We start from the raw sequence: 71,460 nt of genomic DNA on the forward strand, positions 1-71,460 counted from the left end.
GTCCGCGAGAGAGGGTGCAAAACAAATCGCAAGCGAATGAAGAGTGAGACACGTGGATTTGTTTTACCGAGGTTCGGTTCTCGCAAACCTACTCCCCGTTGAGGAGGCCACAAAGGCCGGGTCTCTTTCAACCCTTTCCCTCTCTCAAACGGTCCCTCGGACCGAGTGAGCTTTCTCTTCTCAATCACTTGGAACATAAAGTTCCCACAAGGATCACCACAAGATTGGTGTCTCTTGCCTCAATTACAAGTGAGTTTGATCGTAATGAAAGAATCAAGAAAGAAGAAAGCAATCCAAGCGCAAGAGCTCGAAAGAACACAAGCAAATTTCTCTCACTAATCCCTAGGGCGTTGTGTGGAATTTGGAGAGGATTTGATCACTTTGGTGGGTCTAGAATTGAATGCTAGAGCTCTTGTAAGTAGTTGGGAAGTGAAAAACTTGGAGGACTTGAATGTGGGGTGGTTGGGGGTATTTATAGCCCCAACCACCAAACATGACCGTTGGTGGAGGCTGTCTGTCGTATGGTGCACCGGACAGTCCGGTGCACACCGGACATGTCCGGTGCACCAGCCACGTCACCAAAGCCGTTGCAATTTGACCGTTGGAGTTCTGACTTCTGGGCCCGCCTGGATGTCCGGTGGCGCACCGGACATGTACTGTTGAGTGTCCGGTGCGCCAGTATGGGCGTGCCTGACGACTGCGCGCTTCTGGCGCGCATTAAATGCGCCTGCAGGTGACCGTTGGCGCGAAGTAGCCGTTGCCCCGAGGTTGCACCGGACAGTCCGGTGTACACCGGACATGTCCGGTGAATTATAGCGGAGCAACCGTTACGATTTCCCGAGGCTGCCAAGTTCCAGAGCCGCGTCTTCTTGGAGCATCGGACACTGTCCGGTGTACACCGGATAGTCCGGTAATTTATAGCGCGCCGGCTTCTGAAAATTCCCGAGGCTGAGGAGTTCTGCGCGAGGTCCCCTGGTGCACCGGACACTGTCCGGTGCGCCACCGGACAGTCCGGTGCGCCAGACCAGGGAGCCTTTCGGGATGCCTTTAGCACTCTATTTTGAACCCAACTTTGGTCTTTTTAATTGGCTTGTTGTGAACCTTTGACACCTGTATAACTTAGACACTAGAGCAAACTAGTTAGTCCAATTATTTGTGTTGGGCAATTCAACCACCAAAATTATTTAGGAACTAGGTGTAAGCCTAATTCCCTTTCAACAAGCACACATCACATCACCTCATGTTCATCAAATTTTCTAACGTAGGGTTCATGACTGGCCTGATATTGCACGAGCAGTTCACGAAGGTGTTGTGCGGGGTGGGTGGTCTGATCCCGATAATCGAATTTCTCTCAAAGAAGTTGGAGAGTCTAAGCTCGAAGTCGTTGCTCTAGTGGTCATGTTGGAGTTAAAGTGAATGATGACTTAGGTCCCTTCTTTATTACACATAAGGGCCTTCTGAGAGCACCTAGAGGGGGGGTGAATAGGTGATCCTGAAAAAACTTAACACTAAAGGCCACAAAACTTGATTAAGAGTTAGCACAATGAAATCAAGTGGTTATAGGAGATCTATTCTGAAATACAATAGACACAGTGAGAACAAGCACAAGAGACACGAGGATTTATCCCATGGTTCGGCCAAGTACAAAACTTGCCTACTCCACGTTGTGGCGTCCCAACGGACGAGGGTTGCACTCAACCCCTCTCAAGTGATCCAATGATCGACTTGAATACCACGGTGTTCTTCTTTCTTTACTATTTCCCGCTTGTGAGGAATCTCCACAACTTGGAGTCTCTCACCCTTACAATAAGAATCAAAGTGAAAGCACTAGAGTAAGGGAGGGAAGCAACACACTCAAATCCACAGCAAATACGCACACACACAGCCAAGAATTGAGCTCAAATGAGTATCACAAAGTTCACCACTAGAACGGAGCTCAAATCACTAAGAATGTCAAACGAGTGCGCAAAGTCGGAGTGAGAATGATCAAGAATGCTCAAAGTGTGCTTAGTGTATTCCTCTATGCGCCTAGGGGTCTCTTTTATAGCCCCAAAGCATCTAGGAGCCGTTGAGAGCATTCCAGGAAGACAATTCTTGCCTTCTGTCGACTGGCGCACCGGACAGTCCGGTGCGGATTTCTTTCCTATTTTTGTGCAGCCGACCGTTGGCGATTTGGAGCCGTTGGCGCACCGGACACTGTCCGGTGCACACCAGACAGTCCGGTGCCCCCTTCAGACCGTTGGCCCGGCCACGCGTCACGCGCGGATTGCGCGGCCGACCGTTGGCTCGACCGACCGTTGGCTCACCGGACAGTCCGGTGCACACTGGACAGTCCGGTGAATTTTAGCCGTACGCCGCCGACGAAATCCCGAGAGCGACCTTTTCACCAGAGCCAACCTGGCGCACCGGACACTGTCCGGTGCACCACCGGACAGTTCGGTGCACCCAGACTGAGCAGAGTCTTGGCTGCTCGAGCCAAGTCTTTTCCAATTGTCTTTTCTCTGATTCTAGCACTTAGACAAATATGTTAGTACACAAAAACCAATGTACTAAGTCTAGAATCATACCTTTGTATTGATTTGCACTTTGTCCACCCTTTGGCATATACTCATTCCCTCAATGTGTGTTGGGCACCTAATCACCAAAATCTTATAGAAATGGCCCAAGGGCACATTTCCCTTTCACCTTCATCATGGAGATCCTTTGTCGCTAATATTATTTAATATTGTTGCTGCTATGTTAGCAATTCTATTCGCAAGAGCAAAATAGGAAAAATAGTTCCAAGGGATTGTATCACATTTGATTCTAGGGGGTTTGTCTATTCTTCAGTATGGCGATGATACGGTGGTTTTCTTATATCACAATCTTGACCATGCTCAGAATATCAAGCTACTTTTGACTGTATTTGAGCAAATATATGGCCTAATTTTCCCCAAAAGTTAATTGTTGGAGAAGTCCTTGAAGGAGCCCTACCAAATGATGACTTAGTTAGGTGAGTGTTGAGCACTGAATTGAGCCTCGCGGACGGTCCGACCCTGAGGCCGGACGGTCCGCGGTCCGGACAGTCCGCGCCTGTGGGCCGGACGGTCCGCGCGTGCGCAGAGCAGATTAGGGTTCCGAGTTTTGTGCTACGGTTGTTAGCTAAATTTGCGGAATTAGCTCGGGAGATTAGTTTGTAAAGGGTCCAGCCCCCCTCCTCTATAAATACAGAGGTATACGACCGATTTGTAATCATCAATCGACCTTCAATCAATACAATTTACATTTATTCTTAGGAGTAGTTCTAGTCTAGTTCTAGGTTAGTCTTCCAATCCCCAAATTCTTCGCTTCTCTTCGACTCTACGTCGATTAGAGGATTCTAGGTCGGCCTGCCGAGCCTAGACATCTCCTAGGATCTCTCCTTCCCGACGGGGTCCCTCCCGGGAGCGAATCCAGGCACCGCCGGCGATCTTCCGCCGCCACTGCGCACGCGCGGACCGTTCGACCCTAGGGCGCGGACCGTTCGGCCGTCAGGCAGGAAACCCTAGCCTCGCACCAGGCCGCGGACCGTCCGCCTCTGTGCAGAAAGTACCACCGCTGGTTTGTATTGAGTAATTGGCGCCCCAAAAAGGCGTCAACATACTTTTTGGCGACTCCGCTGGGGAAAATTTCATATAGACCTATCGAGATCGGCCCTCAATGGCCGGTTCAAAGGATAGCTCTGAAATTTTCACCAGCAATATCATCAAGCCGACATGGGAAACCTTGCCGGTTTGAAGAACAGCTCCTATTCGAGGAGCGCCAGGATCAGCTGATCCAGGAAGCAAAGGCGAAATTCATGGCCGACTTCAAGATGGACAGGAACAACAAAGTCGTTCGGCAACGGGCGACAAATCTGGCTTCACTTCGACCTACTACGAATACCCCCAACGTAAGTAGCACCAATGAGCTCCAATCTCTTAAAGCTTACATAAACGAACAACGAGAGCTGATGCAACGTATCGTAGGGGATATACAAAACGATCATAAAAGGCTAGTGTGTGCGCTTGATAAGTCTACTATTGCAAATCTTCCTTCGCACGAGGTTGAACTGAGGGAATACACACGTGATTCATTGACAATAGGTTGTCACGACCAATCACAACCCCCTTTATGGGATGCCGATAGACATGTACCCTAGGCAACAACAGCCTCCCATGCACATCGGCGATAAATTTACCAATCTGCGCATGTCCGGACCGTCCGCACGTGAGCGCGGACCGTCCAGGCTGAAGGAAACGGGTGACGCCTAAGAGGGGGGGGGTGAATTAGGACTTCTAAAACTTTTACTAAACTTGGCCACAATTAAATCCCTAGAGCAAAACCTATGCAAGAATCAAAACTAGAATGTGCAAACTAGGTTTTGTCTAAGTGTTGCTATCTCTACCGCAAAGGCTAAGTTTCAATCTACACTAAATAAGTATGACAACAAGATTGAAACTTAAATGCTTAATATAAATGCGGAATGTAAAGAGCTAAGTAGAGAAGCAAACTCTCGTGGATGACGCCGGTATTTTTACCGAGGTATCCGGAACCGCGCAAGGTCCCGACTAATCCTCGTTGGTGCCCCTACGCAAAGGGAAGCCCACGCGAGGGCCAAGCACCTCGGTCGAGTAACTCCGTAGAGAGCCGCGGGCCTTCTCCACGCGCAAGTGGTGCTCCGCTTCCGGCTCCTCTCGGACGCTCCCCGCCGTCTCCACTATCGAGCTTCCGGCCGAAACGCCGCGGGCCTCGTTCCCTCCGGTACACGGTGGCGGCCGTGACACAAACACGGTTGTCACGGTCTCGCAAGACTCTCGCCCCACTCGGTACAATTACAACGGCTCGCGCAAGAGCCGAGGGGTTGTGAGGTTTATCTAAACTCACTCAACTAACTAGGATTCACCTAGAGCAAGCGCTAAAGCGGTCTAACTAACCTAAGCACTTCGCAAAGCACCTACGCTAATCACCGAGTGATTCTATTAAGCACTTGGGTGTTTGAGCACTTGGAAATATGCACTATGTGTATTGGAATGTTGCTTGGGCTCTCACACTTGAGAATGGCCGGTTGGGGTGTTATTTATAGCCTCCACACCCTCAACTAGCCGTTGGACAGAAAGCAGCAGCTTTCTGTCGTCGGGTGCACCGGACAGTCCGGTGCACCACCGGACACTGAACAGTAGATGTCCGGTGCGCCTATGTCAGCCGACTGTTGGCGTCTGTAGCAGTCGACCGTTGGATCCGACCGTTGGATTCGACCGTTGCCGTCTGCCCGTTGGCACACCGGACAGTCCGGTGCACACCGGACAGTCCGGTGCTACAGCCCGAGAGCGCCTGCCTGCGGCCTCTCTGCGCAGACCATCCGGTTGTCCCACCGGACAGTCCGGTGCACACCGGACAGGTACTGTGCACTGTCCGGTGCGCCACCAGGCGCTGGCTGACAGCCCTCTTCTCAGGTTTCTTTGCTGATTTCTATGGGCTTCTTTTGTTTTTGAGTCTTGGACTTCTATGCATCTTTTTATGTCTTCATTTGAGGTGTTGCATCCTCATTGCCTTGGTCCAATCCTCACCGCATCCTGTGAACTATAATTATAAACACTAGCAAACATATTAGTCCACAGATTGTGTCAGTCATCAAACACCAAAACTTCTTTAGCCAAAAGACCCGGGGTCCATTTTCCTTACAATCTCCCCCTTTTTGGTGATTGATGACAACACAACCAAAGCAAGCAAATAATACAAGTATTTGACTGTAAATATGCATTTTACTTGCTAAGATGCATGATTGTCCCCTTAATGTGATATTATGGACTTAAGCCTCCCCCTAACTCCATAATTCACTTACTTCCTATTTTTGGACCAAATAACCAAAACCACTTAAGAAGTCAATTATAGATATAAAATTTAAAATTGGTGGTGTTTGGTGTTTGATATAGTTTTCATTGCTTTGGCTCCTAAACTTCTCCCCCTTTGGCATCAACCACCGAAAAGGAAGACATTAAAAGCATGTAGGAAGTAAATAAAGGCTTGCCCTCAACAAATGATATCACAAGAAGGATATTAAATTAAGCCATGAAGAATACCACTTGTGGATCATGAAAGATACCATGAGTAGGAGTTACTCAAAAGATTACTCCCCCTAAATGAGTATTCTCTCTTAGAGAGAGTTTTTCTCCCCTTTTAGGGATGAAGAAATACTCCCCCTGACAAAGATCCTCTACTTAGGAAAAAGCATGTGAAAATTAGAGGTGCAAGACATGATTTGAAAAGACTAACTTCCCTTATGCATAGGTAACAGGATATGAGTTAACTACTTATGCATTTTTAGCAACATGGAAGCATATGATATGAAATATAGTCTAATCAAATATTGGAGAAGACATGTAAATGATACTGAAAGTAGTCTCAAAAGATACCAATTGAAGATCAATGGCGAGCTTGAGAGATATGAGAGTTCTTGGAGATTTTGCAGTGGAAGATTGTTGTCTTTCTCAGGGGACTTCATTTTCCTTACAATGAGACTATCACATGAAATAGACTTGAAAAGGTGTTAGTCTCAAAGTGTTAGATTATAGAGTAACCTCCCCCTAAAGGTGTGCATACAAGTTTTGAATACTTGTAGGAGACATGCACTCTGATTTGATATCAAGAGGGGCAAATTATCCATAATCCTAACTTTGGCACATATAAGTTAAATGATACACTTGTAGAAATCAAAAATTTTCAATTTATGCATCATTTACTATGGAGTGATATAAAAGCAATGTGCCATTCTTAACTAAACATTTTGAGCCATGTAGGTTTGCTTAAGAGTATGAATTAAGAACAAGCAATCCTACCATATGATTTACCTAGTATGCATGATTTTAGACAAAAGTACATAACAAATGTAATACTAGGCAAGAAAGGTAAACTAGATAAAAGGTAAATAGATACGCATATCTAAAAACGAAGAATACAATAAAACTAGTTACCTTAGTCATGGGTGGGAAATTTGAGTCCAAAATTTTCACTAACCCACTTGGCAATTAACTTGATCCAATATGATGTATCCCATGATATACATCCCAAATTTGCCAAGTCTCCAAATTTCCCGACGACCTTTGGTTCACTCACTTCCCTTTCGGGATCCAAACCTTCTTGGTGCTTTTCATGGTTGAAATTATCTCTTTTGGCACCCAGATGCGTTTGGCCCCCTTTCCTTTGTTGGCTTGCTTGTTGGCCTTGATTGCTATCACCTTTCCATTCTTTTTCTTCTTGATCAAATATGGTGTAGCGTCCTTTTTGTTCACCTTTTTGATGTAGGTGCTGGAGATTTTGCTTGATGGCTTTTGCTTGAGCTTTTGCCTTTGTTTATCCCCGGTCATCGCCTTGCATTGGAAAGACTTGTGGCCTTCCTTGTGGCATAGCCTACAAATCACAGTTTCTCCCTCCATAGGCTTGTTCACTCCCGCAGTGGTGTTATCCTGTGGAGGTTGGATTTGTTTGGCTTTGCCTTTCTTGTCATACAAAGCCTTGCCAAGGCGAGCCACTTCTTGCTTTAATTGTTCATTTTCCTTTGCAACCTCATCCGTACATGTCTCTATAACAATATTCTCAACAGCGACTTGGTTGCAGGTGTTAGAATCATCAATTAAATCAAAGCAGGAAGTAGAAGCATCTTTCTTAATTATTTCAGATATTTCAACTAAAGATGCTGCTGGGGTGCTACCAATGCTTTCTAGCTTAGTAGTTAGCTCATTATTGTGTATGCTAAGAATTTCCATTTTCTCTAGCAAATTTTCAATAGCTTCTTGGGAGCTAGCTAACTTAGCCTTAAGTTTTTCATTCTTTTTAATAAGGCTATCATCGGTAGCAGTGGATGGAGCACTAGATTCTAACAGCTCAATTTTAGTTGATAGCTCACTATTTAAGTTTGCAAAAGTTTCAAATTTTTCTAGCAAACCTTTGTAATCATTTTGAGAGCTAACCAACTTATTTTTCAAATTTTTAAGTTGAGCTTTTTGCTTAGTGCAAACATCCTGAAAAAATTCTACGGCTTCTGCAAGCTCATCTAGAGAGGCCTTTCCCTCACCTTCATCATCACTACTACTTTCATCACTAGAGGATGGAATGCTTTTGTTACCTCTTGCCATAAGGCATTTGTGTGATGTCCGTGATGATCGTGACGAGGACCGGTGGCTGCGCGTCCTTGGAGATTCATCTTCACTTGAAGAGTCATCCCAAGTTCTAACACTTGTGAGCGCCTTGCCTTTGCTCCTCTCCTTTTTGGGTTTGGCCATATTTGGACAGTTGTCCCTGAAGTGGCCCTTCTCCCCACATGCGAAGCATCCTCTCTTCCTTTGCTTTTTCCTGTCAATGTTAAAGAGAAGATCCTCGACCTGCAGGGGCACACCCATTAGATTAATCTTGCGGATCATCCTCATTACCTTTCCGACGCGTCGGATTGTTTCTTCGTCCTCGGAGGATGATGTGCATGGTTGATTATCTTCATCATCATCACTTTCTTCTTCTTCTTCCTCTTCTTCGCTTGAGGAACTTGGAGTGGGAGCCTTCTTTTTGCCCTTCCTTTCATCACATGCAAAAGCATATGGCTTTGAGGAAGTTGGCTCCTCTCCCCGACTCATTTTTCGCGACATCTCAAAGGCCGCGATTTTCCCAATCACAATGGTCGAGGTCATGTTGCTCAAGTCCTCCATGTTGTGAAGGATGGTGATGATGCTCCCATATTTTTGTTGTGGTAGCAGGGAGATAATCTTCCTCACAATGTCCGCATCACCTAGCTTATTAATGCCAATAGAGTTGAGCTCATTGATTATTAGATTCAAACGAGAATACATGTCTCTAACAAGCTCATCATCTTTCATAGCAAAAGAATTATACTCATTTAAGACTAGGCAATGTTTTTGCTCACGGACATTGGATGTGCCGTCATGGAGCTCATGCAATTTTAGCCAAATCTCATTAGCAGTTTTCAGAGTAAATACTTGATTGAAAATATCCATGCTAAGAGATTCATACAAGCAATTTTTGGCTCTAGCATTTAAATGGATTTCTTTTTCCTCACTCGTGGTGGGTTTCTCGGGATTCTTGAGGGGTTTCATCCCGTCACGAGTGACTCTCCAAACACCTAGATCAACGGCCTCTAGGTAGCAAGCCATTCTAGCACTATAATATGGGAAGTTAGTGCCGTCGAAGTGTGGTGGCCTATGGGTATCCATCCCTTCCTCTAAAAAGCGTCGGCTCTTTTAGCGGTGAAGCTAAAACGTTTCAAATGAGCCAAACCGGGCTCTGATACCAATTGAAGGAAACGGGTGACGCCTAAGAGGGGGGGGGGTGAATTAGGACTTCTAAAACTTTTACTAAACTTGGCCACAATTAAATCCCTAGAGCAAAACCTATGCAAGAATCAAAACTAGAATGTGCAAACTAGGTTTTGTCTAAGTGTTGCTATCTCTACCGCAAAGGCTAAGTTTCAATCTACACTAAATAAGTATGACAACAAGATTGAAACTTAAATGCTTAATATAAATGCGGAATGTAAAGAGCTAAGTAGAGAAGCAAACTCTCGTGGATGACGCCGGTATTTTTACCGAGGTATCCGGAACCGCGCAAGGTCCCGACTAATCCTCGTTGGTGCCCCTACGCAAAGGGAAGCCCACGCGAGGGCCAAGCACCTCGGTCGAGTAACTCCGTAGAGAGCCGCGGGCCTTCTCCACGCGCAAGTGGTGCTCCGCTTCCGGCTCCTCTCGGACGCTCCCCGCCGTCTCCACTATCGAGCTTCCGGCCGAAACACCGCGGGCCTCGTTCCCTCCGGTACACGGTGGCGGCCGTGACACAAACACGGTTGTCACGGTCTCGCAAGACTCTCGCCCCACTCGGTACAATTACAACGGCTCGCGCAAGAGCCGAGGGGTTGTGAGGTTTATCTAAACTCACTCAACTAACTAGGATTCACCTAGAGCAAGCGCTAAAGCGGTCTAACTAACCTAAGCACTTCGCAAAGCACCTACGCTAATCACCGAGTGATTCTATTAAGCACTTGGGTGTTTGAGCACTTGGAAATATGCACTATGTGTATTGGAATGTTGCTTGGGCTCTCACACTTGAGAATGGCCGGTTGGGGTGTTATTTATAGCCTCCACACCCTCAACTAGCCGTTGGACAGAAAGCAGCAGCTTTCTGTCGTCGGGTGCACCGGACAGTCCGGTGCACCACCGGACACTGAACAGTAGATGTCCGGTGCGCCTATGTCAGCCGACCGTTGGCGTCTGTAGCAGTCGACCGTTGGATCCGACCGTTGGATTCGACCGTTGCCGTCTGCCCGTTGGCACACCGGACAGTCCGGTGCACACCGGACAGTCCGGTGCTACAGCCCGAGAGCGCCTGCCTGCGGCCTCTCTGCGCAGACCATCCGGTTGTCCCACCGGACAGTCCGGTGCACACCGGACAGGTACTGTGCACTGTCCGGTGCGCCACCAGGCGCTGGCTGACAGCCCTCTTCTCAGGTTTCTTTGCTGATTTCTATGGGCTTCTTTTGTTCTTGAGTCTTGGACTTCTATGCATCTTTTTATGTCTTCATTTGAGGTGTTGCATCCTCATTGCCTTGGTCCAATCCTCACCGCATCCTGTGAACTATAATTATAAACACTAGCAAACATATTAGTCCACAGATTGTGTCAGTCATCAAACACCAAAACTTCTTTAGCCAAAAGACCCGGGGTCCATTTTCCTTACACAGGCCAGCGGCGGCCGATCCCATTTTTAGAAGCGAATTACCGAGGCCTGCACCCAAGCCGCCACATACCGTGAAAACCCTAGATAACCCATTCGGACCGTCCGCGTATGACGCCAGACAGTCCAAATATAACGCTAGATGGTCCGGCCACATGTCCAGACAGTCCACTCACGTAACCGGACGGTCCGTGTATTTAACCGGACGGTCCGGCACAGAGTTTTTTAAGGAGGATGAATATCCAACTCCGCATCCGTCCCAGCTAAACTCCCCATCTCACCATGCGACACACCAGCACCATAATATAACCTACCAAACATGTGAGAGTGAGTACTTTCCGGCCTCCAGAAGGCCATAAAGGAATGGCCAGTCCTATGAGCCTCATAGGGCATGTATTAACGCGCCGCAAAACCCAAACCAATGGGGAGGAAAACAACATACCAATATCCAAACAACCTCACCCATATTGGATCAAGAGCCGGTGGTCTCCCACCGGCTGTGTTGGGGACTTGTTCTCAAATGCTATGAATTAAGAACAAGACAACACAGAAAATGTTAATTGATAAAGTCCTTCGTCCTTCGAAGCATTATTTCCCTTAGGATATAATGGTTTTTGGACGAAGGTTATGAAGGACGTACCTTCATAAACATAGCATATGATGACGAAGAACGAATCATAAAGAATACGAAGGATTACATAGATAATTATATCTTATTATCAATTTATTATTATTGCAGAGAAATAGAAATAATATCGAATTACAAATGTACCTTCAACTTGGAAGGGAATGAAAGTACAAGTGTGACGCAAAAGTAAATGCCAAATCAGCGTGAACAGTACGGGGGTACTGTTCACCTATTTATAGGCACGGGACACAGCCCATACAAAATTACATTCATGCCCTTTACATTTGATAATAATTCTATAGTAATCCACCGAGGTCTAAATAGCCTTTTCATCTTTAAGTCGGTTTCATTTTCTGCTACCACGCCGAAGCTTTCCCGCTCACATCTTCGGCGCTGTATCAACCTTCGTATTGTTTTGGGCTTCTCCTACTGTGATACCGACTTGAGTCCGAAGATACCTGTTCACACATTATACTCCAGAAATACTGTTAAATCCTGTTTTTGAGGACCTTCGTAAGCCGAAGGTCCCCAACAGTAGCCCCTCGCAATATAAATTTGTTTAAAATAAAATAATAAATTTAGATTGCGACATGGACGAAGGCTTTAAGCCGAAGGTCCGAAAAAACACCTTCCCTTTGCTAGAATAGCAACATTCACTGACGGGCGGGGTCTTTCAATTTTCAACGCACTAGGCGTATAAATAAGATCATACTGCAAGCTCATTTGGCACGCTCTCTTGCCATCTGCTCCCGCTCACTCGATTTTTAGCTCTTGCACACAAAGATTTGCTTAGCTTTAAGTTTTGAAGCTTCGGCTTTGAAAACAGTTTTTTAGTGTTTCCGAAGATGTCTGAAGATAAGAAGGCTGCCGCTGAGATGAAGCTGAGTCTCGACGAAGAGAAGAACTTGGGGTTTCTTATAGCAATGTCGAAGACCAATACAGAAAAAATCACCAAGGAGATTCTAGAAGGTTTGTCTGAAGATACTGGTGACAGCGACAGTTATGATGTGGACAGTGGTGGTGAAGACTCCGAAGATCGCCCTTGGCGACCAAGCCATGCGGTTTTCGGCAAATCAGCTATCAAAGAAAATCATCTTGTCAACATGAGAGGAAGGTATTTCCGGGATTTGTCCGTGGTGAGGGCCGACGAAGGAGAAAAGACTTGTCCAAACCCTGAAGAGAATGAAGTCGTAGTGTACCGAAGCTTTTTGAAAGCCGGACTACGATTTCCCCTGAGCAACTTTGTCGTAGAGGTGCTGAAAATATTCGAAGTCTATCTTCACCAACTTACCCCCGAGGCAATCATAAGGCTGAATATCTTCGTGTGGGCCGTGAGAAGCCAAGGTCTGGAGCCTGATGCGAAAAGTTTCTGCAATATACACGAATTATCATACGAAACAAAACCTTGGGGTAAGGAACAGTATCACAATAATTTTGGCTGCTACAGTTTCGTTTCTCGGTCCGGGTCAAGCTGTCCCGTGCCAACCTTTCGGAAGAGGTGGCCCGGCGACTGGATGACAGAATGGTTTTATGTGAAGAATGACCTGACAGTACGAGAAGATATCAAAGGTATAATTATGCGCCCTATTTGGCAAAGCTTCGGCCTTCGGAGGCCGAAGGTTGAAATGAATGAGGCTGCCGAAGAATGCCAGAGAGCCCTCGGCGTTATCTGTTCTTTTATTGGAACGAGAGATTTGGTACAAGAGCATATTGCCTTCAGGGTATGACCGCTCGCGGAGAAATGGGAAATGCCGCAAGAAACCATAAAGGAGGCCGACGAAGGTGGACTTATCAGGCTGAAGTATACTTTTAAGTTCGGAGATAAATTCGTTGAGCCAGATGATGACTGGTTAAAAAGCATTGAAAATTTAAGTGATGAACTGCTTGGGGCTTATTCGAAGGCCGAAGATACTGCACTGTCAGCAGCCTTCGGAGGCCGAAAAAAGAAGAGGCTGAATCGGGTGTTTGATGCAATCGGGTTTGTCTACCCTGATTATCGTTATCCCACTCGAGAGCAGAAAAGAAAAAATACAACCTCTGCGAAAGAAGAAGCTACTACTGCTTTTAGTGAGCCAGAACCGAAAAGGAAAAGGATAAAGGTCCTTACACATCGGCCACGCTATATTGAACCAGCCTCGGTGCCTGAGTTCGCCGGAGAGACCTCTTCGGCCACCGAAGCTGAAAAACCAATCAAGCCAACCTTGCTGCCAGAGGTCGCAGAAACAGTCAAAGCGCCAACAAAAACAGAATTGGAAAAACCAAAGAATTTGTCAACAGAAACCAAAGAGATGGCCGAAGCGCCATCGTCAGAAAAAAATGGAAGAAGCAAAAAGGTCAGTTGAAGGATCAAAAACATCAGAAGTTTTAAGTCCTGCAGCGAATGTTGAGACAGTAAAAAATCAAAAGGTGCCAGCAGTGACTCCGAAAAGAAAGAGAATGGTCAATGTGCTAGATGTTCTAGAAACAATTAAATCCTCAAGCACACCTCCGAAGAAAACTGTTGCCATTCCCGAAGCAAAAACTGAAATTTCTGATACTAAGGCTCCAGAGCAAGAAACTGAAGCTGAAGCTGGGCCTTCAGAGCCCACGAAGGTAAAATTCTTGGAAACCAAGGAGGAAAAAATAACAGAGCCAACTGAAGAAATCAGTGCTATTGCCCCCGAAGCATCCCCCAAAGTCCTTGATTATATTGTTCGTCATGCTTCGGGGAAAAAATTATCAGAAAAAGAAAAGCAAGAGGCCCAGCGCTACGCCCAAAAACTGAAGTATCCAAAGGGGGCGTTAATATTCAATGGCAGTGGAGAAGAAGACTTTTTGTATTGTCTCCCTGACAGCAAGGAGATTTCTGTCTGTCGGGAGATGAGCAAGAGCTTCGGATTCCCAACACTAGAAGACGGGCTCTCGGTGCTGTCGAAGAATGATCTGGCCGACAGCCTGGCATATAATAGCTTAAAGGTGCAACAAATGGGATCTTTGTATTTTTTGTTGAGACCAAAATTTTTCGTTTACTTAAATGACGTAGACATATTTTTCTTTGCAGGGCCTGATACTTAGCAATGCCCTCAGGGCCCAAAAAGATACTGAAGAGGAAGGGTGTGCTATAGCCATGAGCAACCTTCGTTCCGAAGTAATTGAACTGAGGAACGAAGGTCTCGAAAAAGATAAAATATTACATTCATTAATAAATAGAATAAAGGAAGACGAAGCTACTTTTAAAGGTCAAGCTGAAGCTCAGAAGCGCGAAATTGAAGATCTTCGAAAACAACTGGCCAGAGCCAAAGAGGAACGCATACTTGAAGAAACGAAGCGAGAACTCAGCGACCAATGGGCAAATCATTTAGAGGGAACTGTTGAAGAGCTTCGTTCATCCAAGAAAAGATGTTATAACAAATCTATAGAGTGTGTCAAGAAGTTGAAAGCTAGCTTCGCCAGTGTCGGCGCATTCTCGAGCGAAGAAAACTTTACAAGAGGCAACCCCGAAGGCCCTATCGAATGGATCGATCACGAAGCTGAGGCTTTCGAGGAAATTTTAAACAGCCGCGGAGACATATGTGCTTTCTCGGGTGCCAGGGGAATTGCCACCATTTTAGAGAAAAAGGGTTGCGAGCATGTAAAGATTTTAGCGCAATCCGAAGCTGGCTTGTCCTTCGAAGATGCAAGAGATCCTTCGGCCGAAGCTAGCATGGTAGGAGGAAAATTTTTCACCGACGTCTGGGATAATGGTGGCCGAGAAATGGCCCGAGAAATCATTCGAAAAAGCGAAAAGGACATTCACGATGCTAGAGAAGTGGCTGAGGCTGCTGAAAAAAGCGCAGAGCCCGAAGGGCAAATAGGTATCAACTAATGGTTTTTATTGTGTTGTAATTTTCGATTTTAAACTTCGTTCGCAATTTGTAATAGCAATGTAGCCGTATCCTGTCCTCCTTCAGATCCTACTAAAGCGTCTTCAGGACCTCCCCCGAAAGGAGACGACGAAATTAAAAAGATGGATGAAGCTATCATGGATGAAGTTGTTAATCGGCTCCTGAACGAGGCTGCAGAAGTTGTTTTGAGAGAAGATTAAGTATTATTGTAAAAACTTCTGAAATGTAATATATTGTAACATTTTGTAACCCTGAATGTAATATACCTGTTTTTATTGTTCAATTCTTTACGATGCATGAAATTTTGCACGTACCGTTTTTGAGTCTTTGACGAAAAAACACCTTCCCTTCTTTTCATGCTTCGTGAAGAAGAATTTTTCTTTGTCACAACAATATCCATAGTGTTCTGATGAATAATATCCAGGCTTCGTGAAGATATTTTCCGAAGCTACACTTCCGAAGATCAATAATGTATCTCCTTGTGACATCATGATTTTTCCCTTTTTTCAAAACATTCTTCTGCAGATCGATATTGTGTCCGCCTCTTGTGCCATATGCAACATGATGTATGATGCTTATGCTATGCGAAATGATGCGATGATGTTATGTTATGTGAGGTGGTGTTTATTCCGAAGATACACACACATCCCTGCAATAAAACACATAATCTTTTATAAGCCTCCCTTAGGAGCTTCTTCGCCTTTTACTTCAGCGGAATCAACGTTTATTTTTCGCTGTAAGCCTCCCTTAGGAGCTTCTTCGCCTTTTACTTTCAGCGGTATTCGCGTTGACTTTTCGCGCTTCGCCTTTTACTTAGGCAGTATCAGCGTTGACTTTTCGCTGTAAGCTCTGCATTCCCTTTGGAACGACTTTGGAGCAGAAAACTTACACTGCACTCCCTCTGGAGCGGCTTTTTGTGACTTCGGCAAACTTACTCTGCGTTCCTTAGAACGACTTTGTGTTGCTTCGAAGAATTTTTGATAATTCGAAGGTCCTTTTTGTTATCTCGAATCTTTAAGCTTCAACAACTTAAGCCTGTGGAGAAAATATATTTTCCTTGTGGCAAACAACGAAACTATTACATGAAATCTAAACAATGTCCTTTATTACGCAGAAAATAAAACTGAATGAAAAAGACCTCTATCAAGGTAGGATATTTGTCAATAGATGTGCTTTGACTCTGGCACAGTGCTGTTGACTGTGCGAGCTTCGGACTGTTCTCTGAAGTCCCTTTGGTGTGGAGCATATTGGCTCCCTTCTGGCTGCTGGCCTTGTTGCATCGGTGGTGGAGGCGGAGGCTATTGCCAGGAAGCTTGAGGTTGGCTCGCCGAAGCAACAGAAACTGCAGGGTGGTTGCCTACATATTCTGGGATGTAAGGCAAATGATACGAAGCAGTGTGCATGACCTGCTTCGGCTGAGCCTGTTGTGCTGCCGCTTCGGCTATTTCCTTTTGCTTCTGGATGGTAACATGGCACATCCTGGTGGTATGACCTTTGTTCTCACCACAGAATAAGCAAAAGATTTTTCTCGGTTGATCGCCAAATCTTCCGCCGAAGCCCCTGGCGCCTCTGCCTCTCGGAGCTGGTGGTCGGAAGGAGCCTTGCTGTTGCCCCGAAGTCTGTGAGGAGCACTGTGGCCTCTGCTGTTGGCTCCCCCTATCATCATTTTGGGTAGAGTTATGAATTGATCTAACGTGCCTCGGATAGAACCTCCCTCCGAAGCCCCTGGTCATTTCAGAAAACCTGAAAGCCTCCTCCCTTCTTTGGCGAAAATCATTATCGGCCCGAATGTACTCGTCCATCTTCTGGAGCAGCTTCTCCAAAGTTTGAGGAGGCTTCCTAGCGAAGTATTGAGCTGAAGGTCCTGGCCGAAGCCCCTTGATCATGGCCTCAATGACAATTTCATTGGGCACTGTTGGTGCCTGTGCCCTCAAACGCAAGAACCTCCGGACGTACGCCTGAAGGTACTCTTCGTGATCCTGGGTGCACTGGAATAGAGCTTGAGCAGTGACCGGCTTCGTCTGAAACCCTTGGAAGCTGGTTAACAGCAAGTCCTTCAGCTTTTGCCACGAAGTGATCGTTCCTGGTCGAAGGGAGGAGTACCAGGTTTGAGCAACACTCCTGACAGCCATAACAAAAGATTTGGCCATGACTGCAGCATTGCCACCATACGAAGATACTGTTGCTTCGTAGCTCATCAAAAACTGCTTCGGGTCTGAGTGGCCATCAAATATGGGAAGTTGAGGCGGCTTGTAGGACGGAGGCCAAGGTGTAGCCTGCAGCTCAGCGGACAGAGGAGAAGCATCATCAAAAACAAAATTCCCATGATGGAAATTGTCATACCAGTCATCTTCATTGAGGAAACCCTCCTGATGAAGGTCTTGGTGCTGAGGCCTTCGGTGTTGCTCATCCTGAGTAAGATGACGAACTTCCTCAGAGGCTTCGTCTATCTGCCTTTGTAGTTCAGCTAGCCTGGCCATCTTTTCCTTCTTCCTCTGCACCTGTTGGTGAAGCATCTCCATGTCTCTGATTTCTTGGTCTATCTCATCCTCTGGTGGTGTCGGGCTAACAGCCTTCCTTTTCTGGCTTCGGGCCTCCCGAAGAGAGACAGTCTCCTGATTGTGGTCCAGCGGTTGAAGAGCTGCAGTGCCAGTTGCTGAAGCTTTCTTCGGCGCCATAGCGAAGGTTTATGATCGCCGAAGGTGTTCAGAAAACTCAAAGAGTGGAAGTGAGTTCACCGGAGGTGGGCGCCAATGTTGGGGACTTGTTCTCAAATGCTATGAATTAAGAACAAGACAACACAGAAAATGTTAATTGATAAAGTCCTTCGTCCTTCGAAGCATTATTTCCCTTAGGATATAATGGTTTTTGGACGAAGGTTATGAAGGACGTACCTTCATAAACATAGCATATGATGACGAAGAACGAATCATAAAGAATACGAAGGATTACATAGATAATTATATCTTATTATCAATTTATTATTATTGCAGAGAAATAGAAATAATATCGAATTACAAATGTACCTTCAACTTGGAAGGGAATGAAAGTACAAGTGTGACACAAAAGTAAATGCCAAATCAGCGTGAACAGTACGGGGGTACTGTTCACCTATTTATAGGCACGGGACACAGCCCATACAAAATTACATTCATGCCCTTTACATTTGATAATAATTCTATAGTAATCCACCGAGGTCTAAATAGCCTTTTCATCTTTAAGTCAGTTTCATTTTCTGCTACCACGCCGAAGCTTTCCCGCTCACATCTTCGGCGCTGTATCAACCTTCGTATTGTTTTGGGCTTCTCCTACTGTGATACCGACTTGAGTCCGAAAATACCTGTTCACACATTATACCGACTTGAGTCCCCAACAGGCTGCCATTGATATAGTAAGAGAGGAAATAGCTGGGGCGTTCCGAGATAAGCTCGGAGTTAGTATAGTCCCCGAGGGGCAGTCATATCGTAGACCTTATGGTAGCCATTTTGACCGTCTCCCATACCCACAGGGGACCAGAATACCCGAATTCACAAAGTTTTCGGGTGACCAAGGAAAGAGCATGCGTGAGCATATAGACCAGTTCTTAGCACAATTAGGAGAATTGTCCGACACCGAAGCATTCTGTGTGCATTTATTTTCATTATCTTTAACAGGGACTGCATTCACATGGTATGCCACGCTCCCTCCTAATTCCATTTTGTCATGGGGAGACTTAGAACAAAAATTTCATGAACATTTCTTCTCTGGCGATTACGAGCTAGATTTAGTAGACTTAGTGGCCCTACGACAAGAAAAAGATGAATCGATAATGATTACATCCGGAGATTCCGGGATACGAGAAACCGATGTTTTCAAATTCATTTAACAGATAAACAACTGATGGGGATAGCCTTTGATGTATTGCGCTATTATTTAAAAGAGAAATTAGAAGGCATCCAGTTCTTTACGCTAGCACAATTACATTAGAAAGCTTTGGCTTGTGAAAGCCGAAGCAAAGAACTAGTCAAAACGGTTCATCATAATGTCCATATAGAAGAACACAATCAAGGTAGTTCGGACGATGAACCAAAGGAAGTTTACACTGTCGAAATAGTTTGGCCTGAGCAGACCAAATCTTCGGCTTGCTCCTCCTTGCAGTCAGTTCAAAAGAAATGGCAGGAGGAGGTTAAGTTTACATTTAATGTCGGCAAATGTGATAAGATATTCGATGAATTACTAAAAAATGGTAACATTAAGATCGATTATACTGTTCCACCCGCCGACGAACTAAAGCGTCGCGCATATTGAGTGTGGCACAACTCATTTTCCCATGCCACTAATGATTGTAATGTGTTCCGACGACAAATCCAATCGGCCATTGACGAGGGACGATTGAAATTTAAGGAGGACACGGAGCCCTTCCCAATGAATATGATCAACTTGAAAGGCAAAAGGGTCCTAATTCGGCCCAGCACGGCCGATAAGGGCAAAGACAAAGAAGTCATCATCGGCAACGCACGGGAGGCCGATGGAAACAACAACATCTCTTGCAGGAAAGTGGTGCTCGAGAAGACTCCTGATGGAGGGGAGACACTGAAAGTGACCATCACAACCTCCGGCTCAGGGGGGCAAGTGCAGACAAGGGGACATGCGCGAGAACCAATACTGCGCATCGCGGACAGTCCGGTGTCCAGGCGCGGACGGTCCGTAACATCGCCAGACGGTCCGTAGCGTTCCAGCGGACGGTCCGACAATGCCAAGGAGCCACGGCGACCACGTACCTTCAAACCACGACAACCAGAAATAGGTACGTGGAAAACTAACACGTTCAAGGCAGCTGGTCGGTTGGTCAAACCCGACCCGACCTTCGATCAATTATTATCCAAGTATGTGAAAAAGAAGGCCGGCCCCAGTGACCGGCCAGCAAGGCGACCTCGCTCGCCCATTCATGAGCAGCGTCAGGAAAGACCGATTAGGGCACCTCACCAATCGGAAAAAATGGAAGGTCATATTGTCCAGTTGAGGCCTAACATACCTGTATGGACACCTCCACCCCCATATCTACCTATGACATATCCATATACATGCATACATCCACCATATGTCCAAAATCAAATGTGTGGCATGCCATCATATCCATTTGGGATGCCACAGTGGCACCCCAAACATCTGTTCTTGACAGGTTGACGCCTCCAGTACAAGACTGATTGAGAGCCCCTCAATCTGGTCCACGAGCACATGCCCAACAAGATTGCCAAACAACTCTGCTCCAAAGGCTAACTAATCCAGCAAGGGGGCATACAGCTACAACTTCCAACAGTATGATAAAAGGAGACATCATTAAAATAGGAACTACAGATATCGTCGTACAACAAAATAACGAAGGGACGATGATTTTTGGTGAATCGGCCAACACAAACAAAAAAGAAGGTACGACTGTCAACAAAACAGCCGATCCAAAATACTCCATGCCCCGATGGTGCCCATCAAGATTGACATGATCACAAAAGCGAAAATTACAGCGCCTCAGAGCAAAGGAGAATCGGGCAAAGGAGGCGGAAAAATATTCAATGACACGCATCCGCAGTATCCGCCACCACAAAAGAGATGGAGACCAAAGGCCGTTGAGAAAAATCAAATGGACACAAAGACAGAAAATAAAACAACAATTATGCAGCTCTCTACAAGTATGGTAGACTGTCCGGCTATAAAAGCCAGATCATCCGCACAGGACGTGGACCGTCCGACCCCTGAGGTCGGACCGTCCGCACTACACCAGGACACCTCCAACGACGTACCGACACCCATGGAGGAAGATGACCTACAAGGAGAAGACCTGGTCGACTATGGAGCTACGCCAGAACACTAAGAAAATTAGGAAAATAAGATGACGAATTGGTCAGGACCAGTACGACGCTCGACAGTGTTGGGATTGACAGTTCGATCAGAGCTAAACAGGTCACGTCCGTTGGGTTAACCATCGTGACCAAGACCCTTGCGCACCATCCTAGTAGGTGGCAAGATGCCCAAGAAAGCTGATGTGATCACATCAGGTTAGTTGCTTTTGGTTCGCTCAGCTCCTCCAAAAGGCAGGGGGCATATGTTGAGCACTGAATTGAGCCTCGCGAACGGTCCGGCCCTGAGGCCGGACGGTCCGCGGTCCGGGCAGTCCGCGCCTGTGGGTCGGACGGTCCGCGCGTGCGCAGAACATATTAGGGTTCCGAGTTTTGTGCTACGATTGTTAGCTAAATTCACGGAATTAGCTCGGGAGATTAGTTTGTAAAGGGTCCAGCCCCCTCCTCTATAAATACAGAGGTATATGACCGATTTGTAATCATCAATCGAACCTTCAATCAATATAATTTACATTTATTCTTAGGAGTAGTTCTAGTCTAGTTCTAGGTTAGTCTTTCAATCCCCAAATTCTTCGCTTCTCTTCGACTCTATGTCGATTAGAGGAGTCTAGGTCGGCCTGCCGAGCCTAGACATCTCCTAGGATATCTCCTCCCCGACGGGGTCCCTCCCGGGAGCGAGTTCCAGGCGCCGCCGGCGATCTTCCGCCGCCCCTGCGCACGCGCGGACCGTCCGACCGTCAGGCAGAAAACCCTAGCCTCGCACCAGGCTGCGGACCGTCCGCCCCTATGCAGAGAGTACCGTCGCTGGTTCGTGTTGAGTAATTGGCGTCCCAAAAAGGCGTCAACTGTGAGTTTTGCCCGGTTTAAATTATAGTGGTATAGACTACTGTCGGAGAGGGAATTCTCCGGCCGGGTGGCGGAGTGCACCCGCCCTAAATCCTAAGATGAGGAAGGGGTTTAAGCGTTTTGCCTGTCCTGCTAAGCGAACATCAAGCACATGAACACATGAGAGTTTAGAGTGGTTCGGGCCGCCGGAGCGTAACACCCTACTCCACTGTGTGTTGGATTGCTGTGGGAACTTGAGGGTCTAAGCCTCCAGATTGAGCTTGTGTTGTAACGTTGCATGCCTCCCTTTTTATAGCTAAAGGGGGACATGTACAAGAGTACTGAGCCCCGACATATGGGCCCAGGAACATAGCGGATGTAGCTACTAATATCTTCTGCAAGAGCAATCTTCTTGCGCCCTGACACCCGAGATCTGCATAGTCTCGACGTGCAGGGGGAAGCTTCTCGCATAAGGGATAAGTACAGTGCACCGCGCAGCATAGGCGTAATGTTTCGGCAACGGACTGGACAGGTGCGCCGTCTGCAGGGTGGCCCTGGCGCCGCCTGTCAGCGGAATGGACAGAACACAATTAATGCCGTGGGGGCACATCACCTGTCAGAAGGGTGGACAGGCGGCGTGTTCCCTCCACAATAAATGCGGAGGCCGCGCGGCTCAGAGCCCTTATGTCACGCTCCGCCGCTGGCCTACGTCACGGACAATCAGCCATGAGGCCGCATTAGACCTTCAGCCGAGCGGGGAGCGGAGGCGCTCCGGATAGAGCCTTGACACGCGTCAATACCAGACCTATGCCTAGGTTACGGCACTTCCTCTCCTGGGACCTTGTTATGGGTGGTCCGGAGCCCACTTGATAGGGTCCGAACCCTATCCAATGGCTCCGGGCTGCTTTACTTCGGAGGTCCGGGTTGTGCGCATAGGGGTCTTGCGCCTTCTGGGCCTGACGGCGTCGTCTCCGAGAACGCCACCTTAACTGCTCACGAAATACTCCTGGGGCAGTTCTCCACGTGGTTAAGAGTAGCCATGCAGACATCATACCTTTACATCGTAGTAAGGGGTGCAGACATCATACCTTTACATCGTAGTAAGGGGTATCCCTAATTTAGGGTACGGACAACTACTATTTCAGGATGACGGCGCAAAGCACATACTCTCTCAGGCTGAGACTAAACGAATGGATAAAGGATAACAAGGGAACAAAAGCAACGACACACGCAGCAACCGTTCGTTTCCCCAGTCATTGGCGCCACCGCCACTGCAGCGCGCAAGCACGCACGCACATTTCAATTCATCCAAAAAAAAAGTGAGTTCCCCATCATCTTCATCCATCCCGTCGGAGCCACACGTTGATTAGAGCGGCAGTTGAAGCGCCTAGCTGCACAAACAGTCTGCACAATGCCTGTTTGTTCCATTTGGTATAGCATGCCGCACCCGTTGCTCGCGGCAGTAAGTGCTGCCGTCTATTCGTCCTTCATCTCACCGCCGCGGCGTGTCCCAGCTTCTCTGGGACGACGGCGTCCTGCCGGCGTCGCCGTCCGGTGCGCGCCGAACGGCGGTGGCGTGCCCGCAGCGGGCGACACGAAAGCGAAGCTCAAGGTGGGCTCCCCGATCATCATCGTCGAGGCGCCTGTGATGCTCAAGACCGCCGCGTCGGTGCCGTCGCTCCGGCACAACAGCGGTCAGGTCAAGCCCGGCGACGTCGGAAGGTACCAGCTAGTTGCTCTAGCACATGACGATGGACCGTACACAGTGCCTTGATGGTGGTTTTGGTCGAGCAGGATCATGGCGCGGAAGCCCAAGGACGTCTGGGTCGTGCGGCTCGCCGTCGGCTCGTACCTGCTGGATGGCAAGTTTTTCAGTCCCTTGGATTCTGACAACGGAGATGATGGTGAGCCCCAGGCCCAGGATGAATGAGTGATCAATGCCTTAACGGTATGATTGAATCGCATGTTTACTCACATGTCGTGCAGACATGTCCATGCTTATATGCATGATTGCAATTTGCAATGTAAGGTCCATGATGTGTAACTTCTGCCGACAGCGAGTGATTACTATCTGTCTTATTATCAACTTATCATAGAGGGGAAACACAGCTTCAATATTCTAATTTTGAGTACAACCTCACTTTTTGCACAATCAAATAGAGATTGTTATCCTCAAATATCAGTGCGATGCCGCAATCAGATGATTACCGAAAGTTTGGCATCGGACCAGTTCTCGATCGAAGACCAACGAACAGCTTCGGGTACTTGGATGTCTTGCTGTTATTTTTTATGCACTGTTGCAGCTGGCAGGTATATAGACCTTCACCAGAAATCCAGGAATGTCCTTGCCAAATTTCAAAGGATTTGCAGGATTCTAAGGACCTTCCAGAAATATGCATCAGAAAATATTTCAATCGATCATTCACAGCGCAGACTGGTGGTTCGTTTTCCTGGAAACTAGATGAGACCTGCAATTTCCCATTATCATAGATAATGGAACTCAAGATACTTTCAACAATGCTGTGGAACATTAGTGTAGGTTGTGAGTCAACTCTGAGAAGCTTTAGCTTCCATATATACTGTTTCCAATACGACAATGTCTTGAATGGAAGCCTGGAGCAGTTGCTTACAAGCTTCTGCACAATCTAAGCTAAGCCAGATACAAGGAATACACATCAAGGAGACTTCACAGAAGCTGACCATGATAGGTTGCCATTTCTTAGATTAGCTTCGAAACATTTCGCCTTGTGTGTAGCCACAAGTTATCTGACTAAGAAGATGGTATGAAGCTCTAGCTCTAATTCAAGAATAGTCTATTCCTTCTTTATCTTGTTTTCATCTACCTTTTGCTCCTTGATCTTCTTCGGTTTAGTGAAGAAGGTCACCGCCCATACTCCCAGCAGGGTTGCTTGCAGGGGCGCCAGCCAATATACCAGTAGGTGGTCAAATGTTGTATGATCTCCTCGAGCATACGCCCAAGCAAAAGCCTAGAAGCGTATATGTACCAGAACATGCAATAATCAGAAAAATGAATTTGAGTTACTAATTTTCAAGAATTGCATGAACCAAGACAAACAATGAACGTCAGGTATAATACGAGCAAACATCTTATCATGAAGCCAGTTGTCATAATCTACAATGACTGTTGCAGAACAAACTTAACATAAAAAAGAATATGCACTACATCTTATAAGGCACACCATCATATAAACTGTTCTGCTGCATGATCCACCTGGCAACTACAAGATCACATACTATTTGCATGTGCCAAAGAGAAGAGTGCATAACTCGATCAATCATAATATGATGTGATAATACATGGGTATAAATATATCAGTATGCAAACTAAGAGGGTGCACACAATGTTGGAATCATAACAAATTTGGTGTTGGGCAGGCCTGGTGCAGCGATGAGAGCTGAATCACCGGGTCACAGGTTCGAAGGAGCTTCTCCACATTTGTAGGGAGAAGACTTATTTCGATATATCCCTTTCCCAAACCCCACAAGGTCTGCCCTTTTTTCAGTTTGATTCATAAGGAACAAACATTCAAATCCAAAAGGTTCATTTGTGTATTAAACATGTGCATGCCTCATGTGTAAGACTTACAGATGCAGGGTTCATAATCCCTCCAGTTATATCCGAGCTAAGGAGATGAATTGTGTTCTTCCAAATGCTTGTGATCCATGTCTTCATAAAGAAACTTTTCATCTCCTTCTTTTTCAGGGTCACCGATACCATAACAACCATGAAAGTTGCTAAGCCTTCAGCTAACGCACCATGATGAGCACCAACACTTAAGCGGGCTCCTTTACCCACATTAGGGAAAGTTACTTGAATGAGCTTTACTCCAAGAACCGCCCCAATCACCTGATAGTCATGGCGAATACGACAAAATTTAACAGACAAACACACAGATCCGTATCCATAAATAAACAGTCATAGCAGTTGACGGGATTAAAAAGGAAATGTCCATTACTGTATACTGTGAGTTTCAGACTTTCAGACACAGTGACAAAGATAATGGCTTATGGAATCAGCCATGTTGCGATGAATGAATGCTACAATAGTATTAGGGGGTGTTTGAATGCACTAAAGCTAATAGTTAGTTAGCTAAAAATATACTGGTAGAATTAGCTAGCTAATAAATAGTTAGCTAACTAGTAGCTAATTTACTAAAAATAGCTAATAGCTGAACTATTAGCTAGTGTGTTTGAATATCTCTAGCTAAATTTAGCTAACTATTATCTCTAGTGCATTCAAACACCCCCTTAGTATCCTTAGTATTTATGGTAATGATAGCTAGACTTGTGCGTTTTCTCTTTTTAGAAGTACACTGGATTAATTTTGAGAGAACCAAATTATATAACTAGTGTCTAGTGGTGACCGCTCAGTTTCTTATCCAGTTCAATACCTAGGCCAATCTTTGTTGATCAACCACATTCAACCAAATTACCAGATGGTGTTAGTGTTATAAGCTTCATTAGTAAATACACACCACCGATTGACCGAAGACCAATTCCAGCAAATAGAAGCACGACACAGATCCCGATCGCGGTGTAGTACAGGAACATCACCTGAGCTGGGATTCGCGCGAACGCGGTGAACAGGTACACGGCGGGTCCGCCGTGGGAGGCGAGCGCAGCGGCGAGGACGGTGAGCGGATTGTAGGAGGCCCCACCCGAGGCAGCCTCGAGCCAGGCGAAGAGGAACATGTATACGAGGGAGAGCGAGACCTTGACGGCCTCGGCCTCGGGCCGTCCCCCGAGGCCGAGTCCGCCGTAAACGAGCAGCTTGACCAGCGCGCCCGCGCAAACCCACGCGGCCGCCAGTGCCAGGTCACCCACCACCAGCCACGGACGGATGCGGGGGCGCGACGGCGCCGGTGACATGGCGGGTTCGGGTTGGGGGTCGGAGGATGGTAGCGGTGGTGCGCCGCTGGAGAGGGAATCTTGTGCCGGAGACTAGAAAGCAAGCCAGTAAGCCACCAATTAATCTAGGGGCGGATTACTTCGTTTTAGCCCTCCGCTGATTGGAAGTGGGACTCTAAAATGTGTTAGCAAGCCATGATTACCTGTCCACGTGATTAGCGGTAACAATGAGAAGAAAACCACTGCCGCATCTTGTCGTCACGTGCATTGAGCGTGGATAGAATAACGTCCCCCTTTGAGGATGTTGGTTGGCACACTTTTTTTTTTGAAAGATGTTTTCCTTTCCCGACAAATTGTCTTTACCTTTCAGAAGCAATGGGCTAAACACAAGGAGAAAAAAACCCACATATAAAAATGTCTTATTCAAATATCACTGCCGAATATTACTAGAAAGTGTTTGGTTTCTAGGGACTAATTTTTAGCCACTTTATTTTAGTCCCTAAATTGCCAATACGAAAACTTTCCGTATTTAACAATTTATATGAACTAAAATAGAATAAGATAGAGGAACTAAAAATTAGTCCCTAAAAACCAAACACCCCCTCATCTTGGAAAATGATGGAGATTCCAAGGAGATTTTAATTTCCAACCTAGCTTTTAATGATGAAAAATGTTGTACAGTCAATTTTTTATATACAATTGTTATGTAATTAAACTACAAAAAGTATTAAAATATTTGAGAACATATCAGTTATTTTTTGAGAACAATATCAGTTACATGTTGTCGGGGACCGTAATTAGGGGTACCCCCAATGCTCCTTAACCTAGCCGAAAAACATCTTCGGAACAAACCATCAACAACTAATGAGCACGGTTCAAGTCAGGGCCTCGTAGGACACGACCTCGCCTCGTCCGAGCCCAGCCTCGGGCGCAGACAATAGTCCCGGGCAAATTCACGCCTCGCCCGAGGGTCCTCTTTGTCAACAGGCGCACCCCCGTCTCACCCAAAGGCTAAGTGAGAGGGAATTAGGCTTACACCTAGTTCCTATATAATTTTGGTGGTTGAATTGCCCAACACAAATCTTTGGACTAACTAGTTTGCCCAAGTGTATAGATTATACAGGTGTAAAAGGTTCACACTCAGCCAATAAAAAGACCAAGTTTTGGATTCAATAAAGGAGCAAAGGGGCAACCGAGGGCACCCCTGGTCTGGCGCACCGGACTGTCCGGTGTGCCACCGGACAGTGAACAGTACCTGTCCGGTGCACCAGGGGACTCAGACTCCAACTCTTCACTCTCGGGAATTCTCGGAAGCCGGCGCGCTATAATTCACCGGACTGTCCGGTGTGCACCGGACATGTCCGGTGCGCCAACGAACCGCGGCCTCCGGAACTCGTCATCCTCGGGTTTTCACGACAGCCGCTCCGCTATAATTCACCGGACTGTCCGGTGTGCACCGGACTGTCCGGTGTGCCAGCGGAGCAACGGCTCTCTGCGGCGCCAACGGCTCCCTGCGCAGCATTAAATGCGCGCGCAGCGCGCGCAGACGTCAGGGCTGCCCATACCGATGCACCGGACATCAAACAGTGCATGTCCGGTGTGCACCGGACACCCAGGCGGGCCCACAAGTCAGAAGCTCCAACGGCTAGAATCCAACGGCAGTGGTGACGTGGCAGGGGCACCGGACTGTCCGGTGTGCACCGGACTGTCCGGTGCGCCATCGAACAGAAGCCTCCAGCCAACGGTCAAGTTTGGTGGTTGGGGCTATAAATACCCCAACCACCCCACATTCATGGCCATCCAAGTTTTCCAACTTCTAACCACTTACAAGAGCTAGGCACTCAATTCTAGACACATACAAAGAGATCAAATCCTCTCCAATTCCACTCAAGCCTTTAGTGACTAGCGAGAGAGATTTGCCGTGTTCTTTTGAGCTCTTGCGCTTGGATCGCATTCTTTCTTTCTCTTTTGCTCTTGTGATCAACACTCAATTGTAACCGAGGCAAGAGGCACCGATTGTGTGGTGGCCCTTGCGGGGAAGTTTTGTTCCCGGTTGATTGAGAAGAAGGAAAGCTCACTCGGTCCGAGGGACCGTTTGAGAGAGGGAAGGGTTGAAAGAGACCCGGCCTTTGTGGCCTCCTCAACGGGGAGTAGGTTTGCAAGAACCGAACCTCGGTAAAACAAATCCACATGTCACTCTCCTTATTTGCTTGCGATTTGTTTTGCGCCCTCTCGTGCGGACTCATTTATTATTACTAACGCTAACCCCGGCTTGTAGTTGTGATTATTTTTGTAAATTTCAGTTTCGCCCTATTCACCCCCCCCCCTCTAGGCGACTATCAATTGGTATCAGAGCCCGGTGCTTCATTAGAGCCTAACCGCTCGAAGTAATGTCGGGAGATCACGCCAAGAAGGAGATGGAGACCGGCGAAAAGCCCACTACAAGCTACGGGAGCACTTCATCGGAAGAGTCCCGCACCAAAAGGAGGGAGAAGAAGAAGAGCTCCTCAAACAAAGGGAAGGAGAAGAAATCTTCTTCTCACCACAAAGAGAAGAAGGAAAAGTCTTCTTCCCACAAGCCGCATCGGAAAGGCGACAAGCACAAGAGGATGAGGAAGGTGGTCTACTACGAGACCGACACTTCATCAACTTCTACCTCCGACTCCGATGCGCCCTCCGTCACCTCTAAGCGCCAAGAGCGCAAGAAGTATAGTAAGATCCCCCTACGCTACCCTCGCATTCCAAAACATACACCTTTACTTTCCGTCCCATTAGGCAAACCACCAACTTTTAATGGTGAAGATTATGCTATGTGGAGTAATTTGATGCGATTTCATCTAACCTCTCTCCACAAAAGAATATGGGATGTTGTTGAGTATGGTGTACAGGTACCATCAATAGGGGATGAGGACTATGACACGGACGAAGTGGCCCAAATCGAGCACTTCAACTCCCAAGCCGCAACCATCCTCCTTGCCTCCCTAAGCAAGGAGGAATACAACAAAGTACAAGGATTGAAGAACGCCAAGGAGATTTGGGACCTACTCAAGACGGCGCACGAGGGTGATGAACTCACCAAGATCACCAAGCGGGAAACGATCGAGGGGGAGCTCGGTCGCTTCCGTCTTCGCCAAGGGGAGGAGCCACAAGACATGTACAACCGGCTCAAGACCTTGGTGAACCAAGTGCGCAACCTCGGGAGCACAAAATGGGATGACCACGAAGTGGTTAAGGTTATTCTAAGAGCTCTTATTTTCCTTAACCCCACTCAAGTACAATTAATTCGTGGGAATCCTAGATATCCACTAATGACCCCCGAGGAAGTTATCGGGAATTTTGTGAGTTTTGAATGCATGATTAAGGGCTCCAAGAAGATCAACGAGCTTGACGAGCCTTCCACCTCCGAGGCGCAACCAGTGGCCTTTAAGGCAACGGAAGAGAAGAAGGAGGAGTCTACACCAAATAGACAACCAATTGACGCCTCCAAGCTCGACAATGAGGAGATGGCCCTAATCATCAAAAGCTTTAGGCAAATCCTCAAGCAACGGAAGGGGAAGGACTACAAACCTCGTTCCAAGAAGGTTTGCTACAAGTGTGGTAAGCCCGGTCACTTCATTGCAAAATGTCCTATGTCTAGTGACAGTGACAGGGGCGACGACAAGAAGGGAAGAAGAAAGGAGAAGAAGAAATACTACAAGAAGAAGGGCGGCGATGCCCATGTTTGTCGGGAGTGGGACTCCGACGAAAGCTCAAGCGACTCCTCCGACGACGAGGACGCCGCCAACATCGCCGTCACCAAGGGCCTTCTCTTCCCCAACGTCGGCCACAAGTGTCTCATGGCCAAGGACGGCAAAAAGAAGGTAAAATCAAGGTCCTCCACTAAATATGAAACATCTAGTGATGAGGATGATGACAAAAATGAGGAGGATAACTTGCGCATTCTTTTTGCTAACCTTAACATGGAACAAAAGGAAAAATTAAATGAACTAATTAGTGCCATCCATGAAAAGGATGATCTCTTGGACTCCCAAGAGGACTTCCTAATCAAGGAGAATAAGAAACATGTCAAGGTTAAAAATGCTTATGCTCTAGAAGTAGAAAAATGTAACAAATTATCTAGTGAGCTAAGCATGTGCCATGACACTATTGCCAACCTTAGAAGTGAAAATGCTAAATTAATTGCTAAGGTAGATTCTCATGTTTGCATTGATCCTAGAAATGATAATGTTGATTTACTTGCTAGGATTGATGAGTTAAATGTTTCCATTGCTAGCCTTAGAAATGAGAATGAGAAACTAATTGCTAAGGCTAAGGATTTTGATGTTTGCAATGCTACTATTTCCGACCTTAGAACTAAAAATGATATGTTGCATGCTAAGGTTGTTGAACTAAAATCTTGCAAACCCTCTACATCTAATGTTGAGCATATTTCCATTTGTACTAGATGTAGAGATATTAATGTTGATGCTATCCATGATCACCTAGCCTTAATTAATAAACAAAATGATCACATAGCTCAACTAAATGCTAAGATTAGAGAGCATGACTTAGAAAATGAAAAATTTAAATTGGCTAGAAGCATGCTCTATAATGGGAGACGTCCTGGCATCAAAGATGGCATTGGCTTCCAAAGGGGAGACAATGTCAAACTTAATGCCCCACCTAAAAATTTGTCTAACTTTGTCAAGGGCAAGGCTCCCATGCCTCAGGATAACGAGGGTTACATTTTGTACCCTGCCGGTTATCCCGAGAGCAAAATTAGGAGAATTCACTCTAGGAAGTCTCACTCTGGCCCTAACCATGCTTTTATGTATAAGGGTGAGACATCTAGCTCTAGGCAACCAACCCGTGCCAAGTTACCTAGAAAGAAAACTCCTAATGCATCAAATGATCATGCCATTTCATTTAAAACTTTTGATGCATCTTATGTACTTACTAGCAAATCCGGCAAGGTAGTTGCCAAATTTGTTGGGGGCAAGCACAAGGGTTCCAAGACTTGTGTTTGGGTACCCAAAGTTCTTGTATCTAATGCCAAAGGACCCAAAACAGTTTGGGTACCTAAAGTCAAGAACTAAATTTGTTTTGTAGGTTTATGCATCCGGGGGCTCAAGTTGGATACTCGACAGCGGGTGCACAAACCACATGACCGGGGAGAAAAGGATGTTCTCCTCATATGAGAAAAACAAAGATCCCCAACGAGCTATCACATTCGGGGATGGAAATCAAGGGTTGGTCAAAGGTTTGGGTAAAATTGCTATTTCACCTGACCATTCCATTTCCAATGTTTTTCTTGTTGATTCATTAGATTACAACTTGCTTTCTGTTTCCCAATTATGTCAAATGGGCTACAACTGTCTTTTTACTGATATAGGTGTCACTGTCTTTAGAAGAAGTGATGATTCAATAGCATTTAAGGGTGTGTTAGAGGGTCAGCTATACTTAGTAGATTTTGATAGAGCTGAGCTCGACACATGTTTAATTGCTAAGACTAACATGGGTTGGCTCTGGCACCGCCGACTAGCCCATGTTGGGATGAAGAATCTTCATAAGCTTCTAAAGGGAGAGCACATTTTAGGACTAACCAATGTTCATTTTGAGAAAGACAGGATTTGTAGCGCATGCCAAGCAGGGAAGCAAGTTGGCACTCATCATCCACACAAGAACATAATGACGACTGACAGGCCGCTAGAGCTCCTACACATGGATCTATTCGGCCCGATCGCTTACAAAAGCATCGGTGGGAGTAAGTACTGTCTAGTTATTGTGGATGATTATTCTCGCTTCACTTGGGTATTCTTTTTACAGGAAAAATCTCAAACCCAAGAGACCTTAAAGGGATTCTTGAGACGAGCTCAAAATGAGTTCGGCTTGAGGATCAAGAAAATAAGAAGCGACAACGGGACGGAGTTCAAGAACTCTCAAATTGAAAGCTTCCTTGAGGAGGAGGGCATCAAGCATGAGTTCTCTTCTCCCTACACGCCACAACAAAATGGTGTAGTGGAGAGGAAGAATCGAACTCTATTGGACATGGCAAGAACCATGCTTGATGAGTACAAGACACCGGACCGGTTTTGGGCCGAAGCGGTCAACACCGCCTGCTACGCCATCAACCGGTTATATCTTCACCGAATCCTCAAGAAGACATCATATGAACTCCTAACCGGTAAAAAGCCCAACATTTCATATTTTAGAGTTTTTGGTAGCAAATGCTTCATTCTTATTAAAAGAGGTAGAAAATCAAAATTTGCTCCTAAAACTGTAGAAGGCTTTTTACTTGGTTATGACTCAAACACAAGGGCATATAGGGTCTTTAACAAGTCCACTGGACTAGTTGAAGTCTCTTGTGACGTTGTGTTTGATGAAACTAACAGCTCTCAAGTGGAGCAAGTTGATCCTGATGAGATAGGTGAAGAACAGGCTCCATGTATCGCGCTAAGGAACATGTCCATCGGGGATGTGTGTCCTAAGGAATCCGAAGAGCCTCCAAGTACACAAGATCAACCATCCTCCTCCATGCAAGCATCTCCACCAACTCAAAATGAGGATGAGGCTCAAAATGATGAAGAGCAAAATCAAGAAGACGAGCCACCTCAAGATGATAGCAATGATCAAGGGGGAGATACAAATGATCAAGAAAAGGAGGATGAGGAAGAACCAAGACCGCCACACCCAAGAGTCCACCAAGCAATCCAACGAGATCACCCCGTCGACACCATCCTCGGCGACATTCATAAGGGGGTAACTACTCGATCTCGGGTTGCTCATTTTTGTGAACATTACTCTTTTGTTTCCTCCATTGAGCCACACAGGGTAGAGGAAGCTCTCCAAGATTCGGATTGGGTGGTGGCGATGCAAGAGGAGCTCAACAATTTCACGAGGAACGAGGTATGGCATTTAGTTCCACGTCCTAACCAAAATGTTGTAGGAACCAAATGGGTCTTCCGCAACAAGCAAGATGAGCATGGTGTGGTGACAAGGAACAAAGCTCGACTCGTGGCCAAAGGGTATTCACAAGTCGAAGGTTTGGATTTTGGTGAAACCTATGCACCCGTAGCTAGGCTTGAGTCAATTCGCATATTATTGGCCTATGCTACTTACCATGGCTTTAAGCTCTATCAAATGGACGTGAAAAGTGCCTTCCTCAACGGACCAATCAAGGAAGAGGTCTATGTTGAGCAACCTCCCGGCTTTGAAGACAGTGAGTACCCTAACCATGTCTATAGGCTCTCTAAGGCGCTTTATGGGCTCAAGCAAGCCCCAAGAGCATGGTATGAATGCCTAAGAGATTTCCTTATTGCTAATGGCTTCAAAGTTGGCAAGGCCGATCCTACACTCTTTACTAAAACTCTTGAAAATGACTTGTTTGTATGCCAAATTTATGTTGATGATATTATATTTGGGTCTACTAACGAGTCTACATGTGAAGAGTTTAGTAGGATCATGACACAGAAATTCGAGATGTCGATGATGGGGGAGTTGAAGTATTTTCTAGGATTCCAAGTCAAGCAACTCCGAGAGGGCACCTTCATTAGCCAAACGAAGTACACTCAAGACATTCTTGCTAAGTTTGGGATGAAGGATGCCAAACCCATCAAGACACCCATGGGAACTAATGGGCATCTCGACCTCGACACGGGAGGTAAGTCCGTGGATCAAAAGGTATACCGGTCGATGATTGGTTCATTGCTTTATTTATGTGCATCTCGACCGGACATTATGCTTTCCGTTTGCATGTGTGCAAGATTCCAATCCGACCCTAAGGAATCACACCTTACGGCCGTAAAACGAATCTTGAGATATTTGGCTTATACCCCTAAGTTTGGGCTTTGGTACCCCCGGGGATCCACATTTGATTTACTTGGTTATTCGGATGCTGATTGGGCGGGGTGCAAAATCAATAGGAAGAGCACATCGGGGACTTGCCAGTTCTTGGGAAGATCCTTGGTGTCTTGGGCTTCAAAGAAGCAAAATTCGGTCGCTCTTTCCACCGCCGAAGCCGAGTACATTGCCGCAGGACATTGTTGCGCGCAATTGCTTTGGATGAGGCAAACCCTGCGGGACTACGGTTACAAATTAACCAAAGTCCCTTTGCTATGTGATAATGAGAGTGCAATCAAAATGGCCGACAATCCCGTCGAGCATAGCCGCACTAAGCACATAGCCATTCGGTATCATTTTCTTAGGGATCACCAACAAAAGGGGGATATCGAGATTTCTTACATTAATACTAAAGATCAATTAGCCGATATCTTTACCAAGCCACTTGATGAACAATCTTTTACCAGACTTAGGCATGAGCTCAATATTCTTGATTCTAGAAATTTCTTTTGCTAAGCTTGCACACATAGCTCTTTTGAATACCTTTGATCATATCTCTTTTATATGCTATGACTAATGTGTTTTCAAGTTTATTTCAAACCAAGTCATAGGTATATTGAAAGGGAATTGGAGTCTTCGGCGAAGACAAAGGCTTCCACTCCGTAACTCATACTTCGCCACCACTCCGAGCAACTCTCTCTTCTTCGGGGGAGAAATGAGCATCAAGGAAAAGGACTTCATCCTTGGGGGAGAGAGTAAAAGCTCAAACGCAAAAGGACTTCGTCTTTGGTATAATCTTAACTCACTTATTTATGACCAAAGGGGAAGATTGCACACCGAGGGCTCTAATGATTCCGTTTTTGGCGATTCATGCCAAAAAGGGGGAGAAATGAGCCCAAAGCAAAAGGACCGCACCACCACCACCAAATTCAAAAACTTAGTGCTTTCCAAAAGTCTTTATCATTTGGTATTCTATTGTGTTCAAAAGGGGGAGAAAGTAGTATTTCAAAAATGGTATATCAAAACCCTCTTGAACACTAAGAGGTGGATCTCTTTTAGGGGGAGTTTTGTTTAGTCAAAGGAAAAGCATTTGAAACAGGGGGAGGAAATTTCAAATCTTGAAAATGCTTTTGCAAACTCTTATTTATTTACCTTTGACTATTTGCAAAAGATCTATGAAAAGGATTTACAAAAGGTTTTGCAAAAACAAAACAAGTGGTGCAAACGTGGTCCAAAATGTTATATAAGAAAGAAACATTCCTTGCATATCTTGTAAGTAGTTATATTGGCTCAATTCCAAGTAACCTTTTCACTTACATTATGCAAACTAGTTCAATTATGCACTTCTATATTTGCTTTGGTTTGTGTTGGCATCAATCACCAAAAAGGGGGAGATTGAGAGGGAATTAGGCTTACACCTAGTTCCTATATAATTTTGGTGGTTGAATTGCCCAACACAAATCTTTGGACTAACTAGTTTGCCCAAGTGTATAGATTATACAGGTGTAAAAGGTTCACACTCAGCCAATAAAAAGACCAAGTTTTGGATTCAATAAAGGAGCAAAGGGGCAACCGAGGGCACCCCTGGTCTGGCGCACCGGACTGTCCGGTGTGCCACCGGACAGTGAACAGTACCTGTCCGGTGCACCAGGGGACTCAGACTCCAACTCTTCACTCTCGGGAATTCTCGGAAGCCGGCGCGCTATAATTCACCGGACTGTCCGGTGTGCACCGGACATGTCCGGTGCGCCAACGAACCGCGGCCTCCGGAACTCGTCATCCTCGGGTTTTCACGACAGCCGCTCCGCTATAATTCACCGGACTGTCCGGTGTGCACCGGACTGTCCGGTGTGCCAGCGGAGCAACGGCTCTCTGCGGCGCCAACGGCTCCCTGCGCAGCATTAAATGCGCGCGCAGCGCGCGCAGACGTCAGGGCTGCCCATACCGATGCACCGGACATCAAACAGTGCATGTCCGGTGTGCACCGGACACCCAGGCGGGCCCACAAGTCAGAAGCTCCAACGGCTAGAATCCAACGGCAGTGGTGACGTGGCAGGGGCACCGGACTGTCCGGTGTGCACCGGACTGTCCGGTGCGCCATCGAACAGAAGCCTCCAGCCAACGGTCAAGTTTGGTGGTTGGGGCTATAAATACCCCAACCACCCCACATTCATGGCCATCCAAGTTTTCCAACTTCTAACCACTTACAAGAGCTAGGCACTCAATTCTAGACACATACAAAGAGATCAAATCCTCTCCAATTCCACTCAAGCCTTTAGTGACTAGCGAGAGAGATTTGCCGTGTTCTTTTGAGCTCTTGCGCTTGGATCGCATTCTTTCTTTCTCTTTTGCTCTTGTGATCAACACTCAATTGTAACCGAGGCAAGAGGCACCGATTGTGTGGTGGCCCTTGCGGGGAAGTTTTGTTCCCGGTTGATTGAGAAGAAGGAAAGCTCACTCGGTCCGAGGGACCGTTTGAGAGAGGGAAGGGTTGAAAGAGACCCGGCCTTTGTGGCCTCCTCAACGGGGAGTAGGTTTGCAAGAACCGAACCTCGGTAAAACAAATCCACGTGTCACTCTCCTTATTTGCTTGCGATTTGTTTTGCGCCCTCTCGTGCGGACTCATTTATTATTACTAACGCTAACCCCGGCTTGTAGTTGTGATTATTTTTGTAAATTTCAGTTTCGCCCTATTCACCCCCCCCTCTAGGCGACTATCACTAAGCTCGGGCGAACTTTGTCGCGCAGCGACCTCGACCGAATCGTCTTACCAATCGACCGTATCGCATGCACATTTAATGCAGGGATCACCTGACACCTTGTCCTGACACGCGTGGCTCAGTCGGCAAGGTCGAAGTGACCGCAGTCACTTCGCCCCTTTACTGACCGTTCTGACAGGAAAGCAGCACTGTTCACCCCGCTCCGGCAACTGTGCCAGCCACCAGGGAAAGGCTAACAACAGTCACGACCTCTCCCAAGTTCGGCCTCGGGCACAACAAGGAGCTCCGCCTCGCCCGACCCCAGGCCTCGGCCTTAGCTTCGGTCTCGGGAGAAGGTCTCCGCCTCGACCGACCCCGACCTCGGCCTCAGCCTCGGCCTCGGGAGAAGGACTCCGCCTCGCCCGACCTCAGTCTCGGCCTCGGAGGAGTCTCCGCCTCGCCCGACCTTAGCCTCGGCCTCGGAGGAGTCGCCGCCTCGCCCGACCTCGGCCTCAGATTAACTACGCTACTGGGGATCCATCATTACCCTACCCCTAGCTAGTTGCCTCAGGCTATGAAGGAACAAGACCGTAGTCCCATCTGGGTTACTCCGGTAACAGGTGATGATGCTTCCCCGCGTGCGCCCGTGACGTCGGTTGCTCTCAACCCCCTACGGAAGCAAGGAAACGTCAGCAGGATCCATACCGCACCGCCAGCTATGCTTCTACAGGGCTCAAGGCACTTCACCGACGGCCACGTTGGTACATCTACAGGGCTCAAGGCACTTCACCGACGACCACGTTAGTACATGTACAGGGCTCAAGGCACTTCACCGATGGCCACGTTGGTACATGTACAGGGCTCAAGGCACTTCTCCGCCAGCCACGTTAGCTCATAGCTACACCCCCATTGTACAGCTGGGCATCTCCTTGTATCTATAAAAGGGGATGTCCAGGGCCTTCCAACAGAAGGAGGGAGAGGGGGAACGGGGAGAAACGCACGTACGAACACACGGACGTACGACGCTGACGAGTGGAGGTAGGCAGAGTAGGAGAGATGCGGTAGAGGCAGACTCAGACAGCTCGCCTCAAGGCCGAACCCTCTCTCTCTCTCTCTCTCTCTCTCTCTCTCTCGCTCTCCCGCAACGCTTGTAACCCCTACTACGAGCACCCCGGTGCAAGATAACATAAGCCTCATTTCCCTCTTGTGTTCCATCTTGCATCAACCCATCTGGGTAGGGACACGCAGCGACAAATTTACTGGTCGGTTGACAGTCCTTACGGGTCCGAAACGCCGACAGTTGGCGCGCCAGGTAGGGGCCTGCTGCTTGTTAACAAATACTTTCCCATTGAGTTCCAGATGGGTAGCTTTTAGCAGCCTCTTCAGCCGGGACGGTGCTCCGCTTTGGGAGTCTCGAGTTCATGTCCCTCGACGGCAGCTACGACATGGTGCTCCTCCCCTCACAGCACGGCAACAACGACGGTCGTCAGCTCGCCCGACAGCGGCGAACTCGACGACGACTTCCTCCCGCGGCGGAAGAGGAACACCCGGGTTTGCCCCGCCACCCTCCTCGCTGGAGGAGGAGGAGACGGGGAAACCGTGGCCAGGCAGGAGGCGGCACCTCGTCGGCTGTCGGACCAGAGCGAGTCGATGACGCCGGCGCCCCTGTGGGGGACATGTTGGGTGTTGTCCTCGCACCTGAGACAATGGCGGGTGTCACTTCCCCTCAACGTGCCAACCCCAAGCGGACTGATGACGCCAGCACCCTCACGATGGATTTGTTGGGCGTTAGCCTCGTACCTGAGATAACGGTGCAGTCCGTCCCCGATGCGACTTCGCCACCGTCCATCAACCAAGAGGTACTATTCGTTTTTCATCCTGTTCCCTTTAGATTCAGCTTCGATCCACCAAGCGACCCCGCTTCAGTGAGCGCTTTCGCTAGGGCATATCCTGACCTTCCGGGGTACCATATGTGGTCAACTTGGGACCGACTGACGACCGTCTCAACCTCCGGACCCACGGGTTCTGAGGAACAGGACGACCCCGACGTCAGTTGGGATCTCTCCGGACTCCGTGATCCCGGTGCCATGCGTGACTTCATGTTCGCATGTGACCACTGCCTCTCCGGCTGCTCTGATGATGGCCACAGCCTTGACGACGAGGGTTGCGACCCAACTCGTGAGTGCTACCACATCGATCAGGAGGATCACGGCGGAGAAAACCACCTTGGTATGCCAGGAAGTGACGGCGCCCTTGCACCTGCGTCTCGCGCTAAGATCCCGTGGGAGCTAGCTGTGGTCCAAGTCCCTGCGGGGGGTCAGGACACACAGCTTGAGCAACTCCACGAGATGCAGGCCAAGCTCGACGAAGAAGCAGGGCGGCTTGTGCAGCTCCGACAAAACATCGAGCAGGAGTGGGCAGGCCGGGCACACGCCGGAGGAGCACGTCATCGGCCCAGGACGTCCAGCGCCGCATTGTTGACGATGCCAGGGTGATGCCGCCCCGGCCTTCGACGGGGCTGGCCAGAACCTAGCTGCAGCGGCGATGCTACTTCAAACAATACCGGAGCCATCCACCACCGAGGGGCGACGTATCCAAGGCGAGCTCAAGAGCCTCCTGGAAGACGCCGCTGTCCGACAAGCCAAGAGCTCTGCCTCCCGGAGGCGAGGAGACCCCTCGGAGCATCACGCAACGCCCTCCCGACGCATGTGGGAGGCCTCGGTCCACACCGAGCGCACACGGGACGAGACGCCTACAGCTCCGGATCGCCTCGGCGACGAGCAGCACTGCCGCGACCATCGAGCCCGACTCGAGGAAAGGGTGCGCCGAGGCTGCCACCCCAGGTGCGGGGGACGCTACGACAGTGAGGAGGATCGGAGTCCCTCGCCCGAGCCACCAGGTCCGCGAGTCTTCAGCCGGGCCATACGACGAACGTCGTTCTCGGCCCGGTTCCGAGCCCCGATTACCATCACCAAGTACTCAGGGGAGACAAGGCCGGAGTTGTGGCTTGCGGACTACCGGCTGGCATGCTAGTTGGGAGGGACGGACGACGACAACCTCATCATCCACAACCTCCCCCTTTTCCTCTCCAACGCTGTCCGGGCCTGGCTGGAGCATCTACCTCCTGCGCAGATCTCCGACTGGGACGACCTGGTCAAGGCTTTCGCAGGAAATTTCCAAGGTACGTACGCCCTGGGAACTCATGGGATCTCCGAAGCTGCCGCCAGCAGCTAGGGGAATCCCTGCGAGAGTACATTCGACGGTTTTCAAAGCAGCGCACCGAGCTGCCCAACATCACCGACTCGGATGTCATCGGAGCTTGCCTCGCCGGCACCACTTGCCAGGACCTGGTGAGTAAACTAGGACGCAAGACTCCCACCAAGGCAAGCGACTTGATGGACATCGCCACCAAGTTCGCCTCTGGTCAGGAGGCGGTCGAAGCCATCTTCCGGAAGGACAAGCAGCCTCAGGGAGGGCAGAAGGAAGACGCCCCCGAGGCGTCGCCCAGCGTGGCACGAAGAAGAAGGCCAAGAAGAAGGCGCAGGCAAAGCGCAACGTCGTCGACGCGGATCTCGTCGCTGCTACCGAGCACAGGAACCCTCGGAAGCCTCCCAGGGGAGCCAACGCGTTCAACAAGATGCTCAAGGAGTCGTGCCCCTATCACAGGGGTCCCGTCAAGCACACCCTTGAAGAGTGCGACATGCTCCGGTGCTACTTCAACAAGGCTGGACCCTCGACAGAAGGTGGCAAAGACCAAGGCAACAACAAGAAGGGGGAGACAAGGAAGAGGAGTTCCCGCAGGTGCACAACTGCTTCATGATCTACGACGGACAGGTGGCGAACGCCTCGGCTCGGCACCGCAAGCAGGAGCGCCGGGAGGTCTGCTAGGTGAAGGTAGCGGCGCCGATCAACCTAGACTGGTCCGACAAGCCCATCACCTTCAACCAAGGCGACCACCCTAACTACGTGTCGAGCCCAGGAAGGTACCCGCTCGTCGTCGATCCGATCATCGGCAACGTTAGGCTCTCCAAGGTCCTCATGGACGGAGGCAGCAGCCTCAACATCATCTACCCCGAGACCCTGGAGCTCTTGGGGGTTGATTGGTCCGAAATCCGAGCTGGTGCAGCACCCTTCCACGGGATCGCACCTGGAAAGCGTATCCTGCCCCTCAGACAGATTGACTTACCCGTCTGCTTTGGAACCCCCTCCAACTTACGAAAGGAAACCCTCACCTTCGAGGTAGTTGGGTTCCGAGGGACCTATCACGCGGTGCTGGGAAGACCGTGCTACGCCAAGTTCATGGCCATCCCCAACTACACCTACCTCAAGCTCAAGATGCCTGGCCCTAAGGGAGTCATCATCGTCGGACCCACGTACCGCCACGCTTACGAGTGCGACGTGGAATGCGTGGAGTACACCGAGGCCCTCGCCGAGTCTGAAGCCCTCATCGCCGACCTGGATTGTCTCTCCAAAGAAACGCCCGATGCGAAGCGGCGCGCCGGCAACTTCGAACCGGCCGAGGCAGTTAAGTCCGTCTCCATCGACCCGGCAATGATGCCAGCAAGAAAGTCAGGATCGGCTCTGAGCTCGACCCCAAATAGGAAGCAGTGCTCATCGACTTTCTCCGCGCAAACGCCGAAGTTTTTGCGTGGAGTCCTTCGGACATGCCCGGCATACCAGGGGATGTCGCCAAGCACTCACTGGACATTCGAGCCGGTGCCCGACCCGTGAAGCAGTCCCTGCGCCACTTTGATGAAGAAAAGTGCAGGGCCATAGGCGAGGAGGTCCACAAGCTAATGGCTGTAGGGTTCATCAAAGAGGTATTCCATCCCAAATGGTTAGCTAACCCTCTGCTTGTAAAGAAAAAAGGTGGGAAATGGAGGATGTGCGTAGACTACACTGGTTTAAACAAAGCATGTCCAAAGGTTCCCTACCCTCTGCCTCGCATTGATCAAATTGTGGACTCCACTGCTGGGTGCGAAACCCTGTCTTTCCTCGACGCCTATTCAGGTTATCACCAAATCAAGATGAAAGAATCCGACCAGCTCATGACTTCTTTCATCACACCCTTTGGCATGTATTGCTATACTACAATGCCATTTGGTTTGAGGAATGCAGGTGCCACCTACCAAAGGTGCATGAACCATGTGTTCGGAGAACACATCGGCAGAACGGTCGAGGCTTATGTCGATGACATCGTTGTCAAGACAAGGAAAGCCTCCGACCTCCTCTCCGACCTCGAAGCAACTTTCGGGTGCCTGCGCGCAAAGGGCGTAAAACTCAATCCCGAGAAGTGTGTCTTCGGAGTCCCCCGAGGCATGCTCCTAGGGTTCATCGTCTCCGAACGAGGCATCGAGGCCAACCCGGAGAAGATTGCGGCCATCACCAACATGGGGCCCATCAAAGACTTGAAAGGAGTACAAAGGGTCATGGGATGCCTTGCGTCTCTGAGCCGCTTCATCCCGCGCCTCGGCGAGAAAGGATTGCCCTTGTACCGCCTCTTAAGGAAGGCCGAGCGCTTCACTTGGACCCTAAGGCCGAAGAAGCCCTCGGAAACTTAAAGTCACTCCTTACTAATGCACCCATCTTGGTGCCCCCTGCTGCGGGAGAAGCTCTCTTGATTTACATAGCCGCAACCACTCAGGTGGTCCCCGCCGCGATCGTAGTCGAGAGACGAGAAGAGGGACATGCACTGCTCATCCAGAGGCCGGTCTACTTCATCAGCAAGGTGCTATCCGAGACCAAGATCTGCTACCCACAAATTCAGAAGCTACTGTACGTAGTAATTCTAACATGGCGAAAGTTGCGACACTACTTCGAGTCTCATCTGGTGACTGTGGTGTCATCCTTCCCCCTGGGAGAGATCATCCAGTGCCGAGAGACCTCGGGTAGGATAGCAAAATGGGCAGTGGAACTCATGGGCGAAACACTTTCATTCGCTCCTCAGAAGGCCATAAAATCTCAAGTCTTAGCAGACTTCTTGGCTGAATGGGTTGACACCCAATTGCCGACAGCTCCAATACAGCCCGAACTTTGGACCATGTACTTCGATGGGTCGCTTATGAAAACAGGAGCAGGTGCTGGCTTGCTTTTCATCTCACCCCTCGGGAAACATGTGCACTACGTACTGCGCCTCCATTTTCCGGCGTCAAACAACGTGGCCGAGTACGAAGCCTTGGTTAATGGACTACACATCACCGTCGAGCTACGGGTTCGGCGCCTCGACGCTCGTGGCGACTCGCAGCTTGTCATTGACCAGGCCATGAAGAACTCCCACTGCCACGATCGAAAAATGGAGGCCTATTGCGATGAAGTTCAGCGCCTGGAAGACAAGTTCTACGGGCTGGAGCTCAACCATGTTGCTCGACGGTACAACGAGACCGTGGATGAGCTGGTGAAAACAGCCTCGAGGCGAACGACGGTTCCCCCGGACGTCCTCTCCAGGGACATATATCAACCATCCGTCAAACTCGACGACGCGCCCGAACCCGAGGAGACCTCGGCCCAGCCCGAGGTACCCTCGGTCGCCGAGGGCGAGGCCCTGCGTGTTGAGGGAGAACAGAACGGGGTTGCGCCAAACCAAAACTGACAGACCCCGTACCTGTAATATCTCCTCCGAGGAGAGCTACCCCTCGACAAGGCCGAAGCTCGGCGACTGGCTCGGCGCGTCAAGTCGTTCGTTTTACTGGGTGATGAAAGGGAGTTGTACCACCGCAGCCCCTCAGGCATTCTCCAACGATGCATATCCACTGCCCAAGGACAAGAGTTGTTACAAGAAATACACTCGGGGGCTTGCGGTCACCATGCAGCACCTCGAGCCCTCGTGGGAAACGCTTTCCGACAAGGGTTCTACTGGCCAACCGCGATGGCCGACGCCACTAGGATTGTACGCTCTTGCCGAGGGTGTCAATTCTACGCGAGACAGACACACCTGCCCACTCAGGCCCTCCAGACGATACCTATCACTTGGCCGTTTGCCGTGTGGGGTCTGGACCTCGTTGGTCCCTTGCAGAAGGCACCTAGGGGCTTCACGCACCTGCTAGTCGCCATCAACAAATTCTCCAAGTGGATCGAGGTTCGACCCTTAATCAGCATCGGGTCCGAGCAGGCGGTGGCGTTCTTCAGAAATATCATTCATCGCTTTGGGGTCCCAAACTCAATCATCATCGACAATGGCACGCAGTTCACTGGGAAAAAGTTCCTGGACTTCTGTGAGGACCACCACATCCGTGTGGACTGGGCCGCTGTAGCTCACCCAACGACAAATGGGCAGGTGGAGCGCGCCAACGGTATGATTTTGCAGGGACTAAAACCGAGGATCTACAACGACCTCAACAAGTTTGGCAAGCGGTGGATAAAAGAACTACCCTCGGTGGTTTGGAGTCTGAGGACGACGCCGAGCTGGGCCACGGGTTTCTCGTCGTTTTTCCTAGTCTATGGGGCCGAGGCCATCTTACCCACAGACTTGGAATACGGTTCCCCGAGGACAAAGGCTTATGACGACCAAGGCAACCAGACCAGCCGAGAGGATCCATTGGACCAACTGGAAAAGGCTCGGGACGTGGCCTTACTACACTCAGCGTGGTATCAGCAGTCCCTGCGATGCTACCACGCCCGAAGGGTTCGGCCCCGAGACTTCCAAGTGGGATACTTGGTACTTCGCTGCGACAAGACGCCCGAGGGCGCCACAAGCTTACCCCTCCCTGGGAAGGGCCATTCATCATCGCTAAAGTTTTGAAGCCCGGGACATACAAGCTGGCCAACGATCAAGGCGAGGTCTACAACAACGCTTGGAACATCGAACAACTACGTCGCTTTTACCCTTAAAATGTTTCAAGTCGTTCATGTATCTCGCTTTCTTTACATGCATAAATAAAGTCTAGCTATCAAGGAAGGATCAGCCTTGCCTCGGCAAAGCCCGACCCTCCCTCAGGGGCTAGAAGGGGGGAACCCCCTCTGCGTCAAAATTTTCCTCGGAAAATTTTTTCCACCAAAACGACTTTCGTGCCTTTCGACTATATCGATGGCGGTGTCCTAAAGACGAGCAAGAGTGACCTTGAGCGGCAAGGCCGACCGAGCTGAGGGACTCCTACGCCTCCGGGATACGGATACCTTACTTGTCACCTTCCGCGAAAGGTAACTCACGCTCGGATAAGTGATTCTGCTACCGACGAACAGGTCTTAATGCTCGAAACAAGAGGAAAGAAGCACGACTTTATACCCCAAATGTTCAGGCCTCAGCAGCCACAAAGAACAAACACACGTATTCGGGATAACTATGCTATGTAGATGTCGGCAGCACCCTCGGTGGCTTTCCCGACCTACAACAGATATCTCGGTACTTGGAGCAATTACATTTTTGCTCTTACATTCCCTATAGGACCCAGTTTCATTCCCGCAGGAATGAACAACCTCCATACCGGAGGGGCTACGAGATAACGAGCTCCAAGCAGCTCGCCGGCGACCACTGCACCAGCAGCAACGACCTCCGCCTCAGGCGGCTAGACAACAGCTCACTACTGTGAAAAGGCCCTCGTCCCCGTCCCCCATCCGAGGGGCAAGGACAAGCCATTAAAGCCCAAGAGCCGGAGGTCCGCCCGCGGGTAGCACCGACGGTCTCGTCGGCAGAGGCAACCACCTCGGCGGTGGGAAGCCTCACCCATGGCAGCCACCACCACCTCAGCACCGACGACAGCGGCCACCTGCGCCTCAAAGTGCACCGACAGGTCCTCACTCCCGTCCTCGCCACGGGAGCGAGGACAGGACCATCCGGGGACGCCGACACCGCCCCCGCGGCGTACGATGTCTTGTACTCCCCCTCCTGATGTGGTCGGCCGCGCAGGACGAGCTAAGGACGTGGGGGACTTGCGCACGGCGCGACCGTCGCCCGTGCGGTGGACGGACTGTCGCACCCCGACCAGGCAGCAGCAGTTCGCGTTCCCCCGCGTAGCTGGAGGACGTCTCCTCCGCAGGGCTGGAGAACACCCTTCTCCCCCGAATGCTGAAGGAAGAAGCGGGTCGCCGGCCCGTGCGGAAAGCAGGCCCCCAGCTCGGTGCACCCTCCTCCCCAGCACGGATGATGAAAATCCTTGAAGCTAGGGGCAGGGCAGAGGCCGCAGCCTGGCTTGCTTCTCCCCACCACAAGGCTAGTGATCATCCCTACGGATGACCATTAGTGGGGGAACGCAGCCGGGCTGCATGATAAAAATCCTTGAAGCCGAGCAACGACTGGAGAGCGCCGCCCCCCACGGGGTCGCGCTCCTCCAACAACAGCAAGAAGAAGGCAACACAGGTGCACCCCATCTGGGGGCTCAGAAGGGGGAAAGACGCGATGAACGCGAGGAGTGTGAAGGCATGGCTATCGCCCGGGGGGTCGATCCCTTTTTAAAGGCAGACCTCCTCACTCGCACCCCCAAGCGCCACGGGCAAAATCTCCACCGACGCGCTCCAGGGTTCTCACCCTCCGATGCGGGGGCTGGGTCCCACACGTCATGCGAGCTGACCCGAAACCAACGGTCAGAAGGGCGGACCGCCACGCAGGAAGCATGCAACCGCACCACGGTTGTGCACCCTTTCTTCTTCGTCGCATCCAGCGGTCCAGCATGGAGGCCCGGGCCCACATGTCATGTAACCGGCGCAACGGTTACTACGTACAAGGAAACCGCACCGCCACTCGCTCCAATGTCGCGTCTTCTCGACTGCAGAACCAGTGCCGCGACTCGAGGCAGCCCTACGCGTGACCCAACAGTGCCAATTGAGTGCAACAATCACGGGTCAGCCAGCCGCGGGGATAGGCACGACGATTGATATGACCAGAGGCGGACCGGCAGTAATTGCAGCAACAGACGGGCGGAAGCAGCAGTCCAATCACCTACAGGTTCGCATCCTCTCCCGAAACGGCAGGGGAGCCCTCTCCCGCAGCATAAAAAACGACGCACCCGTGTTCCGTTCCTCGAACGACTCGCGCACGTGCAATAGACGCCCCGCGAATCGCCCGTCCCGTCGCATTAACTCCTTGGCAGGGCAAGCGACACCTCCGGCAGGAGAAGCGGGCGCCGTTTCACCTCCGTCATGATGACCGCGTCAAAAAAGGTGCGCCACATTATTTAAATTTGTATCCTTTTCCTTTTTCCTCTCTCTCTCTCTTGCCACAGGGACCGGGAAAGGGGATATTGCGAAAAGGATCCTTCTCGACGAAGGAAACGGGCCCCGAGCCCTCTTACTGATCAGGGGTTCGAAGGTTGCGCCCTCCGGGGTTTGGCAACCGCCCAGAGCACTCGGGCTCCGAGCCCTTTACTGATCAGGGGTTCGAAGGCTAGCCCCTCGGAAGGGTTCGACAGCCGCCCCAGAGCACGCAGAGTCAGGGATGACCCTGGGTACGTCTGTTACATGGCCGAGGCTCGGGCTACGCTCCCGAGGTACCCTAGGACATTTCCGAGACCAGCGGGAACGATTTGTAACGGAATCCCACCGGAGGAGGCATCGAGCCCTCGGACCCTATCGAATGGGTCCGGGTCCGGCAAATCACCTGCAGGTACTTTTGGAGCGCGCCTCTGGGCCACTAGCCGACCCTTATCGAATGGGGCTCGGGTGTCCACTCGGATCACCCGCTAGCAACTCACTGGAAACACCATGTTCGGTGCCCTCCGAGGGTAACATGACGCTTTCCCCCCTTCCTCCTCGCGGAGAGGCGACGAAGGGGCGTACAATAAAAGTCGAGACGGTCCTTGATCGTCCTCTCGCTCCGTGCAGAGGCTCGGGGGCTGCTCTCGCACCAGGCTACGGCCAAACTGTTGACCACGTCAACAAACCAGCTTGAAAACTCGGAGCCTGACCGTGCACCCGGGCTACAGCCAGGCCGTATGAGGGAACAACAAGGCTGACCGAGGCATCACAAAAAGGATTAAGACCTCAGAGGAGTCAAACCACTCCTCTGAGGCCTCGGGGGCTACACCCGGAGGGTGCGCTCGCGCGCACCCACCGGAACAAAGCATAACCGAGAAGGGCCGGTCCCCTTGCAAAAAATCCGGCAGAACCTCCAAGCGAGTACCTACACTCCCTTCGAGGCTCGGGGGCTACTGTCGGGGACCGTAATTAGGGGTACCCCCCAATGCTCCTTAACCTGGCCGGAAAACATCTTCGGAACAAACCATCAACAACTGATGAGCATGGTTCAAGTCAGGGCCTCGTAGGACACGACCTCGCCTCGTCCGAGCCCAGCCTCGGGCGCAGACAATAGTCCCGGGTAAATTCACGCCTCGCCCGAGGGTCCCCTCTATCAATAGACGCACCCCCGTCTCACCCAAAGGCTAAGCTCGGGCGAACTTTGTCGCGCAGCGACCTCGACCGAATCGCCTTACCAACCGACCGTATCGCATCCGCATTTAATGCGGGGATCGCCTGACACCTTGTCCTGACACACGTGCCTCAGTCGGCAAGGTCGAAGTGACCGCAGTCACTTCGCCCCTATAATGACTGTTCTGACAGGAAAGCAGCACTGTTCACCCCGCTCCGGCAACTGTGCCAGCCACCAGGGAAAGGCTAACAACAGTCACGGCCTCTCCCGAGTTCGGTCTCGGGCACAACAAGGAGCTCTGCCTCGCCCGACCCCAGGCCTCGGCCTCAGCTTCGGTCTCGGGAGAAGGTCTCCGCCTCGACCGACCCCGACCTCGGCCTCAGCCTCGGCCTCGGAGGAGTCGCCGCCTCGCCCGACCTCAGCCTCGGCCTCGGAGGAGTCGCCGCCTCGCCCGACCTCGGCCTCGGATTAACTACGCTACTGGGGATCCATCATTACCCTACCCCTAGCTAGCTGCCTCAGGCTATGAAGGAACAAGACCGGAGTCCCATCTGGGTAACTCCGGTAACAGGTGATGATGGTTCCCCGCGTGCGCCCGTGACGTCGGTTGCTCTCAACCCCCTACGGAAGCAAGGAAACGTCAGTAGGATCCATGCCGCACCGCCAGCTATGCTTCTACAGGGCTCAAGGCACTTCACCGACGACCACATTGGTACATGTACAGGGCTCAAGGCACTTCACCGACGGCCACGTTAGTACATGTACAGGGCTCAAGGCACTTCACCGACGGCCACGTTGGTACATGTACAGGGCTCAAGGCACTTCTCCGCCAGCCACGTTAGCTCATAGCTACACCCCCATTGTACAGCTGGGCATCTCCTTGTATCTATAAAAGGGGATGTCCAGGGCCTTCCAACAGGAGGAGGGAGAAGGGGAACAGGGAGAAACGCACGTACGAACACACAGACGTACGACGCTGACGAGCGGAGGCAGGCAGAGTAGGAGAGACGCGGTAGAGGCAGACTCAGACAGCTCGCCTCAAGGCCGAACCCTCTCTTTCTCTCTCTCTCGCTCCCGCTCTCCCGCAACGCTTGTAACCCCTACTACGAGCACCCCGGTGCAAGATAACATAATCCTCGTTTTCCTCTTGTGTTCCATCTTGCATCAACCCATCTGGGTAGGGACACACAGCGACAAATTTACTGGTCGGTTGACGGTCCTCGTGGGTCCGAAACGTCGACACATGTGTTTCATTATTTGAGAACTGTTGAATACTTGATTTTCAATTCTGTGAAGACATTGAAAACCAAGGCAACACAAGTTAAATATGTGAACATTCCTCCTTATTTTAACACTTCTTCGAAGTGTTAGCATGAAGGACGAAGGTCTTTAAAAGATGTGAATGGAACAATATAAAATAAAACGATAGTATGTGATAGAGTGTAAAACTCGTCTCATTTACCTTGACATTTTTATTCCATCTTTTTCATATCAAATAAGTTTACAAGCATACCTTTGACTCCTTAACGTAAGGTGGCATGAAAGTTCTTCGAATGCAACATGAAGTTATGATCCTCAAAAGGTGAATTTATGCAGGGTGTTGTTCATCTATTTATACAGAAGATTAACAACTTCGTGAAAAATTACAAACATGTTTATTAAGTTTACACACATATTTTACAAATGATGTAGAGATATTGATAACTTTTTCTCTTTCTTTCTTGATGCACAAGTCTTGAACTTGGTATCTTTGCATCTGAAGTCTCACCCATGTCGAAGCTAGTGGCTTCAACTCGCACAACTTCATAGAAAATTACAAACATGCTCACAAAGTTTACACACATGTTTTACAAATGATATAGGGATATTGATGATTTTTCTCTTTCTTTCTTGTTGCATAAGTTTTAAACTTGATATCTTTGCATCCAAAGTCTCACCCGTACCGAAGCTAACGGCTTCGATTCACACCTTCGCCGTTCGCACACTTTGTCGAAGCTTAGTGTCCCTACCGAATGTTAGCTTCGTTCGCTGTTAGCCGCGTACATGAAACATATTTGTTTATGCTAAAGTGAAAATTTTATAAGGACCTTCGACAGAGTAAACCCCCAACAAGAACATATCAGTTGAGTCTATAACCTCCATCCCTACGCCTTGATTACATGGTTACACACACAAATGGATACGGTTATATTTCCCTTCTTTTTATTCTTATATATGGCACATTCGCTGTAGTGCACCAGGACAAAAAGTTTGCGGTAGTTAGGTACACTGTACATGCTCTAAAAAAGAGAAAATGTCAAGAGTGCAGACTACAACGGATGTGTGATATCCGAGGAAAGGTGCTTTTATACCTTTATTAGGGTCGTAGAAACCATTTGTTGAATCTCATACACATAGCCAGCTGTACGCCTGTACTTCACAATAATTCACAAATATCGTATTTTCTATTGAAAGCCTTGTGGGGAGCCTTGGGGGGACCCGTATCTCGGTATTGAGTATTGTGGGCACGCACACGACACATCTCACACTAATCATAAGCTTGGATGGAGGCTCGAACCTGAGACTCCGAGTCCAAGAGGAGATCAAATGAGGTCAGGGAGTACGAGTTCAATATAACACCCATTTGCTTGCCCGCGTTGGTTATTGGACTTGCCGCCGGCACCACCTATAATCACGAACACAACTAATTCAAGATGTAATCACCATATTGATCTTAGTTTGCCATGCACTGTATCAAGTCCACAGTATCAAACCTTGTCGGGCTGTTGGAAGGAGTTCTCATCCCGCAGCCAACCCGACGTGAGAACCGTCTTTATGGATCCAAATGTCTGAATATCAGTTTCCAACCCAGTTACAGATATATTCAGACTAACAGCTTTGCTTCCAAAATTTACAACCTGCAAAAGAAATTTTCTTAGCCAAGTTTTTTTTTTCATTTTTATTCGCAGAGCTAAGGTCCTAAGTAAGAGAAAGAGATCACCTTTATTTTCATGTAAGTGTTCCCATCATGTGGGTTATTCCAAGTGATAGCAGATGTGACCAGTTGGTCGTAGTTCGGTAGTTGAATAGTGGACGGATGAAGTGTGGCGCTGCTTGAATCTTTGAAAAAGTGCAGCATCCAGTAATTTGGACATCCATAGTGCTGCCATGAGTTAAAGACTATAGCATCTGGGTTCCACCTATCAAGCGAGCAGTATTTTTTGTTAAATATTGATGACATCGTCAAATACAGACACAGTTACCATGCAGAAGTAAACATTCACATTTACCTTTGGTCATTGTCGTTTACAAAGAGTGGAGCACAACTTGCCATCTCAACCACGTCGCTGCATGGAAAAAGTTTCAAATCAAAACAGATAAGTCTGCAATACAATCTACCATCAAGCAGGAGCCAAACCAGAAATAATGTTACAAAAACCTGTTCCTTTCTAATCCAATGAGAAATGCAGCTTCAGCTAAAGCAGCTATTAGTGTTCCTCGGCCAGCATCATTTCCAGTTACAGCATATTCACTAACAATTGCCTGCAAAATACAAATTATGTAGGACATTACCAGCCAGTTGTAAAAGGATGACAACTGAGGTAGCAATAGCAAAGCAAGTACCTTGGGTCCGGTACGGGCTGTATTATCAAACATTCTAGATTTGGAAAACATATCACCTGATGAAGTATAGACCTGAAGCATAGCAGATGTCACCTCTACTGGGAAAAAAATTATCTAAGAGAAAACCGAGCAAGACAGTCATTACATGGACATCATACAAATCAGCTGGGTTGTCTGATGAAATAGCAGATCTGTCACAGCTTGATATGATTTTGATGTCTGGATAGGATGCTTTTATTGCAGAGTAGAACTTCACATAGTTATCTACAAAATGGGACAAGTATTGGTTTTCTTGGCATAACAATAAAAGGAAGCAGAAGAAATTGGATATTGCTATGAAGCCAGCCAGGAGGAAAATGGTATTGTGTGGAAACCTTTATAATAGTACTTTGAACATTCTTGATTTCCTATTGAAACGTAATAAAGCTGAAAGGGCTCTGGATGCCCCATTGCTGCACGAACTGAACCCCATGCAGTCTCGGGGTCTCCCCTGGCAAACTCAATACCATTAACAACATCCTGCAATATGGCAGGCATGAAGAAATTTCATCGACAATACAATGTGAATCAAGTAAGTGATGATATTCAAAATTTTTTAAAAAAATCTTAGAATGGAACCATATGCTCTGGGGAACTTCACTCCTTATGTATGTGTGATATTTTTGGCTAGCATAACCAGAGCATTACATGTTATATCCTTCTATTCTGAACTGATTTGAAGCCTCATGTCCATGCCGACATTTGACTTTTTTCTCATGTCCAGCATATTTAGATGTGAAGCTGAACCATTGCCTGAGCAGTCATTGTATTGTAGTTTATAAGTATGTTATGCTATTCCAATGTTGTTAATACAAATGAAAATAAAATTTAAGTGGGGATGAGTTAACCACTCATCCAACAGTCTTTGGCAAGAAAGACATCAACAGTCACTGAATGTTAATAGTATGGGACTACACAGTGCCGAACCCAACTATTGGAATTCCTCAGTTCGCAATCTTGCTGTTATCTCTGTAGCATATATATTTCTCATTTCTCTGTAGCACCTATTTGTAAGGGTTCCCTACCCCTTTGTTGTTTAGTACAATGATATACAGCTCTCCTGTGTCGTCAAGAAAAACCATTGGTTCTTTATAAGATACCCTTTTTGATAAATAAATTAAATTGCCAGATAAATTAGTTAACAAGTTTTTCTGACTATCAGATGTCCTGTTAAGGAAAAATAGTTAATAGGTAAACCTGTCGTAAAAAGGATCTTTGGCTTAATGCTGGGAAAATTTACTAAGAGAAGTCGATGCAGAGTAAATGTACTTTGTCAATTGAAGATCTTAAGCACTTTCAATTCAGTTTGTGGGACTAAAGGATCGTTTTGTAGTAAATATTAAAGAACAAACCTTTACAAATGCAGCTATTGTTGCTGATGGAACTCCTTCATAGATGCTGGCCCCTATCAAGTTAAAAAGAATTCGAACAAACTAGTCAAGGGTACATTATCTCGCCAAACATGTAGTGGTTTTTATGCTTTTCTTAACATTTTCTTTATAAGTTGATATATAAGTTACCATCATTTACCACCCAAACGGGGCAAGCGCCAAGGTCTTCTGCTAGCTACATCAGCAAAATAGATCTTAGAATCAATCAATCAACAGAGGCTATATCCACAGTTATGTGAACTTTCAGTTAGACAAGTAGCAGCATGTGCTCACTTGAAGAAATTCAAAAAACCCAAGTCCATCATCAGTCCAATAGGCCCAAGCATCATTGAAGTGGCCAGGTCTCTCTTCCCATGGTCCAACAGTTTCACTCCAGCGGAATGCATTTATAAGGTAATTTCCCATTACATAGTTGCCACCTAAAAGTGACAAATATACTGTCAATTCTCAGCAACCTCACTGTTTAACTACAACCCTATAAAAAGACATAATTTATTTTCTTAGTTAAACATTCTTGATTCATCTGTGTAACAGAAACACGGACATAAAATATATCAGGTGGGTAAAAATTGATGCATCATGTATTCAGTAAGAGCGATACTAGACCTTTTGAGGTTTTGGCAGACTACTTAAAGCTTTGGGTCATGTAAATGGCAAGTACTTGTGCACTATTCACATATTGTGTAACTTCTACATCTGAAGAACCTCAGAAGTAGAATAAAAATGCTAAGCGACAAACCTGGAAATTTTAGAAATCGAGGCTTCAGATTTGCCAGCATAGAGGCAAGATCTTTACGGAAACCATGCCCCTGAAAAATAAAGTGGTGAATAAATGTCACTGACAAATCGAGAAATGGAAGGTCCTTGGAAGTTGACACCTGGGTTGACTATGGATCAGATATTTTTCCTTTGTTCTGGTGTTAATTAGGATTAATTTTTCAATCATACAAGAGCTGTGTATAGAAACTTATAATTTAGCAGGTGCTGAAGTGGTAATGCATCACCACACAATGCAATTTTGATTATGATGGCTGCACGTTGCAGCTTGTATTTAGAAACATTATGATGCAAACTATTATAACTACATGGTGGCTATCCATGGATGGCATAGTTTGATCAAGATCAGTTAGTGTTCTCTGAACCAAGAATAATTCTTTCCGGCATATAGAAATTTAAGTTACTTAAACTTATAGTTCAGGCTATGATGTATGGATATGTGATGAGGCAATTTGCATATAAATTTTGATTTTTCTTCTAACATACTATTTTAGGTTGCAAGGGAATGTATGGAGGAAATATAAAATATGTATCACCTTCCTACCAAGTATCAAACATCAAAAGGATAAAAGAGTATTTGGAAATTAAATTACCATATAAGTATCTGATGGCATAAGTGATACTTGATCAAACCAAATTATGCCACTTTTGGTGGTTGTAAGCTGAAGTCTTGAATTAGTATTTATATAATTTGATTGCAAATCAAATTCAACCTTCGTCCACTCAACGAAATCTTCTTTGTCTCCCCTACAATTTATATTGCATATTCGCATATCTATTACTTCACGGAAATGGGCACAATAGTAGCACATGAAGTATTCTTCATAAGTCGAACCATGAGATATCGCTTACATGATTGTATGAGAGGCTAGATTTTGAAGACCATCTGAACTTGTTAAAGAAACCATTAGCTCCACCGATTCTGATGACCTGATGTATATGGTAACTCTATAGACATTTGTTCTTTCAATGTTCTGCAACAATTGTAGCAAATACTTACGGAGATGAGCTTACCTTAGAAATTTATCAAATCTAGAAGGAACAAGAAATGTGCATGTATAGTACTCTGATACTCTTATTGGTTCAGATATTAGTGTAGAATAGTGTAATTGCTTGATGTATTGCATAGAGGAGGACTACAATATATAGAGAGGGAAACCCTAACCCTAATGGGCCGGCAGCCCAACAGTGGTGCCGGCCCACACACACTCACACACACAGTCTAACATTCCCCCGCAGTCGCAACGGGGGCACCACACACAATGAGACTGGAGTAGAGTCCGAAGGTACGAGCCGACGGGTTGAAATCCTCCCGCAGTCGCAGCGTCGTGATGGTGCGAATGTTGCGGCTGGAGTAGAGACCGGTGTGTGCTCCAAGAAGACGATAGCCCCTGGATGCCGAGGTAGCCGAAGTCGAGGTGGTCGCGGTCGGAAGACGCGCAGCAAAAGCCTGATCTTTGGGAGGGGTCGACGTTCGAGCGTTAACGATCGGCAGGGCGACACAACAAAAGGGCACCGGCAGGCCGACCTTCCTGCTTCTTCGATCATCCAGGCGTCAAGGAGCCCCGCCAGGGAGCCGACGGCAGCGCACGCGTCTGCACCGGTCATGGTGTCCGCGCCCGCGGCAGAATAGAAGGGGAAACGACAGATTCAGCCGGGAAGGCCACGGCAGCGACGGATCCAGTCGGGAAGACACGATCCAGCCAAAGGGACGGCGGATCGAACCGGAAAGGTCGTAGCAACGTGGATCCGGCCGGGAAGGCCGCGACAGCGACGGATCCAGCGAAGGCGAAGAAGGGGGTGGGCGGCGGGGCGTGTCCAGCCGGGCAGGGGCCTGCGCCGGACCTGGAAAATGGTGTTGACGGCACCGGCGACGGGAGAAGCTCGAAGTGGGAGACGTTGCTGGGGCGTCAGCATGGACAGCACGTGCGAGGACACAACGAAGAGGAGGGTGCACGTGCGGGTGACTCAGCGAAGAGGAGGACGCCGACCAAGGGAGGCAGCCATGGGGAACAGGGAACCGAGCAGAGGGGCTGCTCGCGTCGGGGCCGGCGTGGGCGCGCCCGCGCAAGGGGCCACTTGGGGCTGGGCTCGGCCGGGGCGCGCGCGTCCAGGCTGGTGCAGAATAGTGTAATTGCTTGATGTATTGCATAGAGGAGGACTACAATATATAGAGAGGGAAACCCTAACCCTAATGGGCCGGCAGCCCAACAGTGGTGCCGGCCCACACACACTCACACACACAGTCTAACAATTAGTACTTAGTACAGAGAACTTTAAGGGCCTGTTTGAGAATGTAGTTTTAAAATACTATAGTTTTGAGATACTATAGTTTACAATTGTACATGACATAAATACTACGGTATTGCTTTACCATAATAAAACTACAGTATTGTTCAAAACCGAGATCTGTTTGGTTCTATTGTAAAAACAAAGTATATGTAGAGAGAAGAGAAGAAAACTGAGGTCCTGAGTGGAGTTTCGAAAACTCCAAAAATACCGCAGTTTTGGGTAAACCATGGTATTTAAAACTGAGTTTTGACTCTACAAACCAAACAACTTTTGAGCTCCAATACTATAGTATCATCAAATACCATAGTATTGTTTCAAAACTGCAAAAATACTACAATTCCAAACAAGGCCTAAGCCATCAAAGAAAAAAAATGGTAAGAAGAGCTCAGTAAGTAGTCTAAAAATACCCAAGTGAAAATTTCTAAAAAAATATATTCAACAGGCAGATGAAAATTTATGGAAGATTCCACAGGGAGAAAAACTACAAATTGTGTTAAATACATAAAGGTCATACCATGCCCCAGTAACCAGGATTGTAGATTCCAACTCCTCCTGATGGGCAAGCATTAGTTTCACTAGCTCCACAAAGTACTTCCATTCGAAGTGCAATTGGGTTACTAGCAAAACATGATGACCGATCTGTTGCCACAATAATATTTGATTCATCCCCAATGATCAACCATGGGTCAATGTTTGAAGGAGTATTAGAACCACCAGCTTCAAAACCTGTAACAGAAACGAAAACTTGTAAGGAATGATAAAAGTTAAGACTGAATCTAGAGCCCATCCTTGAGATCCTATTCCTTATGATCTACAAAGAAATCTCTGCTACAAAAAAAGTAGCTATAAATGATTGTTAGCTCCTTTGATGGAGACATTCAATAGAATAAGCTCTGGGCATCTAGTAGGTCTGCTTTTAACAATCTACACAAACCAGTATGATTATCACAAACAGAGATCATCAGTACCATCATGAAGTAATTTTCCTGAATATTATCCACAAGTCATTACAGATACAGAGTAGGCTCTGATGATAAAACAATCAAATTGTTTGTCAACAGAAGATAAAAAGAGGATCAAATTGATCATGACTTGCTTCTGGCAAAGTGCTGGACTGCTGGTCAACCTTAGGCATTGAATTCCCATTACCTCTGTTGCTTACAAGCTCTGCCCACAATCCACCAGCACCAGCATGGTTGATTTCCTATACAAGTACAATCAAGAATTACCAAGATTCATCACCTTCAAAGCAAAACAACTAAACAGCATCTATCACTACTCAACAGATTCGGTTTCTAACTTCTCATGATACCAAAATTGAAAGGAAATGGTGTGATCAAGAAACAGTTTATGTCGCAGGTAGGTTTTCCAAAAATTATAATACTATAGTTTGTAGGAAAAATAAACACCAGCTAAACTTGTGAATAGCCATGCATGAAAATGTATGGACAACTAGTTAAACATTACACTCACCTCAAAGAAGATGCCAAACATATTGCCAGGGATTATCTGAGCATTCTGAGGTGAAGCATCCACAGTCAACTGAGCAGTTTGAGCCGCCACTGATCCAACATAAAGTATCTGACACAAGGAACAGACAAGAACCAGCACATAGAACAACCAGCAAACCGAACAAGCCCGGATGCCCATTGCGCTCTGCTACAGCAGAGACCAAAGCACTAGCTCGATGTAACAATCCCTCTATGCCCAAGTACACATGCTGCAACCCCAGCAATGTTTTAGAAAACTGCAAGGATAGGAACCAGCATTTGGATCAGAGCAATGATGTGTGAGTAGAAGTGAAGTCAAATCAAACCGATGAGAAGAAGATAGCAGCATCCTTATGTATCATATTGTCTGAAGATTACTTGTTAGAGTTGCACTCCAGTCGCGGGCAAGCAACCCACAAGTGTCGTTTTCTCCTTGTCCATCCAGGAAGCAACACCATGCACAGTGCACTGTCTGCGTAACCAGTTGTCCCTGTATAATACTCTAGCTGTGCCCCATTGGCTAAAACCTGTTTGAGTCTTCTGTATGAATGAGTTTATTCGCGCCTATAGGCTATAATTGAGAGGCCAACTACCCGGGGTCGCTTGAGCCTGGGTGCTCTGCTAGCAGGTTGTTTTCTCCTAATACATCTACTAAAGCAACACCACGTACAGCACACTGCACACTGTCTATCATGGTAACCAGTGTTCTCTTGCCTAGGAGGCTAGGATAAGAAAAAAAGAAGATCGATTTCTTAAAAATGTATCTGTTCAACCACAACATCTGAAGTAAGAAGTAGGAACTGTTCTCATACTGCATTTACCCGGATTTAAAATGGTAATAAAGTACTGCAGCCATTGTTTGGCCCAACATGGAACGAACCAGAATCGCACAGCACAACCCGACTTTCAGAGAGTTTGCCAGAAAGGAGCGGAACAAACATGGGCTCAGGATTCAGGAGGTTTAATTCAACTGAACCCCTAGCAAATTTCGAAAATAAACCGGGTTCGGGCTTCCCTCTACTCCACGTACATGCAAATTTCACAGTAAACTGAACTGCTAATCCATCCAGGAAAGAAAGGTTGAGTCGTTGAGAGAAGCTCGTCCAAGTAGGGTAGGGTTTCCTTACCAAGCGAAGCGTCTTATGCTCCTGCGGGGAGGGCTCGATGTTCGTGTGCTCGTGTGAGGAGACCCTGCGACGAGGAGACGGGAGTCAACTGATCGGTGGCCTCGGTTGTCGCTTCGGCGGTCGGCCAGCAGGCAGCACCGAAGCGGGGAGAGAAATGAAGCGGCCAAACGGATGATAATTCGTCAGAGCTGGAGGGGCCAAGATGGCAGTGATTTAGACATGCAAACCGTCTTCTGATGATATAGAACGGTGGTGGCCCAAAGGGCCGTTAGAGTAGTCACACATCATTGCGTTGGACGGCTAATCATTTCAACTCTCAAGCGAGTGTGAAAATAAGAGTAAAACACACTAGCGGTTCTCGAATTTATCATGTTGTGTTATTTGAGTCGCCGGATGTTAAAAAAAATCAGCAAAACAGGTCCTTTAACTTAGTCACCCAAAAAATCCATCTAAAACCGAGTTTGCTCAGACCAAATATTAATGTGACGTGCCATATTAGTTACTTGAATCCTCAAACTTGATACGTTGTGGCAAGCTATATCGACATCCGGTTTAAACAAACCTGGTTTTAAACGGTTTTATAGAGATCGACTAAGTTAGAGGACTCGTTTTATAGATTTTCCGAGTTCGATGAACCAAGTAACACAGTGTGCCGATTTTAAAGACTGTTACTGCATTTAACCGGTGGAAATAATGCCACCTATGTGATTTAGCCTATCTCAAATGTGTGTTGGCAACCGCGTCAGTGTTTTTTCACGTAGCAAATGCATGTTTGGTTTTCTACTCAGCTGGTCTCGCCTTAGGCTATATCCTCGTCCATATCTCTCATTTCAATCTACACCATATATAGTCTATAATACAAAATAATATTTTACACGACTACATACATGCTTTGTTGCCCATAGCCTTAGCCACGCTAGACAAGTTATTTTTAGCTCTCCTGTGATCGAAAGAAAAAACTTGCTTGCACAAGCTTTAAGACACTCCATTAAACATCCAAACAATTAGTTTCATTATGTATCCGTGTTCTTCAAAGTTATATAGGGCATGTTGGATTGATTTTTTCTGAAGAGCTTTTCTGATAAGCTAGTTGTGGAGAGAAGTTGACTGTAGAGAAAAGCTGCTTAGTAAGAATTTGGGTGTTTGTCAACGTGGCTGTGGAGATAATCTGCTGGTTAGAATCTAAGTAGTTGGCTAGCCGAATTATCATATATCAGATTCTCAAGTCTACACTTAACAATTCTATTGGTACGAGCACATGGATATACGGACAAATCTTATAGTGATGTTTAGTCTTGGTAGTTACTTCATCCAGTATTATATTATTTGTCGTTTTAGACAATGTTTGAGTCAAACTTATAAAATTTTGGACTATAAATAACTATTTTGTTATTTAGTTTTAAAACCTAATATTTATATACACTGATTTGTCGTAAAAATACTTTTATAAAAGTATAAATACATTAAGAGTTTATTTGTATTTTAATAAAAACATTGGTTAAAGCTATATTTTGTAGTCTGTGTCATTGTTTTAAACAACAAATAATAGGATAACGGAGGGAGTACCACTCTAACCATAGGCTCGCATCGAAATTACAATGTTCAAAGTTTAGTTTCTAGAATAGTATCTTTTTTAAAAAAAATTGTAAGTGTGCATAGTTGCTAAGTGATTTGCAACATAGTAACTAATAGCTAGTTTAAGCAGAAGAATTTTTAATGCGTTGAGGTAGAGGAACTATGGCGTTGAATTTGCATGAGTTAAACCTTCATTAGAAATGAAACAAACATGTTCCTTGACATCTGTCACGCTATACTCCATCTTAAAATATACAAACTGTCGGACACACTAGCACACCCGTGTGTAGAATGCGAAGAGGTATCGCGAGAATCGCCCGCTTGCTTGTGACGTGTCTGTGGAGCCGATTCTCCATTCACATTGAAATGACGCGGTCGAAAGAAGCGCTTACCAAAGAATCCAGACGTTTGGCAACAAGAACCAGCTTTTCCCCACCAGAAGTTGCACATACTCCCCACCAGAAGCTTGGGCCTAATGATACCATTAAAAAGTATAAGGACATGCTTATGGCTAAAGAGTATACATATAAAAAGGCGACAACTACTTTGGCACTTACTCCCTTGTTGCTAGAATGACTACAATTTAGATACTTTTATCATTGGTTGCTTCATATATGGTCTTAAAGTCCATCAAATAGATGTGAAGATAACTTTCATAAATAGAGAGTTGGATGAGAAAATTTATCTAGATCAACCTAAAGGATTTGTAATACCTAGACAAGAGGGTAAGGTGTGTACGTTATTTAAGTCCTTGTACGAAATGAAGCAAGCACTAAAGCAATGGCACGGGAAATTTGATAATATTTTGACATAGGTAGACTTTACGATTAATGAAGCTGAGAAATGTGTGCAATACTGAAAGGGAATTAGGCTTACACCTAGTTCCTAATTAATTTTGGTGGTTGAATTGACCAACACAAATCTTTGGACTAACTAGTTTGCTCTAGTGTATAAGTTATACAGGTGCCAAAGGTTCACACTTAGCCAATAAAAAGACCAAGTATTGGGTTTGACAAAAGAGCAAAGGGACAACCGAAGGCACCTCTGGTCTGGCGCACCGGACTGTCCGGTGTGCCACCGGACATGTTCGGTGCACCAGAGGACTCCGAATTCAAACTCGTCACCTTCGGGAAATTCCAGAGGCGACTCCGCTATAATTCACCGGACTGACCGGTGTACACCGGACATGTCCGGTGCTCCAAGGAAGAGCGGCCTCCGGAACTCGCCAGCCTCGGAAATTCGTTGAAGCTGCTCCGCTATAATTCACCGGACTGTCCGGTGTACACCGGACTGTGCGGTGTAACAGCGGGGCAACGGCTATTTCGGCGCCAACGGCTACCTGCGACGCATTAAATGCGCGCGCTGCGCGCGCAGAGGTCAGGCACGCCCATGCTGGCGCACCAGACAATCTATAGTGCATGTCCGGTGCGCCACCGGACATCCAGGCGGGCCCAGAAGACAGAGCTCCAACGGTCGAACCCAACGGCTTTTGGTGACGTGGCTATCGCACCGGACATGTCCGGTGCGCCATCGAACAGACAACCTCACCAAACGGCTAGTTTGGTGGTTGGGGCTATAAATACCCCCAACCACCCACCATTCATAGCATCCAAGTTTTTCCACTTCTCAACTACTTACAAGAGCTCTAGCATTCAATTCTAGACACACCAAAGAGATCAAATCCTCTCCAAATTCCACACAACGCCCTAGTGATTAGAGAGAGTGATTTGCTTGTGTTCTTTCGAGCTCTTGCGCTTGGATTGCTTTCTTCTTTCTTGATTCTTTCTTGCGATCAAACTCACTTGTAATTGAGGCAAGAGACACCAATCTTGTGGTGGTCCTTGTGGGAACTTTGTGTTCCAAGTGATTGAGAAGAGAAAGCTCACTCGGTCCGAGGGACCGTTTCAGAGAGGGTAAGGGTTGAAAGAGACCCGGCCTTTGTGGCCTCCTCAACGGGGAGTAGGTTTGAGAGAACCGAACCTCGGTAAAACAAATCCGCGTGTCTCACTTCATTATTCGCTTGCGATTTGTTTTGCGCCCTCTCTCGCGGACTCTATTATATTTCTAACGCTAACCTGGCTTGTAGTTGTGATTATTTTTTGAGAATTTCAGTTTTGCCCTATTCACCCCCCCTCTAGGCGACTTTCAATTGGTATCAGAGCCCGGTTCTTCATTAGAGCCTAACCGCTTGAAGTGATGTCGGGAGATCACACCAAGAGGGAGATAGAGACCGGCGACAAGCCCACTACGAGCCAAGGGAGCACTTCATCGGAAGAGTCCCGCACCAAGAGGAAGGAGAAGAAGAAGGACTCCTCCAAACGGAAGGAGAAAAGATCTTCTTCCTCACACCACAAAGAGAAGAAGGAAAAATCTTCTTCCCACAAGTCGCATCGGAAAGGCGACAAGCACAAGAGTGAGAGCACCTAGAGGGGGGGGGGTGAATAGGTGATCCTGTAGAACTTCAAAAACTTAAGCCACAAAACTTGGTTAATTGTTAGCACAGTAATTTGCCAAGTGGCTAGAGAAGGATCTCAACACAACACAATAACCAAGAGATATCAATCACAGAGATGGCACAGTGGTTATCCCGTGGTTCGGCCAAGACCAACGCTTGCCTACTCCACGTTGTGGCGTCCCAACGGACGAGGGTTGCTATCAACCCCTCTCAAGCGGTCCAAAGACCAACTTGAATACCACGGTGTTGCTTTGCTTTTCTTAATCCCGCTTGCGAGGAATCTCCACAGCTTGGAGCCTCTCGCCCTTACAAAAGATGTTCACAAAGAATCACGGAGCAAGGGAGGGATTAGCAACTCACACACGACACAAAGATCACAGCGAATACGCACACACAAAACCCAGACTTGAGCTCAAGAGACTAGCACACTAGAACGGAGCTCAAATCACTAGAATGTCGAACAAGTGCGCAAGAATGAAGTGTGAGTGATCAATAATGCTCAAAGGATGCTTGGTGTTCTCCTCCATGCGCCTAGGGGTCCCTTTTATAGCCCCAAGGCAGCTAGGAGCCGTTGAGAGCAAATCTGGAAGGCCATTCTTGCCTCCTGTCATCGGGCGCACCGGACAGTCCGGTGCACACCGGACACTGTCCGGTGCCCGATTTCCTTCCCAAAATGGCGCAGCCGACCGTTGCAGATCTGGGAGCCGTTGGCGCACTGGACAGTCCGGTGCACACCGGACAGTCCGGTGCCCCCTTCCGACCGTTGGCCCAGCCACGTGTCGCGCGCAGATCGCGCGGCCGACCGTTGGCCCGGCCGACCGTTGGCTCACCGGACAGTCCGGTGCACACCGGACAGTCCGGTGAATTATAGCCGTATGCCGTCGGTGAATTCCCGAGAGCGGCCACTTCGCTCGAGGCAGCCTGGCGCACCGGTCACTGTCCGGTGCACCACCGGACACTGTCCGGTGCACCACCGGACAGTCCGGTGCTCCAGACCGAACAACCTTTTGGCTGTACACAACCAACTTTTCTCTTACTCGATTTCTCCTGTTTCAGGCACTTAGACACAACACATTAGTCTTCAAAACAATGTACTAAGGCTTAGAAACATACCTTTACTCTTGATTTGCACTTTGTCCATCCATGGGTATAGATTCACATTTAAGCACTTGTGTTGGCACTCAATCACCAAAATACTTAGAAATGGCCCAAGGGCACATTTCCCTTTCAATCTCCCCCTTTTTGGTGATTTATGCCAACACAACATAAAGCAACTAGAACAAGTGCAATATCACTTCAAATAAAACTCAAATTTATTTTGATTCAATTTTGGCATATATGGATCATCATTTGCCACCACTTGGTTTGTTTTTGCAAATCAAACTCAAATCTCTATCTCTAAGTCAAACACACATGTTGAAGCATAAAGAGAGTCATTTCAAAAGAGATTGATTAAAGATTTCAAAAACTCCCCCTTTTTCCCATAATCAACACTTCTCCCCACAAGAGGCCAACTTTTGACAAAAGAAACAATACAAGAGTTTTGCCAAACCAAAAGCTCTATTCTACTATTTTCAAAATTTCTCAAGTGGTAGCTGATCCATCTATTGCTTTGGCCTTTATTTTCTCCCCCTTTGGCATCAAGCACCAAAACGGGATCAATCTTGGCCCTTTAACCCCATTGCCTCACCAAAATCTTCAAATAAGAACACAAAGGCAATAAGAGTATAAAGATGAACTTGGAAAAGTTACTCTCTTCATCGGAGTGCAGTGGAAGTCTTGCATGGTCCAAGTCCACCTTTTCCCTTTCAACTCTCCTTGGAGACTAAAACAACCAAACTCAAGTACATGGTTAGTCTCAAAGGGTCAAGTTGTAGCACAGCTCCCCCTAAATATGTGCATCACTTGCAAACAGGACTTGTGAGGTCCAGGGAGTGTTTGTACAACTTGAGCACCACAATAAGCAACAAAATGCAGAGTGAACATGATCAAAGGCATAAACACATGTATGCTACAATTCAATCCAAGTTCCGCGAATCTAAGACATTAAGCTCACTACGCAACCTGCAAAAGATCTTCTCATCTAGAGGCTTGGTAAAGATATCGGCTAGCTGGTTCTCGGTGCTAACATGAAACACTTCGATATCTCCCTTTTGCTGGTGGTCTCTCAAAAAGTGATGCCGGATGTCTATGTGCTTTGTGCGGCTGTGTTCAACAGGATTTTCCGCCATGCGGATAGCACTCTCATTATCACATAGGAGTGGGACTTTGCTCAGATTGTAGCCAAAGTCCCTGAGGGTTTGCCTCATCCAAAGTAGTTGCGCGCAACACTGTCCTGCGGCAACATACTTGGCCTCAGCGGTGGATAGGGCAACGGAGGTTTGTTTCTTAGAGTTCCACGACACCAGGGACCTTCCTAAGAATTGGCACGTCCCTGATGTACTCTTCCTATCGACCTTACATCCAGCATAGTCGGAATCTGAGTATCCAACCAAGTCAAAGGTAGACCCTTTTGGATACCAGAGCCCGAAGCAAGGCGTAGCAACCAAATATCTTAGAATTCGCTTCACCGCCACTAAGTGACACTCCTTAGGATCAGATTGAAATCTAGCACACATGCATACGCTAAGCATAATATCCGGTCTACTAGCACATAAATAAAGTAAGGACCCTATCATTGATCGGTATGCTTTTTGATCAACGGACTTACCTCCTTTGTTGAGGTCGGTATGTCCGTCGGTTCCCATCGGAGTCTTTGCGGGCTTGGCGTCCTTCATCCCAAACCGCTTTAGCAGATCTTGCGTGTACTTCGTTTGGGAGATGAAGGTGTCGTCCTTGAGTTGCTTCACTTGGAACCCAAGGAAATAGTTCAACTTGCCCATCATTGACATCTCGAATTTCTGCGTCATTACCCTGCTAAACTCTTCACAAGACTTTTGGTTAGTAGAACCAAATATTATGTCATCGACATAAATTTGGCACACAAACAAATCACCATCACATGTCTTAGTAAAGAGTGTTGGATCGGCTTTCCCAACCTTGAAAGCATTAACAATTAGAAAGTCTCTAAGGCATTCATACCATGCTCTTGGGGCTTGCTTAAGTCCATAGAGCGCCTTAGAGAGCTTACACACGTGGTCGGGGTACCGTTCATCCTCGAAGCCAGGGGGTTGCTCTACGTACACCTCCTCTTTGATCGGCCCGTTGAGGAAGGCGCTCTTCACATCCATTTGGTACAACCTGAAAGAATGGTGAGCAGCATATGCTAGCAAGATACGAATTGATTCTAGCCTAGCCACAGGAGCAAAAGTCTCCTCAAAGTCCAAACCTGCGACTTGGGCATAACCTTTTGCCACAAGTCGAGCCTTGTTTCTCGTCACCACCCCGTGCTCGTCCTGTTTGTTGCGGAACACCCACTTGGTTCCCACAACATTTTGCTTAGGACGAGGTACCAGCGTCCAAACTTCATTTCTCTTGAAGTTGTTGAGCTCCTCCTGCATGGCCAACACCCAGTCCGGATCTAGCAAGGCCTCTTCTACCCTGAAAGGCTCAATAGAAGAGACAAAGGAGTAATGCTCACAAAAATTAACTAATCGAGATCGAGTAGTTACTCCCTTGCTAATATCACCAAGAATTTGATCGACGGGATGATCCCTTTGAATCATCGCTCGAACTTGGGTTGGAGGTGCCGGTTGCGCTTCTTCCTCCATCACATGATAATCTTGTGCTCCCCCTTGATCACACGCCTCCTGTTGATGAACCTGTTCATCGTCTTGAGTTGGGGGATGCTCCGTTGTTGAGGAAGAAGATTGATCTCGTTCATCTTGTTCCTGTGGCCGCACTTCTCCAATCGCCATGGTTCGTATAGCAGCCGTCGGAACTTCTTCTTCATCTACATCATCACAATCAACAACTTGCTCTCTTGGAGAGCCATTAGTCTCATCAAATACAACGTCGCTAGAGACTTCAACCAAACCCGATGATTTGTTGAAGACTCTATACGCCTTTGTATTTGAGTCATAACCTAACAAAAACCCTTCTACAGCTTTGGGAGCAAACTTAGAATTTCTACCCTTCTTCACTAGAATGTAGCACTTGCTCCCAAATACACGAAAGTAAGATACATTGGGTTTGTTACCGGTTAGTAGCTCATACGAAGTCTTCTTGAGGAGGCGATGAAGGTAGACCCTGTTGATGGCGTGGCAAGCCGTGTTCACGGCTTCCGACCAAAAGCACTCGGGGGTCTTGAACTCTCCAAGCATCGTCCTCGCCATATCGATGAGCGTCCTGTTCTTCCTCTCTACCACACCATTTTGTTGTGGTGTGTAGGGAGCGGAGAACTCGTGCTTGATCCCTTCCTCATCAAGGAACTCCTCCACTTGAAGGTTCTTGAACTCGGACCCGTTGTCGCTCCTTATCTTCTTCACCTTGAGCTCAAACTCATTTTGAGCTCTCCTTAGGAAGCGCTTGAGGGTCCCTTGGGTTTCAGACTTATCCTGCAAAAAGAATACCCAAGTGAAGTGGGAAAAGTCATCAACAATAACTAGACCGTACTTACTTCCTCCTATGCTTAGATAGGCGACGGGTCCGAAGAGGTCCATATGTAGTAGCTCCAGGGGTCTTGAAGTGGTCATCACATTCTTGCTGTGATGCGCTCCTCCCACTTGTTTACCTGCTTGACAAGCTGCACAAGGTCTATCTTTTTCGAATTGCACGTTAGTCAAACCTATCACGTGTTCTCCCTTTAGAAGTTTGTGAAGGTTCTTCATCCCCACATGTGCTAAGCGGCGATGCCACAGCCAGCCCATGCCAGTCTTAGCAATTAAGCATGCATCTAGACCGGCCTCCTCTTTTGCAAAATCAACTAAATAAAGTTTGCCGTCTAATACACCCTTAAAAGCTAGTGAACCATCACTTCTTCTAAAGACAGACACATCTACATTTGTAAATAGACAGTTATATCCCATATTGCATAATTGACTAACCGATAGCAAATTATATCCAAGAGACTCTACTAAAAACACATTAGAGATAGAGTGCTCATTAGAAATTGCAATTTTACCTAACCCTTTTACCTTGCCTTGATTCCCATCACCGAATATAATTGAATCTTGGGAATCCTTGTTCTTGACGTAGGAGGTGAACATCTTCTTCTCCCCCGTCATATGGTTTGTGCATCCGCTGTCGATAATCCAGCTTGAACCCCCGGATGCATAAACCTGCAAGGCAAATTTAGGCTTGGGACTTAGGTACCCAACTCTTGTTGGGTCCTACAAGGTTAGTGCAAATATCCTTAGGGACCCAAATGCAAGTTTTGTCTCCCTTGCATTTTGCCCCTAACTTCCTGGCAACAATTTTCCTATCCTTTCTACAAATAGCAAAGGAAGCATTTAAAGCACAATAAATTGTAGAGGGTTCATTCACTACTTTCCTAGGAGCATGAATAATATTCTTTCTAGGCACATGATGAATAGCATTTCTCCTAGACATATTTCTACCATGCATATAGGAAGAACTAGAAGCAAACATGGCATGAGAGTCAAAATCATCATAAGCATTATAACTCCTATAAGCATTTCTAGTTTGTCTCCTATCATGATACATAAAAGCATGGTTCTTTTGCACACTACTAGCCATAGGGGCCTTCCCTTTCTCCTTGGCGGAGATGGGAGCCTTATGGCTTGTCAAGCTCTTGACTTCCCTCTTGAAGCCAAGCCCATCCATAATTGAGGGGTGTCTACCAATTGTGTAGGCATCCCTTGCAAATTTTAGTTTATCAAAATCACTCTTGCTAGTCTTAAGTTGGGCATTAAGACTAGCTACTTCATCATTTAATTTAGAAATGCACTCTAGGTGTTCACTACAAGCATCAACGTTAAAGTCTTTACACCTAGTGCAAATCACAACATGTTCTACACAAGATGTTAATTTACTAGATTTTTCTAGCTTAGCATTTAAATCATCATTTATGCTCTTTAAGCTAGAAATTGTCTCATGGCAAGACGATAATTCACAAGAAAGCATTTCATTTCTCTTAATTTCTAGAGCAAGAGATTTCTGAGCTTCTACAAATTTATCATGCTCTTCATACAACAAATCCTCTTGCTTCTCTAAAAGTATATTCCTATCATTCAAGGAATCAATTAATTCATTAATCTTGTCTACCTTGGTTCTATCTAATCCCTTGAATAAGCATGAGTAATCTATCTCATCATCATCACTAGACTCATCCTCACTTGAAGAAGCATAAGTACTAGTATGAGTGCTTACTTTCTTCTCTCTTGCCATGAGGCAAGTGTGACGCTCGTTGGGGAAGAGGGATGACTTGTTGAAGGCTGTGGCGGCGAGTCCTTCATTGTCGGAGTCGGAGGAGGAGCAATCCGAATCCCACTCCTTTCCGATATGTGCCTCGCCCTTGGCCTTCTTGTAATGCTTCTTCTTCTCCCTTTTGTTCCCCTTTTCCTGGTCACTTTCATTATCGGGACAGTTAGCAATGAAATGACCAAGCTTACCGCATTTGAAGCATGAGCGCTTCCCCTTGGCTTTGGTCTTGCTTGGTTGTCCCTTGCGACCTTTAAGCACCGTCTTGAATCTTTTGATGATGAGAGCCATCTCTTCATCATTAAGTCCGGCCGCCTCAAACTGTGCCACCCTGCTAGGTAGCGCCTCCTTGCTTCGTGTTGCCTTGAGAGCAAGGGGTTGCGGCTCGTTGATCGGACCATTCAAGGCGTCGTCCACGTACCTTGCCTCCTTGATCATCATTCGCCCGCTAACGAATTTCCCAAGAACTTCTTCGGGCGACATCTTGGTGTACCTGGGATTTTCACGAATATTGTTCACCAAATGAGGATCAAAAACGGTAAATGACCTTAGCATTAGGCGGACGACGTCGTGGTCCGTCCATCGCGTGCTCCTGTAGCTCCTTATTTTGTTGATAAGGGTCTTGAGCCGGTTGTATGTTTGTGTCGGCTCCTCGCCCCTTATCATCGCAAACCGTCCAAGCTCGCCCTCCACCAACTCCATTTTGGTGAGCAAGGTGACGTCGTTTCCCTCATGGGAGATCTTGAGGGTGTCCCAGATCTGCTTGGCATTGTCCAAGCCGCTCACCTTGTGATACTCGTCCCTGCACAAAGAAGCTAGCAATACAGTAGTAGCTTGTGCATTTTTATGAATCTGTTCATTAATAAACACAGGGCTATCTGAGCTATCAAATTTCATTCCACTTTCCACAATCTCCCAAATGCTTGGATGGAGAGAAAACAGGTGAGTACGCATTTTGTGGCTCCAAAATCCGTAATCCTCTCCATCAAAGTGAGGGGGCTTGCCAAGTGGAATGGGGAGCAATTGAGCATTTGAACTATGCGGGATGCGCGAATAATCGAAAGAAAAGTTTGAGTTAACCGTCTTTCGTCTATCATAGTCGTCGTCGTCCTTTTGGGAGGAGGAAGATTCGTCGCTGTCGTAGTAGACAATTTCCTTGATGCACCTTGTCTTCTTCTTCCTCCCGTCTTTTCTTTTGTGGCCCGAGCCTGAGTCGGTGGACTTGTCATCCTTCGGCTCGTTGACGAAGGACTCCTTCTCCTTGTCGTTGATCACGATTCCCTTCCCCTTAGGATCCATCTCTTCGGGCGATTAGTCCCTTCTTGAAGAGAACGGCTCCGATACCAATTGAGAGCACCTAGAGGGGGGGGGTGAATAGGTGATCCTATAGAACTTCAAAAACTTAAGCCACAAAACTTGGTTAATTGTTAGCACAGTAATTTGCCAAGTGGCTAGAGAAGGATCTCAACACAACACAATAACCAAGAGATATCAATCACAGAGATGGCACAGTGGTTATCCCGTGGTTCGGCCAAGACCAACGCTTGCCTACTCCACGTTGTGGCGTCCCAACGGACGAGGGTTGCTATCAACCCCTCTCAAGCGGTCCAAAGACCAACTTGAATACCACGGTGTTGCTTTGCTTTTCTTAATCCCGCTTGCGAGGAATCTCCACAGCTTGGAGCCTCTCGCCCTTACAAAAGATGTTCACAAAGAATCACGGAGCAAGGGAGGGATTAGCAACTCACACACGACACAAAGATCACAGCGAATACGCACACACAAAACCCAGACTTGAGCTCAAGAGACTAGCACACTAGAACGGAG

The 71,460-nt window shown here is 47.6% G+C and overlaps 3 protein-coding genes across 5 annotated transcripts; 1 reads left to right on the top strand and 2 right to left on the bottom strand.

Moving 5' to 3' along the window:
• Positions 1-23,249: 23,249 nt before the first annotated feature.
• On the top strand, positions 23,250-24,022 carry LOC100277223 (DUF3148 family protein). Its single transcript, NM_001351758.1, has 2 exons — positions 23,250-23,603; positions 23,676-24,022. The coding sequence occupies exons 1-2, from the start codon at positions 23,293-23,295 to the stop codon at positions 23,809-23,811; spliced, it is 447 nt and encodes a 148-aa protein (NP_001338687.1). The 5' UTR covers positions 23,250-23,292; the 3' UTR covers positions 23,812-24,022.
• Positions 24,023-24,332: 310 nt separating this feature from the next.
• On the bottom strand, positions 24,333-26,898 carry LOC542646 (small basic membrane intrinsic protein2a). Its single transcript, NM_001112170.2, has 3 exons — positions 26,457-26,898; positions 25,489-25,749; positions 24,333-24,868 (listed from the first exon to the last, which is right to left on the bottom strand). The coding sequence occupies exons 1-3, from the start codon at positions 26,769-26,771 to the stop codon at positions 24,695-24,697; spliced, it is 750 nt and encodes a 249-aa protein (NP_001105640.1). The 5' UTR covers positions 26,772-26,898; the 3' UTR covers positions 24,333-24,694.
• A 23,845-nt stretch (positions 26,899-50,743) lies between these two features.
• Positions 50,744-59,492, bottom strand: LOC103634588 (alpha-L-arabinofuranosidase 1). 3 transcript variants are annotated; one of them, XM_008656949.3, is made up of 18 exons: positions 59,283-59,492; positions 58,139-58,412; positions 57,815-57,869; positions 57,180-57,391; positions 55,226-55,347; positions 54,967-55,120; positions 54,336-54,405; positions 53,870-54,015; positions 53,726-53,771; positions 53,558-53,610; positions 52,541-52,685; positions 52,312-52,430; positions 52,167-52,238; positions 51,982-52,085; positions 51,833-51,889; positions 51,544-51,742; positions 51,317-51,460; positions 50,744-51,228 (listed from the first exon to the last, which is right to left on the bottom strand). In XM_008656949.3, the coding sequence occupies exons 2-18, from the start codon at positions 58,313-58,315 to the stop codon at positions 51,091-51,093; spliced, it is 2,013 nt and encodes a 670-aa protein (XP_008655171.1). In that variant the 5' UTR covers positions 58,316-58,412; positions 59,283-59,492; the 3' UTR covers positions 50,744-51,090. The 3 variants fall into 3 exon arrangements, with proteins under 3 accessions (XP_008655171.1, XP_035819499.1, XP_035819494.1); XM_035963606.1 differs by having other exon boundaries at positions 58,534-59,487; XM_035963601.1 differs by having other exon boundaries at positions 58,139-59,466.
• Positions 59,493-71,460: the final 11,968 nt, after the last annotated feature.

The sequence above is a fragment of the Zea mays genome, chromosome 1 (assembly GCF_902167145.1).
Source record: "Zea mays cultivar B73 chromosome 1, Zm-B73-REFERENCE-NAM-5.0, whole genome shotgun sequence".
Taxonomy (NCBI): Eukaryota; Viridiplantae; Streptophyta; class Magnoliopsida; order Poales; family Poaceae; genus Zea; species Zea mays.

Coding starts and splice junctions, on each gene's coding strand:
- LOC542646 (NM_001112170.2), bottom strand. CDS start 26,771: ATGTCACCGGCGCCGTCGCGCCCCCGCATCCGTCCGTGGCTGGTGGTG. Junction 25,750..26,456: donor TCGCGCGAATCCCAGCTCAG/GTGATGTTCCTG, acceptor CATGACTATCAG/GTGATTGGGGCGGTTCTTGG. Junction 24,869..25,488: donor GGATTATGAACCCTGCATCT/GTAAGTCTTACA, acceptor ATACGCTTCTAG/GCTTTTGCTTGGGCGTATGC.
- LOC100277223 (NM_001351758.1), top strand. CDS start 23,293: ATGCCTGTTTGTTCCATTTGGTATAGCATGCCGCACCCGTTGCTCGCG. Junction 23,604..23,675: donor AAGCCCGGCGACGTCGGAAG/GTACCAGCTAGT, acceptor TTGGTCGAGCAG/GATCATGGCGCGGAAGCCCA.
- LOC103634588 (XM_008656949.3), bottom strand. CDS start 58,315: ATGGGCATCCGGGCTTGTTCGGTTTGCTGGTTGTTCTATGTGCTGGTT. Junction 52,431..52,540: donor TTCAAAGTACTATTATAAAG/GTTTCCACACAA, acceptor CCCATTTTGTAG/ATAACTATGTGAAGTTCTAC. Junction 52,086..52,166: donor CAGCCCGTACCGGACCCAAG/GTACTTGCTTTG, acceptor TGTATTTTGCAG/GCAATTGTTAGTGAATATGC.